Below are 71316 nucleotides of genomic sequence, written 5' to 3' on the forward strand. Positions count from 1 at the left end.
TGAGAAAAAATTTTGAAAGAAAGGTTTGTCCTAAAGTTTGTTCAAAATGCAGAGGGATAAGGACAAACCCTCAGAAGGTTCAGAATGTTGTATAAAGGTCCTGAGTAAGTCTTAAAAATGTATGGTAGATGGAGTTTATAAAAGTTTATGCGTGTAATTAAGTTGGCTATAATTTAAGAGTTATCTAAGGGGTTTCCCAAAGTCAAAATACTGCTTGTGGAACTCATCAGGGTTTTGACTCTTTAGGAAACCAAGTCCTAACTGAATGTCTTTTCAGTGATATTAATACATTTATCATGCTAAAACTGTGTGGATTGTGTGTCTAAATTTCATTTGAATGCTATACAAAGGTTTATGGGGTTAAAGTTATAAAAGTTTAAAGTGACCAACACTTGGTCAAAAAAAATATATAATTCTATTTGGGGGCACTAACACTGTCTCCTTAAGAGATCTACAAGCTTTGCTAAATCTTACTTTAAAGGTAAAAAATTAAATTAACAACCCTAGCAAGAAAAAGCAATGCAGCCTATTGTTTCCTATGGGGAAGCAAATGTAACTTACTTTAGGGTAAAAGTCATTCAAGGCTGTGGGGTCATTCCTCTTCCCGCTAAGGCCTATAAATTTATCCCAGCTGTGAGAAAAAGTATTCAAAAGAGCCATAGTTCAAGAAACATCATTTGCTTACAGTAAAGGTAAAAGTTTCATTACATTTGATTGTGAGGGTAGTCTGTAACTTTTTGGAATATAACCTTTGCTTATGGATCAGTTTTTCTGAAATCATGAACTCAGTCTCTCTTTAGTTCATCATTTACGTAACAGGGATGGCTAGCCCAGACTCTACCACACTGGGAGATTATATCCTGATCTGGATGTGGAGTGGAGAGAAACTCAGCCAACCTGGGAGGGACCTTATCAGTGTTACTCACTATTGAAACTTCAGTACATACCACTGAGAAGGGATGAAACCCCTACACCTGAATAAAACCAGCTCCCAAGGAAGAACAACGGACTGTGTCTCCAGAGCCTGGCAACACCAAAGTAACTTAAAAAAACTATAGTGGGATTATTTTCCCTTTTTCACTTAGGAAACTGTACTTACCACTGATGTCACCCAAACTTCTTCTCCTTTGACTATTATGTTCGATTCAATGTCCCTGGTGATCCCCAGGGACATTGTCAACTCTGGGCTAAGACTATATATACGTGCTCATACCCTGGCCTTAGAGGACTATCATGATGATTTTGGTAAAAGCTTAGATGGGTCATGTGGGGGGTGGACTACACGGTATGAGGGTTGGACCTCATCAGCCTACGGGAAGGGAAAATGCGAACAATTACAAAGAAAGATCCAAATCAGTAAAGCTCTCTTTCCCCAATTGCCAACTCTACCAGTGCAACCCCTGTGTTCGTCACAGTGTGTTCGTCACAGATGACCACATACCATGACCATAGAACCTTCCATCTGAGGCAGTATGGATTGGGAGCCGATGTCTCCGAAGGAGACCTCACAATTATATTGTCTCCTGATGATAGGCGTCTTTCGCTAACGGATCCCTCAAACCTAATAGTGACCAAACCAAGGTAACTGTAGTGGAAATTAAGGATTTAAAAGCCAACCATCACTATTAAAACTGGTTATGGGGAAACTAATGCCTGGTTGAAATGGATTAGCTATTCTGTCCACACCTTAAACAAAAGTAAAGTTAACACATGTGTAACAGGAAGGCCAGAGCCTCAAGCTGCTCTTTCCCTTTGGGATGGACTTCAGACTCTGCTAAAATAAAATATATAATAATACTCTTCCAAATAAAAGAACAGCCTGGGGCAATGAGTCTTGTATGACCTTGTCACTACTGTTTCCCGTGGTCAAAGATTCTGGGGGGCAAAAGCCACCCTGGTCCATTAGACCCCCCATCCTAAAGCTCTAACTATACCTCAATGTTCTCAGGATGGAGAATTAGAGTTCCTGGGAAATGCATCTGGTACAGTGAAGGCCAATCCTTTGTAGAGTTAGGCAGTCAGTCCACTCTGACTGTTGCCCAAACAAACATCTGGTGGTATTCAGTGAACATTTACTTGAGACTCTTCTGGTCAAATGGAGTGGGACTTGCACTTTAGTCCAATTGGCTATCCCTTTCACCCTAACCAGACCTCCCCTAACCATGTCTACATAGATGCCATCGGGGTCCCATGGGGTTGAGGCAAATGTTGAAAATTCATCCCCAACAGCACAGCTCTGGATGGGACCATAATCAAGGTTCTCCAAGTCCCAACAGCCTGGTCAAACAACTGGCTAAGAACTCAGGGATAAATGACACCCTTACTAACTGGCTAAAACAATGGTTTGGAAAATGGAAAGGAGTGATGACCTCAATTCTAATATCCCTTATTGATGTATTTGGACTTAAATTATTCCCTGTGTACGAGGATTGACTGTTCGGCTCACAGAAACTACTCTAAACAAACTCCTGTGTCCAGTCAGCTCTTAATCACAGCTGAAATAGAGAGTCAATTAATGTTAAAAGAGTTTGAGGAAAAGGATATACATTAAAGGGGGGGGGGAGTTGTGAGAAAGCAGTCTTTTCTATCAAAGTGTGTGTCACCATTTTAATTACCTGCATTGTCTGCAGTTCTGGGTTCTTCTTCTGGATTCTTGCTAAGCCCCTTCCCCTGAGAAAATTGCCCTCCATGCTGTGTATCTTAGCCCCTTGCCCAAGTTATTATATAGTTTCAACCAATTGAGAAGATTGTGAACTTTTGATTTGGCCCAATCCAGCTCAAGAGGCAGGGTTAGTTGTATCAGGAACATAAGGAGGGACAGACTGCCCTGACCCTTTGTGCCCGCTGTGCCTGTGTACCCTTCTGCAGAAGTAAATTTTGCCTAGCTGGAAAAAAAAAAGGGAGTTATTCATCTTAATACATAAGCTCTAGTTGATTCATGTTTTTATTGCTGAAAACTCATTATATAAGTACTCCCATTTTATTGGTCTATTTTCCTTAGGATAAAGTAATAGTCATTAGATTATCTTTCCTTCATTTGTCTCCCTATGTGGCCCAGATTGATGTTGAACTCAAAATCCTTTAGCTTCAGTCTCCTAACTGTTGGGATGTCTTTTGAAATATAAGACTTTTGTATTTCAAAACCAAATGTCTCAATCTTTTCTTTTATGGTTTATGTACTTTGAATCTTATGTAATCTTTCTGTATCCCAAGGTCTTAAGATAGTCCTCTATATTTTGAAAAAAATTTTGAAGACTTGCCTTTTCTACTCAGATACATAATTCCCTTGACCTTATAAATAAGGTGTATTTGGTGCAAGGTGAATGCCTCCTTGTCTGAAGGTGTGAGTTTCTCTTGGTCAGAGGGTTCATTAGAACAGCTTAGGGAGATTTTAAAAGACTGATCTCAGAGCCTCTTCTAGAACTGATGAAATCTAAATCTCTGAGTGGGGCTGAGACATCAGGATTAAAACAAAACCAAAACTCCCCTAGAGGATTATGACATGCAGCAGGGTTATGGATCTCTGTTTTAAGGTCAGATCAAGAGGAGAACTGGGTGTGTGTGTGGGGGGGGAGTGTATTATATGCACTGTCAGCTTCACATACTGAATTGTGATAGTGCTGTCAGTAATGATAACTATTTATGCTCCTTTTGGCAGGAGAATTCCAGTCACTTTCAAAACACATGGGTATTAGCATCCCAGTTGAGTGATAAAGAAACTTTGGATGGGCTGAGGGCATGGCTCAAGTGGTAGAGCACCTGCCTAGCAGGCACAAGGTCCTGATTTCAAACCCCAGTACTGCAAAGCAAAACAAAACAACCAAAATGACAAAAACAAAAGAAACTGAGGTTCAGAAAGTTTAGGTGATTGGGGGCCTTGCCTAAAGCCACAGAGGTGGTACTGAAGTATAGCTCAAAAGCTTCTGCTGTTCTCTGTCTTGTCATTCTGCCTGTCCACTTACAAATGCTACTCTGTCTAATGTGCTTCATGTATCAGCATCACTGGCAATAGTCACCGTTTTGTATACTCTATCTGGTTCCTACTTGGACTCTATTTGAACCTCACTTGAAGGGAGAGATTCACCATACAATTGTCTTCTTGACCTGGAGTTAGCCATTCCCATAGACCTGGACTTTCAAAACATATAGAAACACTGAAATACAGTCAGGAGGAATAAGTTCTAGTGTTCTACAGCAAGCAGGCTGATTGTAATTAACAATTTACTATATCTTTCAAAGGAGATAGTAGAGGAGATTTGAATGTTCCCAACACAAAAATATATAAGGTGATGGAAATGCTAATTAGCTTATCTGATCATTATACATTGTACACAAGCATGGCAATATTACCCTATACTCCAGAAATATGTATAGGTCCAATCATTTGCTGTAATGGCTTGTTGAACTCAGGGAAACACTTTAATTAGGTTTGCTCCTTTATTATACAGAATATAACAAAGGACATAAATGAACAGATAGATAAAAAGGTCATAGGGGCCAGATGGGTTTCAAGTGTCGGAGCTCCTATTCCTGTAGTGTTTCACCTTCCTGGCAGGAGATACATTTGGCAGCCAGCTCTCCAAGCCCCATAGTTTAAGGGTTTTAATGGGGGCCCCATTATGTAGGCATGATTGATCAAAATCTGTGGCCACTGGTACTCGCTCAATCTGCCCTTTCTCCTTCCACTGGGGACCAGAGGGTGGGACTGAAAGTTCTAATCCTCTAATCACTCTTTGGTTTTTGTGGTGACCAACTCCCTATATGAAGCTATCTATAGATCTCCAGGCACAAATCATCTCATTAGTGTACAAAAACACACTCATCACTCTGGAGAGTCCCAACTGTCTTAGAAGATCAGAGCTGAGGGTGAAGACCTAGTAATATAAGAAAAGATGCTCTTCCCAGACCATCACTCAGGAAATTGTAAGGGTTTAAGAACTCTGTTTTAGGAAACAGGGTCAGAGACCAAATATATATTTCTTATTATTGTTATACCATTTATCATTGCTTTGCTAACCTGAGAGTCTTGAGGCCCTCGACACACCTTTTTATTGGTACAAAGTTACTGAATCCAGTTACTATAGAGGCAAAGAAGCAGAGGACAATCTATAATTTAGAATTGCCCTCTGATTTATGTGGGCAAATGGCTTTGAAAAAATCACTTTTTAAAGTCTTTTGAGAAGTACCCAGATGAACAGTGCATGCGTTCAGCATGTCCTTTGCTCAGTAGACATTTTGTTTTCCAAATTTGTGGTACTATTGACTGACAGAAATGTCTATGATGATGACAATGTGGTATGCACTGTCTGATCTAGTGGGCTCCAACCACATGTACTCTTAGCCCTTAAAATGTGGCTACATTTGAAGCAGAATTTTCAAATTTTATTCAAATTTATATTGAATTAAAATTTAAATAGTCATATAAGTGGGACAGCCTTGGATAATTCTTACAGTACTTGTGTATGTGATTCTATGGGTACCACTTGGGTCACTCACCCCTTTGAGACAAGACAGTCATTTCCCCACCTGCAAGGAATCTTGGATGCTGATGTCTCACAGCTAAGTCCCTCTTGGGGAACTGCTCTTGGTCAAGGGAATGACCTGGACCAAGGACATGTTCCTATACCCCACCCAGGGGGAGAGTCTCACCCAGTGAATGGTTGATGATTGCAAGTTGTTCACATGTGGGCTCTGAGCAGCAGAGCAACCATGTTGACTCCTTACATGCATTGATCAATATTCAGGTGAAGATCCTCTGCAGATCTCTGGGATTCCTTCTAATAATGTCATAGGTTGGTGACCAAGTCTTTTTTGTTTTGTTTTGGTGGGATTGAGATTTGAACTCAGGGCTTTGCGCTTGCAAACCAAGCACTCTATTGCTTGAGACACACCTCCAATCCATTTTTCTCTTGTTATTCTGGAGGTGGGGGTCTTGGGAACTTATTTTTGTCCTGACTGGCCTCTAACTACAATTTTTCCAATCTCAGTCTCTCAAGTTGCTAGTACTACAGCCGTGAGCCACTGGTGCCCAGCTTGCAATCAAGTATTGAACACAGAACCTTTGGAGGACACTTATCTAAACCATAGCAATTGTTCAATCAGACTTACGGTATGATAGGGATTATGTCCTGACTTGTACTTCCTTATACAAATCCCACAAAGGGTTCAATTTTTAAAAAATGTATCTTTTCTCAGGAGACAGATAAAGCAAAGAACAGAAATTGTCATGTGGAACACGTGGTTTATCTAAGCTGGAACATTATTTAAAAAAAAAATTCTATCATTTTCTGAGCAGACACTGCCAAAAATCATATGATGTCATCTAAAACTCTAGACTGGGATTAGACAGGATGCCAAAAGGCCACTGAGTAGATCAAAGCAAGAATTCTGATTCCTCAATTTGTCTTCAGGATCATTATTTACTCCCTCCATCGCCCACACTGCCCTGGCTGTTTGTGAGCGTGAGGGGCCCACACAAAGGGAGCCCCCACTGCTCCAGGATATAAGGCGGTCTTCTGTTCTTGCATTCACAGAAGGGACATCTTCTTTTACCTTTTGGTACATTTTAGGCCTCAAGAATGTATTATCATATAGGAACAGAGATTACCAATGTCCCAGGAAGTTTTTTGGGAATACTTTCCCACCTTGGTGATTTTTTTTCTCACCAAACCAAGAAATGTCTTTGAGTGTTTCATTGAGGAATCCATTAATACATGTGTGATATATTCTGAGATTATGTGGCCTCTACCACCTGAGTGTAAATATCTTTTTTATAATAGTAAGACAGTCAGTTATAGGTTTAAAATAAAAACATATGCTTTCACTCCAGCATTTTCATAAATTTTCCTTCTCTATGAAATTCAAAGGTTCAGAGAAGCAGAGATCCAAGGGGTTTAACCTGAGACTTAATTTGAGATAATTGAGATAATGGATTTCTTGATGTTTAATTTAGTCTAATTTTTATGAGGAAGGTTTTGAATTATCCAGCTCTAATATTCAAATGGTAAACTTACCACCATGATTGAGTGCTCTTAGTACCACCATGGGGGAACAGAATCACTGATCAGAAAATCAAGACAGAATCAGACTCTTAGGCCTAAAGGAACTTCAGAAGCTTTATTATATAACTAAGGAAATGACTTTGATGATGTGTATTTCAGGCCCTGTTCCTAGCTTTGTTGTTGTTGCTGCTGTTGGTTTGACACAGGTTCTCACTATGTAGCTCAGGCTGGCCTTGAACTCGTGATCCTCCTGCCTCAGCCTCTAAGTGCTGGATTACAGGTGGGATATCACTGCGTCTGGATGTACTAAGTTTTCATGTGATCTTGAGCTAGCTATTCAAGTTTCTGGATGTTTTTCTCAACTTCAAAGAGTCTCTTCCAGTTCTGAAATTCTGTAACTGAACAAGTCAATATCCCCAATGTTAACATATTAGGGTAAAGAGGTGACTTCTGATGGGTAAATAGTTAAATCTGGGAAAATTCAGGTCCAAGCATAAAACAACAAAATACTTTATCTTATTGCTGTAAATGGCTACAACTTACATGACTTTATTGTAAAATAGCTTGGTATGGCGGGGAAAAGCCCAAGGAGACTCTTCACCCCTCCCACCCACACATAAGTGTGTCAAGCTGTTTGAAGGGCAGTGGATCTGAATACAGAAGGTTACTGCCCTCTAATGAAACTGCAGCGTCGGGTTCATCTTTAAACTCAGAAATTAAAATAGGATTTCCCAGGTGCTGAAAGAGTATCTCATGACAGCTGGAGGGACCTGAAGAAGCCATCTGTTCAAAGTCGTTCATTCAGGAGAACTGACCTCCTAAGTCCCACAGCTGGGGCTTAGGAATGTCATACTTTACTTGGCTGCATGGTGTTCCAACTACTTGTGTAAATCCTCCTGAGCACTGTCTGTGGCAGGTCCAAAAAGTGCAAGGGTTCAGGAAATATCACCCCCAAACTTACCACTTTTGTGTAGTGATGAGAGCACTTGAGGAACAGCACAGTCAGGCAGGCTGCTTTCTCCGAAGTTCCCTTATCTGACTAAAGGCAGGTCCTCCAAATATCACAGGAGAGGAAATTGAGGACCATTGCCTATTCTTCCAGATAACTTTTATCACTGAGAGACTTTTTATCTTCATAACCCGATTACCTTTATTCACCATACAATTCCTCTTCTCACCTGCCCAGAAGCCATGAACCTGGATCCTTTTCTGTAACTCAGGATGCTGTAAAAACATCAATTTTGCCAGTGTTTGGTGGCTCATGCTTGTAATCCTAGCCATTTGGGAAGCTGAGATCAGCAGGACTGTGGTTCAAATCCAGCATGGGGTAAATAGTTTTCGAGACCCCATATTTCGGAGATGGCATATATATCTTGTATATAGGCATGCACGGTGAGTGTGGTGGTGCATGTCTGTAATCCCAGCACTGGGAAGGCTGAGGCAGCTGGATTGTGAATTCAAGGTCAGCCTGGGCTACATAGGTAGATCCTGTCTCAAAGAAAGAAAGAGAGAAAAAGAGAAAAGGAGAGAAGGAAAGAAGGAAGGAAAGAAAGAAAGAAAGAAAGAAGGAATGAAAAAAGTGAAAGAAAAAGAAAATATCCTGCAGGCTGCTTGGCCTTGGCTGACTAGAACACTGTGATTATAGACAAAATGTTATAGCTTGGGAGCCACTATTATCTCGGGCTACCTTAAGCACTTTGATAACCATTTAGCTTAACTTTTGTTATCTGGCCTAACATTCTCATGACTATTATTTAAACTTCTTGGAATGTATCACTAAGCTTAGCAGACTTCTAGCTTCCACCAACTCCAAAGCTAAGAATGCTATAAGAACATCTGAAAGCTCTAGAAAAAATTTCCCTGCTTGCTGTAGCCTTCCTACCTGATGTTCCCACCAATGTGATTGGTAAGTGTGTGGACAAATGCCTTTCTTTTGCTCTATGACTATGTATGTAATCTCTTTCACGGTGAACTTGTCATTCAGGGTAATTTGAATCCATGTTCCCAGGCCAAGGTCATTCATTTTCAACTCAGAATGAACTATTCTTAGTCCATGAAGCTTTTGAATAAACGATTTTCTTTCAAAGCAGAGTTGTTACTTTACATCAACATAGCCAACACTGGGAAATTTCAAACTGTGAAGATTCATGAGCTTAGAGTCTCAGAATCATTAAACAGAAGGACACAGTTCAGTGACTCATTTTGTACAATCTCCCCTTCAGTCAGGGTAAGAAAGAGTTCTTTCTTATCCTGTGTTAGTCAACTTTCTGTCACTATAACTGTTACCTGCTGAGGGATGGGAAGGGTCCCTCAGCTTCCCAGTTTCCACCCCAAATCAAAGGTACATGAGATTCACATGTGAAAAGCATTTCAAGGTGTCTTATAAGGTAGAAATTTTAGTATAGCAAGGAGAAAAAGTAGGGAGAAGAGGGAGGAAAGGGGAGAAATATTTCCTGCTCCCATGCAGGAAATGGGAGTAAAATGGTGGTTATTATCTGGGGTCTTTATACTTTCTAAGCTGAGGGAAATCATCTAGCAACCCTTAATCATTAGACAGTGGTTCTGGGTGGCTGAGATGATTGCTGTTTATTATTTAAAAACATACAGATGCGATCTAGGGCTACCCCAAAACACAGAGACAACAGGTGAGCTTTAAGACTTCACTTTGCCAGGCATGCTTTTCATTTTTTGACTTTCTATCCATGGAAGGAGTCTTGCAGCTTCTTCACATTTCAAAGAGGAAGACATATGCAGATAGTTCTTCTATGTCTCCTTATCCCTGAAACTTAATATCTAAAAGGTGGTGGGAGAGGGGTTATCTGCTCTGACTTTTCAGTTTTTACTTCCTTATTCCAAGTGTGAGTTTGGCTTTTTTAATACTTATTAAAAATAATATAATTTCCCTGTCTCTTCATTTTCCTATCCTGCTTCATATAAAAAAATCTGAGATAATCAACTTATAAAGAGAAAAGGTTTATTTCGGCACACAGTTTTAGAGGTTACAGTTCATAGTTAGTTGACCCCGTGGCTTTGGGCCTCTGGCAAGGCAGTACATCATGACAGGAATACATGGCAAAGCAAAATTGTTACTCAGGCAGAAAGTAAACTACAGAGGAAAAGGAAAGGGCCAAATCCCACAATCCTCTTCAAGGGCATTTTCCTCCAATGAGCTAAAGACCCGTTAGGGTCCATCTCTTAAAGTGAGGCAGCAATAGAGATTTTGGGACTCTGCCTGACTTGAAACTTTTCCCAGCACATTTCATGTTAAACTCTTTATCTCAGCCCAGTGCTATCCTTTGCAGTTATAAAGTTCTTTTCAATTGTAAATCCTTTGCAGTTATAAGTTTTGAGTCAGGGAGACTTGGGGGCAATTCTGCCTTTGATTACCTCTCAGGTAAAGGTCTTCTGCTTAAAACATGAATATTGATCACACCTCATACATGGAATTAAAATACTTGAGAGCTAACATAAGTGCATGCACAGAGTGCCCTATGTTGTATGAGAAGACCTTGTCAATGAAACCTGTCAATCATCCTAGCATCTCATGCAAATCTGCCCAGATTTTCTCTGCCCTTTGTCCTTTCAATTCATAAAGAATCTTTGAAACAAAGACTGGCACACACTTCTACCCCACCTGGCTGGGGCCCACTACTGCTTTCTCTGTGGTGCTCTCCTCTCACCTTCAGTAAACTTTACTACATTTTCATGTGTTGCTTGAATTCTTCCCTTATGGGACAAAAGTACCTGAAATCTTCTGATCAGAGTCTCCAGAGACCATCCATTCAGTAACAAAAGTTTCTATGACTCCATTTGGAAAACTGTCCAGCAGTATCTTATGAAGTGAAAACATACTCTGACCATGTGATCCAGACATTGTAGTCCTTATTTGTCTAAGAGAAAGGAAAACGTATATCCAGAAAAATACTTGTCTAAGGAATGTTCACAGCAGCTTTACTCAAAGTAGCCCCAAACTAGAAACAACCCACATGGTGAATGGATCAGCAGATGGCAGAACATTTATACAACATAATACTATTGAGCAATAATAAAGGAACCAACTGCCAATACCCGTATATGGATGAGTCTTAAAAACAATGTTGAGCAAAAGATCAGAGACACAAAATGGTGTATTCTGAGTGACTCCATTTTTATGGTGTGACTAGAGCTGCAGGTGGTACATTTCTGAGGTGATGAAAATGTTTTGCATCTTGCCTGCAGTGAATACATTTGCCAAAACATACAGAGCTCTACATTTAAAATATAGTCATATGCATTTATATGGCAATAAAGTTGATTCAAACTAAAGAAAGCCCAGTCCAGTCCCTTGCATATGGTGGCTGACCACAGGTGCATCATGGGAGCCCTGCTAACTTCAGCAGTCCCTTTTCTACTGATTTCTACACAGGAAGAATTTGAACCCTTTTCAGAAGTCAGAGCCTGAAGTTAGAATTTTCCTCTCCTAGTTGCTAGCTTCATTGTTGTAAGGAAACTAGAAATTTGTCAGTGGTTCTGTCTGTTGTAGTTCTGAGTTGGTTTCCTCATCTATGGAAAGGGATTTTTTTCTTCAAGAGTTGTTGAGAGAGTTAAAATGTTCTTAACAGTGAATCTTTTGGGGTTTTTTTGTGGGGGGGGCCTGCTACAACTATGCGTATCGCTCCCAATGTCCTCAAGTCAGAGCAATTATTTTCACCGAACCGTTAATAGTTTCAAATAAGTTTATTTTCCCTGGATACATTTGTGTGGCTGCTGAAATCAAACACGATTTAGCTAATGAATCTACAGTGAACAGTTTTCCTTGCTTGGTTGACAATTGAAGCACTAGGAAATCTTTGGTTGTGGACAAATTTTAACTATTAATTTTTTGTGAATAAACACTGCTGAGATGAGATGCAGCATTTCACTTCTGGTTTCCCTGCTTTCTGATGAGCTAGGAGTATTAGGGTGAGTGCTCAGTTTGACAGTGGTGATGTGCATTGTATTCTTTTAGCACAGATCAGTCATTGCCTAATAAACATGATGCTTTCCCATCTAATTTGGTAAAATAACCCACACTCTTCTGTTCCTTAGAAGCACAGCATTCTAAAACCACTTTTCCTGTTTTGGCATGATGGGTACATAACATAAAAAGTAAAATACTGTGGTATATTCCAGTGCACACATTGCACTCGAAGTGCCTTTGAGTAACAACCAAATCTCTGTAACTTGTTCTGTGCTGAGCAGTGCAAAATGGTAAGAGTGCCACAAGTGGTCCCTAGTACAGCCACAGACATATTGTCTAATATTGACTGTGCTCCAATGAAACTTTGTTTATGGATGCTTATACTAGAATTTTTTAGAATTTTTTTTTAGAATTTTTACTAGGTTTTTATGTGTCACAAAATAGTCTTTTGATTTTTTCAAAAAAAAAAAAAGTGAAAACCACTTTCAGCTCGTGGGCTGTACAAACGTGCTGGGCTGCATTTGGCCTGGGAGCTCTGGTTTGGGGACCCATGGTCTAAAGCTGTACCAAGAAAAGAAGCACTCAGGAATGTAAGTAGGCCCTCAAAACTCAGAGACAGCAAGGATTCTGGGCAAGAAGCATGCTGGTCTGGAGTGACTTTGTTACTTTCAGTGGTGGAGTAGAGAAACCTACTGCAAAGGTGTGACTGTGCACTTAAGCTCCTGTACCCCAACTTCATCACTGTACAACAGTTCAATACTGGGGCACAGTTGGGAGTGGGTGGGGCCAAAGAAATTCCTCTTATTGTTCAAAGACAAAACTGTTGGATGTGATTTTATTTATTTGGGTCTTCTCTTTTTTTCCAGTTATTCTAACTAAAGATTCATTGATTTTGTGTTTGTTTTCTTTAATTAATTAATTAATTAATTAATTCAATTGGTGGGAGTGGGGTTCGAACTCAGGACACTGTGCTTGCAAAGTAGGCACTTTACTGCTTGACCCACTCCTGCAGTCCTGATTTTGTGTTTATTTTCAGTTTTTTTTTTTTTTTTGGTTAGCCGTTTCATTGTTTTTTAGTCCCTGTTTATTTTTTTATTTCTGCTTTGATCATTTCATTCATGGTGTTGCTGCCTAAGTAGGGTTTTCTGTTGTATAAGTCCCTCTCTGTTTTTGGCGGTACTGGGGTATGAACTCAGGGCCTTTTACTTTCTTGGCAAGCATTCTGCCACTTGAGCTATGCCTCCAGCCCTTTATGCTTTAACTATTTTTCGAGCAGGGTGCCATGTTTATGCCTGGGCTGGCCTGGACATTGATCCTCCCATTTATGCTTCCCTAGTGGCTGGAATGACAGGTGCCCACCACCATGCACAGTCTTTTTTTTTTTTTAAATTGGTTGAGATGGTGTCTCTGAGGACCTTTTGTCTGGGCTGGCCCCAACTTTGATCCTTCCTACATCTGCCTCTGGGTTAACTAGGATTACAGCTGTGAGTCACTTCACCTGGCCTCTGCTTTGATCATTTGTGATCTTTCTTTGTACTAATTTTGGGGTTGGTTCCTGCTTTTCTAATTCCTTGAGGTACATTCTTAGGCTATTTATTTGAAAATTTGCTATTTTTGATGTGTTGATTGCTTTCAACTTCCCTCTTGGTACTGCCTTTGCTGTGTCCCATAGATTTTGGTATTTTGTGTTTCCATTTCACTTGCTTCGAGACATTTTGTAGTTCCCTATTAATTTCTTCATTGACACACTAGTTGTTCAGGAGCATGTGGTTTAATTTTCATGCATTTGTGTAATTTCCAAGTTCTTAATGTGGTTTTATTCCATTGTAGTTTGGGAAGATATATTATATGATATGGATTTTTACATTTTTGTTGAGATTTGTTTTGTGGCTAACATATGGTCTGCTTGGAGAATGCTCTGTGCGCTGATGAGAAGAATGTGTGCATGTTCTGCAGTTGAGTGAAATGCTCTGCAAATGTCTTTTAGGTCTGTTTAGTCTACTGTGTACTTTAATTCTGATGATTCCTTTTTTTTGTTTCTTCCATCTAAAATTTTTATTCAAATATGAAGGTAGAAGACATTTTTGAACATGTAGTGGTTTGGAAATATATATTCCCAGTTAGATTTTTGAAGAAATATGCTATTTAAATTAAAATTAAAACAAATATATCAATTTATGGGGAGATAGTGAATATGAGAAATGATGATAAAAGCTAGGCTCATGCTTGTAAACTCAGGTACTTGGGAGGCAAGGCTGAAGAATCTCCACTTTAACGCCAGCCTAGGCTACATAATTAGAAACTGTCTCAACAAACAAACAAGGTGGATAGCTAGGCACTGATGGCTCACACCTGTAATCCTAGCTACTTGGGAGGCTGAGATTGGGAGGATCATGGTTCAAGGCCAATCTAGGCAAATAGTTCATGAAATTCCATCTCCGAAATAACCAGAGCAAAATGGACTGGAGGTGTGACTCAAGCAGTAGAACATCTGCTTCACAAGCATAAAGCCCTGAGCTCAAAAAGTGGATAGAGGTGGGAATGGTGGCATGTACCTGGGGATGATTCTTTGTTGACTTTTTTAGTCTGAATGATCTGTCCATTGTTGAAAGTGGATGTTGATATCCCATTTGTTATTGTATTTAGAGTATTATTTCTATTTAGATCTATTAATATTTGCTTAATATATTTGGGTGTGCCAGTGCTGAGTGCATACATATTTACAATTGTTAAATCCTTTGAGTTGATTCTCTTATCTTTTTTTCCTTTTTTGGTGGAACTGGGATTTGAACTTAGGGCTTCACACTTGCAAAGTGGGCAGTATACCCCTTGAGCCCTGCCTCCAATCCATTTTGCTCTGGTTATGTTTTGGAGATGGTAGTCTCTCAAACTGTTTGCCTGGGCTGACCTTGAATCTCAGCCTCTCAAGTAGCTAGGATTATAGGGGTGACTTGCTCTTGGTGATTCTCTTATCTTTAAAAGACCTTTTAAAATATCTTTCTCTTTATCTGTTTTTATCTTCTTTATCTCTTTTTGCTTATCTCTTTTTATAGTTTTACATTTAATATCTATTTTATCTGATGTAAGTATAGCTACAGCTACTTCTACTTTTGGTTTCTTTTTGTATAGAATACCTTTTCCTTTTCTTTCCCTTTCAGTCTATGTGTATCTTCACCAGTGAAGTGAGTTTTTAGTAGACAGAACGTAGTTTTTAAAAATCCATTCAGCCAGTCTGAATTTTAACTGGAGAGATAATCCATTTACATTCCAGGTTAGTATTGATAGGTAAGAATTTACTCCTGGCATTTAAAAATTATTTTGTTTTTAGTTTGGCTAAATAGCTCAAGTGGTAAGAGCACCTGCCTAGGAAGTGTGAGGCCCCAAGTTCAAACCCCAGGGTCACCAAAAAAAAAAAAAAAACAAACCAAATTGAAAAAAAAAAGTATATTCTTTTAAATTAACCTAGAAGGTAACACACAGGCACAGGAAATCAATGTGAGTCAATGCCCTGTATAGCTATCCTTATCTCAACCAGCAAAAACCCTTGTTTCTTCCTATTATTGCTTATACTCTCTCTACAACAAAATTAGAAATAAGGGCAAAATAGTTTCTGCTGGGTATTGAGGGGGGCGGAGAGGGAGTGGGCAGAGTGGGTGGTAAGGGAGGGGGTGGGGGCAGGGGGGAGAAATGACCCAAGCCTTGTATGCACATATGAATAATAAAAGGAAAAAAAAAAAAGAAAAAAAAGTATATTCTTTTAACCAAGCCAATGAAAGAAGGAAAGCTTCAGCCAATCACAGGCTACCAACTGGTCATACCAGACTCATGTAAGACAAAAGCTGACTATAACCAATTGTATCATTTCTGTATGCATTTCCTTTTCTCTAGCTATAATATAACTTTAGATGAGATGGGGCCGGTGATTTTGAATAAATTTCATCTGGAATGCCTTCCAGATCTAGAACCTCTTTCTTACTCATTGTTTCTGTCTACCTCTTTTATTGTTTATCTTTAAGGTTTGGTGTTCCCTATAGTGATAAGTTTGATTCCTTTCTTTCTCCTTTGTCTGTCTGCTCTACTAGTGAGTTATATACCTTTCCATGTGTTCAGGAGGGGAGTTGGGGAGTTACTGTCTTTTTTCTATCTCTCATAAGCATTTCTTTTTTTTTGGCAGTACTGGAGTTTGAACCCAAAACCTTCTCCTTGAGCCATTCCACCAGCTGCCCACTCCCCCACTTTTTTTTTTTTTTGTGAAGGGTTTTGCAGGCGTGAGCCACCAGTGCCCAGCTTTTTATTATTAATGTAATTATTTCAAATTCCTCTTCCAACATCTTGTAGATTTTCCTTCCTTTAGGGTCTCTTACCCCAATATTTATTATTGCCTGCCTTTGGAGGTGTCACATTGCCTTGGTTTTTTTTTTTTTTTTTAATCATGTTTATTCAGCTGTAATCAATGTCAGCAATGCTGCAGGGATTTTGGGAATGGTCTGCCAGCTGGGACATGAGTCTTCTAAAGGTGGGGCAGGTTCCTCACTGAGTGCTGGTCCCCCAACTGTTTTCAGGTTATGGGGAGGCTATTCCCTGCCTGGGGCTAGCCAGTGGGGATGGGTAACTGAGCTGTTTTACATACTGTGAGTGAGTGTGGCCTCCAGGTGGCACTGTGAGGCAGCAGCCTGCAGACAAGTGGGGTGCACAACTTGGGATGGACCCCTTTTCTGGAGTAATGCTGTGGTGTGTACTCCCCAGTAGCGCCCTGAACTGGGCTGAGGTGATGTGATGACTACAGGATTACACAACAGGAAAGACTTCATGTGTCTGAGGTGTTAATGGATGCTGCTGGGGGCTTCTGGCTTACCTTTTTCTTACCTGTGAGGAATCTCTGTTCCAAGCTGATTCCAATTGAGGAGATGAGGAGGTATAGTTAGGGTACTTTAGTCTCTTTTTTCTAAGGCTATCACAAGGCTACATGTTCTACGGCATCTCTGCTCCATCCGTACTGCCCTTCAGTGAATCCCTCCTAACATACTACATTTGAATAGTAGTTGTTTTGATGCTTTTTGTGTGTGTGTGGAAGGGAAGAATGTCAGGCAGATTTAGTGAGCCATCTTGCTCCTTGTCTTTCAATTTAGAGGTTCTTACTCAAATATATGCAACCTTTGAATAATCAACCCAATATTAATCAGCTCTATATTATTGGGGAACCAGACTTACTACTGCAGCCTATTGGTTATTTTACATTTTTCTTTGGACCATTGCAGCAGTGGCTCAGTGAAGCCATCAGGTTCCCAGGGTTCCAGTGTGCAGCATCTGGGCTTCCAACCTCCTCCAGCATGCTACTGTATTTCTTGATAGTGACATTCCAAAGGGTTGGCTCCCAGGCCCTTGAGAAAGACTTTCATGGGTTGTAAAACTAAGAGTAGGCTTTTCAAAATTATTTACATATACCTCAAAGGGGGCAAGAATGAATTTACAACTATAAGTTGTTGTAGTTTGGATGTGAAATGTTCCATGAATGCTCATGTGTTGAAGTTTTGTTTCCCAATGCAGCAGGTGGGGCTTTTGGGGAGTGATTTGGATCATGAGGGTTCTCACCTAAGCAATGGATTAATCTGTTGATGGAATCATAATTGAAAGAACTTTTGGAAGGTGGTGAAAATGTGGAAGGTGGGCCCTGATGGAAGGAAGTGGGTTGCTGGGGGTGTGCCTTTGAAGGATCTATCTTGTCTGCAGCCTCTTCTTCTGTTTGGTTCCTGCATTCCATGAGGTGAGCAGCTGTGCTCTAGTATACCTTCTCCATCATGATGTTCTGCTTTACTACAGGTCCACAGCAATGGGGCCAAGTTACCATGAACTGAAACCTCTGAAACTACAAGCCAAAATAATGTTTTTTCCTTGTAAATCATTTCTCTCAGGTATTTGTCACAGTGATAAAGTTCTCATTAACAGACACTTTTTTCCTAAGCCAGATGTGGTGGTATACTTCTGTAATTCTAGCACTCAGAAGACTGAGTAGGATGACCTTGAGTTTGAGGCCAGCCTGGGCTATGCACTAAGATCCTGTCTGAAAACAAACAAACAAACAAACAAATAAACACCAAATGTATTTCTAAAGAAAATGCTCTATGAGTCAGGAAGAAACCATTAAGGCTGCCTTTGTCAAAAGGAATAATAAACTCTCTTAAATAATCTAGTTCTCTAAAAATTTAGTAGGGTTCCTATTTAAAAATATAAGTCTAAATTAATTAGCCAATTACACATTTTAAATCACATGTCTTAACTTACTGAAATGGCTAATTTATCTTGGAACATTTAAAATTCTTCCGTTAATTATGCAGTTATGCACAGTTCCTTCTTCTTGTTCTTCTTCTTCTTCTTCTTCTTTTTTGTGGTACTGGAGTTATAAACTCATGACCTCACACTTGCTAGGCAGGTGTACCTCAGGTAGCACTTGATCTATTTCACCAACCCTTTTTTGTGCTGGGTAAGTTCTGAACTATTTGCCTGGTTTGCTTCGAACTGTGATCCTCTTGATCTTTGTCTCCTGAGTAGCTAGGATTACAGGTGTGAGCCACTGGAGCCTGGGGTGCACAGTTTATTCTTTAAACATGGAAAAAATATTATAGGGAAGTAGGCTAGAATCTTGGCTGTAACCTTGATAGGACACTACATGTCTATAGGCGGTATCAAGGACCCTCTAGCTAAGGTTGGCTCTGTAGCCAGCATTGCTGGGAGTCTGGTCACACATTGCTCACTTATTCTTTCTGGTCATGGAAGTCTGTAATTCTCCTTTCAGGCACCACAGACAGTTTAACTAAGCCCAGCAGATGCAGACACAGTTCTAGCCTGGCCATCTTGCTGGATGTACATGATTGCTCAGGGGTGCTCTTGGCTCATCAAAAAGTTTTGAATTTGGCAGACTTTTAAGTATTCAAGTTGTATTGTTGTAGCTTTAACCCCAGAGGCCTTCACTGTAGGAAGGTTGTGACACCCAACCAGTGGTCTTCAAATAAATACCTTCCCCACTGGGGGTAAAATGACAACTTTCTGAGGAACAAAAGGGGAAACAATTTTAAGAGAATCAATTTCATTTTTCTTATAGATGTACTGTATGTACTTTTTCTTAAATTTGATCTGCTTGTGAGTGTACCTGACACCATCTAGTTAATTCTCCTTCCCCTTATAATTAGAATTATTTTCTCTGTTACCAAAGGCAAACCCTAATCCTTTTGAAAATTTACTAAAGTGCATTGCCTGGGTACAAAACACTCTGAGATGACAATCAAAGAGATGATTTGAAATATTAATGTGTGTATTGATTAAGTGAATAAGTAACACATCCTTTTATTATTCAGTTGATTTCCAGTATTTGTTTTTTTCAAAAATAACTTAAGAAGTGTCTAATTTTTTTTTTTTTTTGCTCAAAATGATTTAGTTACACATGAAGAAGTCAGGATCGATAAAGAAAGAGAAAACAGCTGCAGACAAGTGAGCAGACTCAGGAATGTGTTTACCTCCACTTGATGATGTCTTTCCTATATGAGTTTCCCCAGTAAAAGCCCCTTGGTTTCTTTGTTCGGGGACACAATGCGTTGGGAATCAGCCCCAGGGCTCTTCTTACATGGGGCAGTTCATCCTTTTATCTTCTGGTTGTGCATATGGGCTTTGCACCCACCAAGGAGGGAATCATTTCCTTTAGTTACACCGAGGACACAGCAATGAGCTTTAGCAGATGTGGCTCTGCCCTCATGGAATTTGTAGCCTGTGGACTCTGTATAGTATCATAATGTTAGGTTTGAAGGAACACAGGAGATATAATTCCCCAAATATGCTGATGGGTATATTGATTACTTTAAACTCAAGGGAACCGTAGGTGCATGAGAGGAATTTTCCCTGAATCTCCTCTGTGTGATCAAAAGGAGTTTCTCCCAATACTGTCAGAAACTGTCAAGAAAACTCTGCCTGGAATTCTCAGGGGAAATCAACACACCAGTGGCAAGAAGAGACAAAAATTCTACATCTGATCCAGACATGCTATTACCTATTCATCTGAGGACCCATTCTTCTTGCCCTAATAATTCACTCTTCCTAGTTTGCCTACATATTCCCTCTTCCCTGTTTCTTATAGAGAGGATAGCTAAAGCTTTAGCTTACACTGGGTTTTTGAGTATTCACTTTTCTTTTCTTTCTTTTTTTTTTTTTTGCAGTGCTGGGGCTTGAATTCAGGGCCTACACCTTGAGCCACTCCACCAGCCCTTTTTTGTGATTTTTTTTTTTTTTTGAGATAGAGTCTCATAAACCATTTGCCTAGGCTGGCTTTGAACCAAGACCCTTCTGACTTCTGAGTAGGTAGGATCACAGGTGTGAGCCTCCAACCCCGATAACAGCTCATGGAATACTATTTTTTTTTTTGGCGGCACTGGGATTTGAACTCAGGGCCTCAGGCTTGCTAGGCAGGTGCTCTAGCACTTGAGCCACTCCACCAGCCCTTCCTGTATTCACTTTTCTATCATATGATGCCCCATGCTTAATAATAAATTTTATGTCACTGTCTCAATAATTGTCAGTTTTATGGAGGCTCAATTATCAAACCTGAAGAAGGCAGGGAGGAGAAGCTCCCTTTACCCCTAAGGATATTAGAGGAGGATTTCTGACAGTAACTAGAGCAGAAATCACAGGTATAGATGAGCATGAAAAACAAAACCAAAAAACAAAAGGACTGACTGATAGGATTTCAGAATGCAGTGATGGGGACGAAGAACATTTCAGATAGAGGAGAGAAGAAAAAAAGAAAAATTATGAAAATAGTGTATGTAGCCTGAAACTGGAATGTGGACCTAAATTCTAGAAGCTCCTTTAAGACAGATCAGGAGGACCCAATTGTCCCTAAGTGTATTGGCTAGGAGTTCAGCACTGTTAAGAATGTTAACGTGGGGGTGAATATGATCAAATATACATGTATAAAAATGTCACAATGGAAACCACTATTTGTATTTAAATTTTTTTTGGTGGTACTGGTGTTTTGAACTCCCAGCCTCACACTTGCTAGACAGGCTCTCTACCACTTGAGCCACTCCAACAGCCTGGAATCCATCATTTTGTACAATTAATATATGGAAATGAAAAATATTTTTAAAAAGAATGCTAGTGTCATGACAGGTCTTTATTGTAAGCATCCTTTAATATTTTCTTCTTCAAATAATCTAAGCTGTGGGGAGATGCCCTTTGGCCCCTTGATTGACAGCTGTCAGGCCCTTCCCTTGTGCATGGCTGCCTTGGGGAGACGCCAATCAAGCCTCCCCTTCTTTAGTAACCTGCAGTGGCCTGTCAATGGCAGCCTGGCTCCTCTGAATTCTTCAAAGACACCCTAAGGAAACTCCACTCTACCTGCGAAGACCATAGTGGCATGGCTGTTGGTGAAGCCGTAACTCCTGCTTTAGGAAACCTTGCTCAATCATGGCTGCTCCAGACAACTTGCACTAGCGCCTGGAGGCCTCGCTTGTGCTGTGACAAACCTCGATGACCGCTAGATGTCGTCGCCTGCAGTCACTTCCGATGGCTCCACCCATCTTGCAGCTATTCTCGCTGGGGTGGGCAGGGAGAGCAAATGTCTTGGGATTTAGCTGCTGTATCTCACAGGTGGTGACAACCCTCCACTCACAGACTTGCCTAAAGCAGTTTTTCAACAGCAGCAATACTGGCTTTGGAGCCCAGATAATTCTCTGTGGCTGTTTTATGCACTGCAGGTTGCTTAGCAGCATGGCTGACCTTTACTTACAAGACCCCAGTAGCGTTCTGACCCGCCAACCCAACTGTGGTGTCGAACCACTGCTCCGGCCATAAAGGTGTGACCGAGGTGACTGTATCCAAGAGATGACGGAAGGCTCTACATAAATACAAACTCTGGTGCAGTTTACAACGCGTTTTCTTTTTCATTTTTCAAAAGAGGCCGACGTCGCAAGGCTGTCATCGGGAACCGCGAAGTGGCAGGTTCCAGGATTTTGTGGGTTTCCCGGCAGAGTCCACGCCGCTTGGGGCCTTCGCAGTGCACGCTGGGACTTGTAGTTCTGAGAGTAGGGCCCTTCCGCGACCACCAGATACTTCCTCTCTGCGCTGTGGACCGCGGCTCCCGGAAGCTGAGAAGGGTTAAAGCGTCTATGCTTCCTTTCCCCGCCTCTTAGTCCCGCAGATTGGCAATTCCAAAAGCCAATAGATGGTCTGATTGGTGCTTCTTGTTATCTGATTGGCTTCGAGTTTTGTAACCGCTCAGACAAACTTGTAGACAATTGGCTGAGCCTTCAGTTTTGAAAATCGTAGATTTCGCCCGCGCTGCTCCGCCCGGTTGCTTCTCGGGTGAGGTGAGCCCTGAAGGCCGTGAGCCGAGTGGGTCTGGGCAGGCGGGGATTCAGCTACGGAGGCAGAGGATTTGGATCGGAGCAGCCCTTAGGAGACCGGTGCAGTCGAGTGAGTGCGCTAGGGAGGGAGGGCGGCCGGCGGGGTCGGGGTGATTGGCGTCCCAGCAGCCGGATCCTTGTTACAATGACTCCTCCTTTCTCAGGGTCACTCACTTCTAACTTTTGGTAACCCTTTTTTTAAATGGCCAAGGTAAGGTCTGCTAAGACACATTTCCCCATGGAAGAGGTCCACATGCTTTTTTTGGACTTGTGAAACACCCACTTTGCCAGTTTGAATAAATACTTTGTATTTTTATTTGTAGCTCCTCTGCAAATCTTTGGCTTCCTTGAACAGTTTTCTCTTTTGCTGGCCTTGAACCGGGGGATAGGGCTGGGGCTCTTTACGAAGGCTGTGGTCTGGGTGCAGAGGGGCTTTGCCAGGTGGGATGGGGGTAGAAGCGAGAGGGATGGCAGTGGAGAGGCTGGGCCCATGACTAGCTGCCTGCAAAGCAGAGGTCTTTGCCTAAAGTTGTGCCTGTTTGGCCTTGCCTCAATTTTAGTGCTGCCCTTGGCATCCAGGCGCGGGCCTTTGGGTGTGTATTGGCCTGTCCTAACCTGTGCGGAGTTGTGCATTGAGTGTTCTTGTGTGCGGTGGCGGTGGGGAGGAGAACCCATAGGATTAGTTGATGGATGGATTAATTCCTTTAACAAAAGTCAGGCACTGTGCAGGGCTCTAGGCTTTCTGTGATGAGCTAGACAGATAAGGGCTTGCCCTCAGGAAGCAGTGTTTAGTGGGCAGAGACAAACAATGAGCAAAACATAAACAATCACTCAGGTGCTTTGCAGAGAATTGATATCAGTGGATGAGATTGTGCCTGGGGGCTACTTTAGATTGGTGGTTAGATCCTCCCTGATGATGGGAGTGATGAAGTCATATGGTACGTTCCAGATGGAGGGCAAAGTCTAGCATGCCCCCAATATCAGGCCCAAGGAAGTTCCCTGGGCTGCAAACTGACGTGATGCTAAGCTCCAGGAGGACCAAAGGGTCAGCAATGTAGCCTTTCCTTGTAGGACCTATCATCCTAAGGGGGAGGCTGAGCTGTGAATGATTCTTCTTGATTTAGAAGGCATAAATCAGGGTGGTGGGCTGCTGTCCTGGCATGAGGCATGCAGTCTGTTTTTATGGTTTATAGCCATCATGTGTGCACTCATTTGTTTTTTCATTCATTCATCAGTTGGCATAATTATTGCTCCCTTGCTATGACTAACAGAATATTCCCTCCTCCCCTGGGACTTTTGTGATGATTTTATAACTAAGTCCTAAGGAGGATACCCAAGCTCCTAGGTTTTTAAGAAGTTAAGAAAAATCTGGTTTTGTGTTTTCTCTTACTTGGTATTTGTAGAAAACCTAAAAGCAAGACATTGCTTATCTGCTCCTCTCAGGATCCCTCATCCATTTATAGGGCATTTCAGTTCTAGGAAGAGGTTGTGAGGGCCTCTTGGAGAGCATGTCTCTGGACACCTACTTTCTTATGCACTCTTGTGGAATGCAGAACTCCTATCTAGACACTGACTTTTTAAAGAGGCAGTTGGATTTGATGTCTGATGGTCAGCTTCTGTTCAGTAGAGTGTTTTAGCCCTTACTTACCCACCCAGGAACAGTAGGAGAGCCACAAGGAGAGTAAGAGCAGGCCAGTGTTCAAGCAGGTAGAGGGACTACTGGGGTGACTGTCTCTTCCTCCAGAAAGGCAGTGGCAGTGCCCTGTCATCTTAAACCCAGAAATGACCATTTGTAAGGTTCATATCAGAATTGGTTGGGAAATGTGGACTTACAGGGACAGCCATGCTCTGGGTATGTGTGTGTGTTGGGGGAAGAGGGGGTTGAAACTTATCAAGTAGAAGGGCCCATCTTCTTGTAGAAAAGAGGCCATTGGGTTGGCATTCAGAGTCCTGCATCTGGGGATGGGGCTGTGTATAGGAAGGGGCCCTAGTTCAGTCACTGAGTATTTTGTGATTTAGTGTTGGGGGCTGTGGCCTGGCCAACTCTTCTTCCAGTTCCCAGACCTGAGCTCTTGGTGCCTCTTGTCCTTGCCTTCACCAGAAAAGAGTCAACATGGGGACCTCAGCCCCAGGGCCCATTCACCTGCTAGAGCTCTGCGACCAGAAGCTGATGGACTTTGTCTGTAACATGGACAATAAGGACCTGGTGTGGCTCAAGGAGATTGAGGAGGAGGCCAGACGCATGTTCACCAGGTGAAGGCAGGGGCCTGCTGTGTGGGACTGCTGGGGCTTTGGGGGTACAGTAGTCCTGCCTTCTTGCTTGACAAGCAGGACAGATAGCTTGTCAGAGCTCCTTTCTGAGCTCCTGGTTTGCTGGAGCCTTAACCTAGTGTCATGGGCAGGGGAAGAGAGGTTGAGTCCCTTGCCTGGCTCATCGTAGATGGCTGGGCTGGGCCTCTCAGAAGTGGGGCTGTAGTGACTCGCCTAGAACTTGCTTCCCTGCCATGTCTCCAAAAGGAAGCCCTGAGTGCCTGGCGGGTGAATTGTATATTCCTTTGGAGAGCTTGCTTGATGTTGGCATCACTGCTTGACCCGTCATTGCCAGGGACAGGGGAGGAGGATAGGCCATTGGGAGAGGGGCTGGCAGTTCCCAGGAAGCCTCAAGTGTCACCCTGCTTGTACTAAACAGAGAATTCAGCAAAGAGCCAGAGCTGATGCCCAAAACTCCTTCTCAGAAGAACCGACGAAGGAAGAGACGGGTTTCTTATATTCAGGATGAAAACCGAGACCCCATCAGGAAAAGGTATGGTGAGCCAGGGAAGGGTGAGCCAGGCAGGTAGTCTTGGTGGAGGCTTGGTGCCTTCTGAGAGACTTTGCTTCTAAAGGTGTTAATAGGAGCAGCAGCCTGAAGCAGTGGTGTTGGGTTCCCTCTGCTGAGGGGGCGAGATATCACTGAGAGGAGTTCAGAGTGTGTGTGTGTGTGTGTGTGTGTGTGTGTGTGTGTGTTCTGTGTATGTATGTGTGTGTGTGTTCTGTGTATGTATGTGTTGAGTGTGTGTGTGTGTTCTGTGTATGTATGTGTTGAGTGTGTGTGTGTGTTCTGTGTATGTATGTGTTGAGTGTGTGTGTGTTCTGTGTATGTATGTGTTGAGTGTGTGTTCTGTGTATGTACGTGTGTGTTCTGTGTATGTGTTGAGTGTGTGTGTGTTCTGTGTATGTATGTGTTGAGTGTGTGTTCTGTGTATGTACGTGTGTGTTCTGTGTATGTGTTGAGTGTGTGTGTGTTCTGTGTATGTATGTGTTGGGTGTGTGTGTGTGTGTTCTGTGTATGTATGTGTTGGGGGTGTGTGTGTTCTGTGTTTGTGTTGGGGGTGTGTGTGTGTTCTGTGTGTATGTATGTGTTGAGTGTGTGTGTGTATGTATGTATGTGTTGAGTGTGTGTGTGTGTATTCTGTGTATGTATGTGTTGAGGGTGTGTGTGTGTGTTCTGTGTATGTATGTGTTGAGTGTGTGTGTGTGTTCTGTGTGTGTATGTGTTGAGTGTGTGTGTATGTATGTGTTGAGTGTGTGTGTGTGTTCTGTGTGTGTGTGTGAGTGTGTGTGTGTGTTCTGTGTGTGTGTGTGTTCTGTGTATGTATGTGTGTGTGTGTTCTGTGTGTGTATGTGTTGAGGGTGTGTGTGTGTGTTCTGTGTATGTATGTGTTGAGTGTGTGTGTGTATGTGTGTGTGTGTATGTGTTGAGTGTGTGTGTGTGTTCTGTGTATGTATGTGTTGGGTGTGTGTGTGTGTGTTCTGTGTATGTATGTGTTGAGTGTGTGTGTGTATGTGTGTGTGTGTATGTGTTGAGTGTGTGTGTGTGTTCTGTGTATGTATGTGTTGGGTGTGTGTGTGTGTGTGTGTGTGTTCTGTGTATGTATGTGTTGGGGGTGTGTGTGTGTTCTGTGTGTATGTATGTGTTGAGTGTGTGTGTGTATGTATATATGTGTTGAGTGTGTGTGTGTGTATTCTGTGTATGTATGTGTTGAGTGTGTGTGTGTTCTGTGTATGTATGTGTTGGGTGTGTGTGTGTGTGTTCTGTGTATGTGTGTGTGTGTGAGTGTGTGTTCTGTGTATGTATGTATGTGTTGAGTGTGTGTATGTGTGTGAGTGTGTGTTCTGTGTATGTATGTGTTGAGTGTGTGTGTGTGTGTGTGTTCTGTGTATGTATGTGTTGAGGGTGGTGATGGCAGCATTGATCTGGGCCTTAGAGAAAGGGAAGGATTTCCAGACTGGAGAAGAAAGAGAAGCCAACCTTCTATTGGGTAAGGGTATGGCCCAAGTGGCTGGTCCCCAACCTTCCTATTGCTGGGCTTGTTATAATTCCCCATAGGAATGATAGTGTTGAAGAGTGCTTGAGTGAATAATACAATAGGTCTTAGAGTCAGGCAGTCCTGGGTATAAACGCCCAACTCTGCACCTTAGCAACTGTATGTCTTTGGTGTAAACCTCTACCCCTCTGACCCTCTTGTTTCCTCATCCCCCAAAGTGGCAATAATGAAGTCTACCTCTCAGGGTCATCTTGCAGATTAAGTGAGAGTATTTGTGAAGTTTGCAGCAGGATGCTGGTGTAGTGTGACCTCAGTCTGTGGGAGGTTTGTATGAATTTAATCTTCCCAGCAGTTCTCTGAGGATTAGGCATTGTGTTCAGTTTATGGTTAGGGAGACTGAAGCTCAGAGGGGAGTGGCTAGGATCGGCTAGAGGTGCCACCTGCACTGGGACTCTAGTATTTGCCTCCAAATCTTTTGAATCATTTTATTGATGCTGGTGGCTGCTGGGGAAACTGGTGTGCACCAGCTTGGTTTTAGGGGTGGGAGTCCCTCCTTTCCCCGATGGGCCATCTCAGACTTGCTTCCCTGGACAGATTATCCCGGAGAAAGACTAGGAGCAGTCAGCTGAGCTCCCGACACCTACAAAGCAAGTCCAAGGTGGAGAAGCTGGCCACAGTTGTGGGGGAGAACGGCTCCCCTGTGCTTCAGCGGATAACCCGGGCTGCAGCAGCTGCCATGGCATCAGCTGCTGCTTCACCCACCACTGGGTCTCCTCCCACTGCACTGACCAAGGAACTCATGGTGGAGATAGGTGTCAGTGAGCACCAAAGGGCCGAGAAGCACCTCACTGAGCTCACAGCTACCTTGGCTCTGTCACGGGCTCCATCCCCAACCCCAGCTCCAGCCACAGCTCCAGCTTCCCAGGGCATACTGACAGCAAATGAGGAATCAACACCCAAGAAGTCAGAGACTGGAAGACTGGAGTCAGTCACAGTGAGCTCCCTGATGACTACCCCTAAGGACCCCAAGAGTCGAGGGACTGGGACAGGACGATCCGCCTCCAAGCTCAAGATTGCACAGGCCTCCCGGGACTCACCTGGTTCTCCAGACTCTCCATGGCGGGAGCGTGTGCTAGCCCCCATCCTGCCGGATAACTTCTCCACCCCCACGGGCTCTCATGGGGGCACTCGATCAGTAAGACGCAGCCTGATTGCTCCAGGTGCCCAAGTCTCACTGGCCCAAAAGTACTCTCTGGTGGCCAAACAGGAGGGCACCAGCCGCAGGTCAAGCAGAAGGATTGCCAAGAAGGCCACCAAAGAGCCAGCAGCCTCAGCTCGCATCATCTGTGAGTGTGGGGTGTTGGGGCAGTGGGTAGTCCTTGGTGCCTGGTTCAGCTGGAGGGGTTCTGAGGATCCATCTAGCAAGGAATTTTCCATGGACCTTTCTGTTAGGATGTAAGGGTATCATATCTGTGCTGTTCTGTGTGGTAGCTACTAGCTAGCCACGTCTGGCCGTTGAACCCTAGTTTGATTGAGGAGTTAAAGTTTTTTCTGATGGTGCTGAGGATTGAACCCAGGGCTTTGCAGATGCTAGGCAAGTGGCAAGTTCTCTCCTGCTGAGCTACATCCTCAGCCCTTGTTTTTTTGAGATAAGGTTTTGCTATGTAGCCTAAGCTGGCTTCAACCTTGCAGTCCTACTGCTTCTGCCTCCTGAGTGCTGGGATTGCAGGTGCACCACTGAGAAACTGAATTAAATTTTTTTTTTTTTTTACATTTTACTTAATTTAGATTTGAATAGTCACATGTAGCTAAGCATTGGCCATATTGGAACATAAAGATGTAGTCTGGCCTTGTTTTGTAGAGGAAACTGAGTTCTAGCAGGCTGACTCCAGTGTCCCTGTGGTTCATGGTCACATGAAGCTGGAGCCTGAGCCTTTTCCCCAGAGCCAGTGTATTCTTCCCCTTTCCCTGTCCTGCAGAGACTGACTTAAATTCACCATGCTTGCATGAAGTAGTGGAACTGTGTTTGGTCTTGAGATGTGAATTCTCATCACAGTAGGCTCATTCTGGGAGTAGGTTTCTATCTTCTGAGAGAAGGGCAAGATCAAGTTGACTCTAGAGTCTGATGGCCTGGGTTTGAGTGCAGCTTGACCGTTTACCCACCCTCTGACCTTGGGCAGGTTATGGACTCAGTTTTTCCTCTGTGAACTGGGATAATAACAGTGTCACCTCAGAGGAGCATTGTGAGCTTGTCTTTGACTAACCCACATAGGGTGTCTAGGATGGCTACTGGCATGGAAGGACCTTGTGTACTTTTATTAATGAACCACAGAGGAGAGCGGGTAGGGTTGGCTGCATGAGGGGTTGGGGATTGAGCTGGGAGGGTTTTGGAAGGTGACTGGGCTTTGACCAGGTGGAAAAAATGTTGGGAACAGGTCTCCTCACCAGAGGAGACAGCTGCTAGAAGACCTTGAGACATGAAGGAACAAGTAATGGGGGTCTTTGGGGCTCGTGTACCACACGAGGGGGGCTCAGATCTCTGGGAAGCAGTGTTGGGTACGGGGTGGGAGGAGGGGATTGCTACTGAGCGTGGGCATGAGGCCTCTGCCCTCCTGGCCTGGTGTACATCTGCTGGGGAAGGAGCTGCCCAGCAGCAATTGACAAGCAGGTGTCTCTGAGGTGGACAGGCAGGGGACAGTGGTCACTCCTGCAGGATTTCTGGAGGGTCCTGTTATATAGGCCAGGCTCCTCATTGAGACTGTTTGGTCACCTCTGTTCTAGAGAACAACCCCTTTGTCCTTCTGCTAGGAAGGACCACTTCCTTCCATCAGATGAACTCTGAGGATAGAATGGCATGCAGGGGACACTTAACATTCAAAGAAGTGCTGGGGCTGGTGACTCACACGGGCATCTTGCCCGTCTGCCCACTTGTCAGAGAGCATGGAGCTCAGTAGAGAGGCAGGAGGAGGTGAGGGGAGCCATGCCTTCTGGTTGTAGACCCCTCAAGTGGGAGCAGTCACCATCTTTAATGTCCACTTTCAATCTGAGGCTGTTGTCTCCCACAGCCTGGCTGCTGTACCCCAGAATGGAGAGGTCCCTGCCTTCTGCTTAGTTCTCTCTGCACCTTGCCACTTTGCTGTTCCAGCTCTTTGCCTTTTTTCCCTCTTTCCCTTGGGCCCTGGGTGCCACTTGGCCTCACCCTGGCTGCCTGTCAGCCTTAGCTCTGGTCTTGCTCCTCTGGTTCAGGATGTGCCAGCTGGGTTGGCCTTTTTTCCTTTTTATCCAAAAGCTTTTTTCCTGCCTTGTGGTCTTGACAGGTGTTTTCCTTCTTTCTAGACCAGTGGCTCTCAAGTTTGGTCTCAGCACTTGCTTCCAGTTTCAAAAATAGAAGGCCCCAAAAAGCTTTTGATTATGAGTTTACATCCATTAAAATTACTATTTTAGAAATTAAAAAATATTAAAAATATTTTAAATATTCTGTTCTTATAGTTAAGATCTAATACTTTAATAGTAAAGATTTAAACTATTACTTAAAAGCCAGGCACAGTGTACATACCTGTAAACCCAGGTACTTGGGAAGTAGAGGCAGGAGAATTGAGAGTTTGAGCCCAGCCTGAGCAGAAGTAGCCAGGTGACCCTATCTCAAGAATAAAATAAAAAACCCCGAAACAACTGGGAGTGTAGCTCAAGTGGTAGAGTGCTTGCCTGGCAGGTGTGAGGACCTGGGTTCAATCCTCAGTGCTGCAAACAAACAAAAAAATTGCTTAGAATCTTTTTTTTTTTGGGAAGGATGGGTGGGCTCCGGGGTTTAATTCAGGGTTTTGCACTTGCAAATCAGGTACTCTACTTTTTGAGTCACACCTCCATTCCATTTTGCGCTGGTTAATTTAGAGATAAGGTCTTGTGTACTATTTGCCCCAACTAGCCTTGAACCACGATCCTCCCAATCTCAGCCTCCCAAGTAGCTAGGATTACAGGTATGAGCCTCCAGTGCCCAGCATTACTTAGCATCTTAATATTAAAAAATTTAAATACCTGTTAACATGACATTTTTTTTAAATGAAAAAAATATCCTTTCTAAAATGAAAATAAGGAGACCAGCACTGTTCTACACTTTGCAAATCTCTTTAATGTGTGTAACAGCCATAGTCTGCATTTGCTGTTCTGTATTATGCTATTTGGCTTAAAGTATCTGGAGAAAAATTGGCCTCATAACATCTGTGGAGCTGTAATAATTTTTTTCAGGTAATTGTGCAGCCCATTGGTTGTCTCACACTTTGAGTGGATCGTTAGCTGTGTTGTTTTATAACCTCATACGTTGGTCATTTGGAAGCTATGTTTTTACTGAGTTAATGCACATCTTCCAAATATCTACACACTTCACTGTATCAAAAAAGTACATTTGTTTTCTGACCTCATCAGAGATATCTTTAGGTATTGGAAAGCTGTGATGCTTCTGGTGGTAAATTACATGCTTTTCAAAATTCTACTTTTGGCTTTTTTTGGGGGAGGGTGTTTAATTTATTATTGTTAACAAATATGTTAGTTGTTTTATTTTAGGTGATGGACCCTCTTCATTTATTCTTAAGAAAATGTTTTGTCCAAATACCCAAGGTACAATAGCCATAGATTGCCAGTCACTTGTTTTTCAATTTAAAACAGTGGTTTATGAAGGCAGGTGCTGGTATAGCTAGCAACTCAAACCTGGGCACTTTTCATGGAGACTTGGGCTTGTGGCAAATGGACATTTTGCCTACTGCTCCCTTTGTCACATAGAATATTAACAAGACAGACTTTTGAGTTTATTAATGTATTTATTGCAGTATTGGGGCTTGAATTCAGGACTTACGCCTTGAGCCACTCCACCAGCCCTTTTTTGTGATGGGTTTTTTTTGAGATAGGGTCTCACGACCTATTTACCCAGGCTGGCTTTGAACTGCGATCCTCCTGATCTCTGCCCCCTGAGTAGCTAGGATTACAGGCGTGAGGCACCGGCACCTGGCTTGAGTTTAGATTTAGTATAATTAATACTTCTTCAGGAACATTCCTGAATGAAACTGGACATTGTTTTGCTGTGGATGTGCAATAGGAGGGCAGTGTTTGATGGCATAGACTTAATTGGTGCTGAGTTTTAGCATTTTTTCCTTGCCCATTGCTTTTGTGCTGCCAGGGAAAATGTTAATACAATGAAAAGGGAAAGTAATATTTCAGTATTATGGGGAAAATAGTTATGATCTCATGGATCTCCTGAAAGGGTTTTTGGGACTTCCAGAGGTCAGAGAATTTCGCTTTGAAAACCAGTGGCCTCGGCATCTTCTTCTCATTTCTTCCTCTTTGGTTTGTTCATCACAGCAGATCCTCCAGATCAGTTTGGGTATCCCCATCGTAGGCTTTCAAAATGCTTTGCTTTTTTCTGTCGTTGCATCCACGGTGTCCTTTAGGATGATTCAGTGATTGTCGGGAAGACCAGACAGTGGCTCTGTTGGTTTTGTTCGCCATTGTGTTCCTGTGTCCTGGCCCAGAGCCAAGTCCATAGTAGATACTTGAATATTTGTTGATTGAATGAATAACTGCTTCTCAAGTTGCAGCCCAGAACCATGTCAGGCATTGTCTTCCTTCTTTAGCAGGGTTGTGCCCTTAGACAGGTGGGGGTGTTTCCAGCTAGGCAGTAGTGGAAGACATAAAGCCAACAGCTCTGTTGAAGCTGCTCATGAATGCAAGGATGAGGCCCAGGGCATAGTGGGGACTGTGTGTCTTATGAAGAAAGCAGCGGTCACACCCTTGCTGGAAGCCAGTTCCTTGGACCTCTTGGCCTAGCATCTGACCAGTTTTTGATGGTACCTTTTGTTCTTTTGTTTTCCCCTCAGGTCACAGTTATCTGGAGAGGCTCCTGAATGTTGAGGTACCCCAGAAAATTGGGTGAGTTCAGATTTAAGGCTTAGGGACACTCCCGTTGTGGGCAGGGTACATGGGTATCAGGGGGTTGAGGTGAACACCAGGGGTGGAGTCATTTCCTGGGTCTGAGCCTTCCCTCCTCAGCCTGTGCTGCCCATGGCACTGCTGGCAGCCCTATCATCTTAGCCTCAACACCCTCCTCCCGTCCAACCAGGCAGTGAACAACATGGCTGTCAGGTTTCTGTGCAACATTTGTTACCATCACTTGTCAGTTCTGGCCAGGGTTGGGCTTTGGGTATGGGCTCCATTTGTCAGCAGAGCAGCTATGAGATGCTGTCTTGATTGGGATGGGGTAGGATGAGGGGCACCTGGGGCCTGGGAGTGCTTCCCACTCCAGGATTATACCCAGCACTGCTTAGAGCCAGGACACTGATTCCTTTTCCTGGAGGCCATGTCCTGCCATCATTAAAACTAGCCTACTCCTCCTTGCTTTGGGGCAGAGGCTAATGCTTGAAATGAGGAAATGGGGTAGTGGCATACCTGCTGGCTTAGCCAGCCCCAGGCTTTTCTGGGCCTAGGAGATTGAGGCAGAGCTCGGGGTAAGGCTCTGTTTTAGTCAGCTCTCCATTACTATAACAAAATACCTGAGATAAGTCAACTTAGAAGGAGAAAAGGCTTGTTTTGCCTTACAGTTTTAGAGATTTCAGTCCATGAGCAATTGGCCCTGTTCATTTGGGCTTGTGATGGTATGGAGCATCATGGCAGGCGTGTATGTGGAGCAGAGCCCTTCACCTCATAACCTGGAATAGAAAGGCAGGCAAGGCTGGGGTCCCACAATTCCCCCAAAGACTTGAAGACCTCCCACTAGACCCTACCTCTTAGGTTTCCACCACTTCCCATTACCCTGGGGGAAGAAGCCTTTACACATGGGCCTTTGGAGGTCATTTAAGATCCAATCTATAGCAAGCTCATGTCTTGAATCAGAGCTCAGGATGAAAGGAAGCAGGATTCAGAAACTGACATCCCTCCTCTGCCCAGGAAGCCACTGGTTATGGCTACTGTTCTCCCATCTGACCTGGGGGCTCTGGGTTTGTGGTCCAGGTTAGGTCATCCAACATTGACTCTATCTCGTGGAGCTGGGGAGGGCTTAAACACCAGGCAGTCCTCACAGTGCCCCTGCTCTGCTTTCAGGCCCGATCAGGAGCCCAGCAAGGAGGCTGAGCCTGTGGAGACAGCTGAACCAGAGGTAAGGTGGGCAGGCTAGGGAGGGAAGAATTGCAGGGCCTTTAGTGTTCCAGCTCTGTGCCACAGCTGTCCTGATCCCCAGGTTCCAGGTGGGGTCCTCTTCAAGCCTTGGTTCTTCTCATAGGTCTCTAAGAATGACGGGAATACTTTGCTGTCCCATAGTGCCACAACGATGGCCATTAGTACACCCAACAGGAAGCCTGTGGCCAGTGGCCAGGAAACATCCCCTGAAGGGCAGCAAGGTGAGTCTTCCTGACCTGCACACAGATTTTTGAACAAGCTTTCCTCTTCTTTATGAAGGAGTAAAGATAGTGGTCGTGCCAGCTTCACAGCTCCAGGGCTGCTGTAAGGATCCTTTGGAGTAAGGGGTGCTTTCTCTCAGTGGTGGTGAAACACTAATGAATATGCACACTGCATGGTGATCCTGTACAGAAGCTCTCCCTTCTTGCCATGGTGGCACCAGCTAAAGGCCAAGAGGGGTGGGTTTAGCAGGTATGCAAGGAGGTAGCGCTCTGGTAAGGTTTCCACACATAGCTCTCAGTGTCAGAGTTGGTGAGGCATGGGTTGGGGCTTCATTGGGTCTATCCTGCCATTCTTGCCAAAGATGTCAGGACTGGGGCAAGGGCTCTGACCTAGGGATGGTGTTCTGGGCCCTGGACAAACCTATATTCCTCAAGGCCAGTTGGTGCTAGGGCTGATACTTCTGCCACGGGTTGCCCTGGAATTGCCAGGAAGGGAGCCTTGCCCCTTCTGTGGCTGCTGCTGCCGCCGGTGGGCGCCTTCCCTGACTTTTCCATGCATACCCCACCACAGTCATTCCTACAGCCTCACTGAAATTGTTCTCTTCATAGAGGCCAAGACTGACCAAGCATATGGACACAGAGAGCCACCCCAGAGCATCAGGTTTGCATCTGGGAAGGGGCAAGCAGGCAATTCTGGTCTGAGAGCCCCAGAAGGGCATGGAATGAGGGTCTTTGCACAAAGAGGGTGGATATGTGGTCAGGGGCTCTGTTCCTTCTTGTCTGGGGCCATTGCCTGGTGCTCTTGACTTAACAAAGGAGGTGGCTTGATATGCTACAGATGAGCACTGGCTTGGGAACTGGGTGATTTGATGATAGACCCTGGCCCTGTGCATCCTCCTGGCTGTATGGCCTTTGACTAGTTGGCTCCTTTCCTCTGAGTGGTTAGCACAGGCCTGATCAGGGAGACCCTATCTCTGTGGTCCCTTCTGGCCTAGAGTCCTGTGGCCTGGGCCAAGGTTTGTTTGCAGGGTGAGCTTTTATATGTGTGCTGGGCCTGGGGAGGGTTCCTGGAGCCCAGGTCTGCCTTGTGACACTGCCTCCTGTCTCTGGCAGGAGGAAACGTAGCTACAAGCAGGCAGTGAGTGAGCTGGATGAGGAGCAGCCTCTGGAGGAGGATGAGGAGCTGCAGCCCCCCAGGAACAAGACTCCTTCTCCACCCTGCCCTGCCAGCAAGGTAAGGAGGCTCCTGTCCTTGCCCTGCACCCTGTCCTGCCTGCCCAGAGGTGATCCCTGTTCTTGTCGGCAGGTGGTGCGGCCCCTCAGGACCTTCCTGCACACAGTGCAGCGGAACCAGATGCTCATGACTCCCACGCTCATGACCCCTACCTCAGCCTCCCGCAGTAGCGTCATGAAGTCCTTCATTAAGCGCAACACCCCCCTGCGCGTGGACCCAAAGGTGAGGGATCCTGTCCCCTAGCTGGGCTTTGCTGGCACTGGGGTGGCATGGTTGAAGGTTATGGTCTGTTTCTTAGGCTTCTGAGAGTAGGGTGGATCTGGGCAGAGGAAGGCCTGGCCTGCCCTGGCACTGGACACGGACTGGCTCAATCCTCTGGCCATGGGCTGCCTTGACCCTGGGGTTACTCTCCTGACCTTATGGGCCCTGACTGACACCCAGAGGCTCAGCCAGCTTAGTGAGCCCTGGGCTGGGAAGTGGCAGTATTGGCCTAGCCACCTGCACTCCCTGCCATTCCCACATGCTCCATAGTGTGAGTAACCCAGGGAAGGAGCACGTGAAGATGCCTTCACTCTTGTGGGGGAGTGAGGGTTAGGTGAGGTGAGCAGTGGTGGTGCTCCTGGTGAGAAGTGCAGCCCCTGAGCAGACCTGCTGCCACAGTTGGGCACATGGCCTGCTCTGTAGGATGTTCTCTGGCCTGACATTAACTCTTGGCTTTTTCCTGTTTCCTCTCTTCCACAGTGCAGCTTTGTCGTAAGTAAAGCCTTTTCCCTTCCTGTAACCGAGCTGTACTTAGCACTTATCCACTGTAGCCCCATCTCTGCTTAGCTGACAGTGCCTGTAGAATCACTAACATCACAAGTGGAAGCATTAGGGAGAGATGGGGATGTGGAAGCACTAGAGGTGGCTGACTCATTTGTTTCCTCCCTCTGTAGAGCCTGCCCTTTTTGCTCCTGACACTGCTCTGGGCAGGACAGAAGTTGGGTGTGACCTCTAGTTGCTCACCAGGGCCACAGTTTGAAGAGCTCCCCATGGGGCTCCTTCCCCTGTCCCCAGCATGGGGGCCTGTGGGTCTGTGAAGAGAACAGATAGGTGGTCTCTGGTCCTCAGAGCCACTAATGTAGACCTGAGCTGAGCAGTAGCCTTGATGGGGAGTGAGGGGGAGAGAGGTCTGGCCAACAGTGGCACCTGGAAAAAGACTACAAAATCTGTTCTCTTCTCAGATACGTCAGAGCTGAGCTGATCCAGGCCACTGGCCAAGAGCAAGAGCCTCGGGGAACTGGGACATGCTCAGCCCACAGCCCTGGCTCCGAGCCTGTCACTAAGCTACAGTCCGTTCCTTTTCGTTCGCATAGGCGTTCTGAATGGCCATTCACTGGCAATCCCAAAAGCTTCTGTCTCCAACTGAGGGCCTTGGTGGGTAGGAGGGAGGGTGTTGCCAGCTGCTGGCCAGGTGGGTCAGAGCTGGCCTGTTCTGCATGGAGGCCTGTCCTCTGGTTGGACAAAGTGAAAACATGCCTTCCAATATGGTAGCTAGTGGGCTGGGTGGCCTTTTGCACCTATTTTTGCACTAGGCTAGGCATCTGGGCCCACCAACAGTGGGAAAACCACTTGTCCCCTTCAAAGAGGCCACACATGTCCTTTCCTCTTCCAGACTGATTGGAAACTTGGAGGTCTCTGGGCATGACTAGGCCCAGGAGGTTGCCCTTGCCTGCTTTGGGGAACCCAGGTCCCTGCACAGGTTATCTAGTGGGTGTAGCCAGTCCTTAGCTGGGAGACCAGGGGCCTAGGAAGGTCGCAGGATCCTGGGGCCTTGGACACATTTTCTAACCTTGGGCCTAAGTTTCCTTGGCCACAAAATGAAGAGAGATTTGGTGGCCCAGAGAGCGATTATGTCAGGCACTGAGCCTGAGGTTTGGTATAAAGTGGTCATTGGGTACATGGCAGAGAGACTGCTTAGGTGAGGCCTCTGGAGGCAGAAGGGCTGCTTCAGCTTGTGGCTTCCTGAGGTACTGATAATTTTTGTTCAATTTGGGTGATTTTTATTGATTTATCTCTAGGTTTACTCTCTTTGTCTTGTCTTTTCCATTCTGCTGTTGAGCTATCAATTGAGTTTTAAAATTTCAGTCACTGTACTTTTAGTTCTAAAATTTCCATTTGTTTCTTTTTATCTTCTTTTCCTTTGCTGAGATTTTTTTTCTGTTTTTCTACTTGTCTCAGAAATTCATGATTACTTCTTAGAGCATTTTTGTAATAACTACTCTAAAGTCTTTTTGAGATAATTCTGACACGCATGCCTCCTTGACATTGGCATCTGTTGATTGTGTTTTCCCATGCAAGTTGAGATTTTCTTGATTCTTTGCATGCTGAGTGATTTTGGATTGTATCCTTGACATTTCTTAATACTGTGCATGGAGACTGTGGGTCTTGTTTAAATCTTAAGGAAAATGTTGATATTTTTACCAGCATTGCAATTGGGCAGAAACTGACCTGGCTAGCTTCACTCTGCAGGTTCCTATCTGCTTTCTATGGTTCTGATGTTAGCTCAGAGTTCACAGCCTTTGCAGGGCTATATGATCTGTCTGGGGTGTGTGCCAGTTAGCAGTCAGTCTGGAGCCAGAAGGTGGTCTGTTTGTTTAGTTCTCAAAGACGTTGGTGTGATAATTAGGGTCGGATCCTTACAACTGCAGCTTGAAGTTGTAAAAAGGATACCTGTGGTATCCTTTTCCTGATCTCTCTAGTACTTTCTGGTTCTCTGGGTCTCTCCTAGGGAGCTGGGACTTTAGTTAACCTGCTCTTCTGTGTGCTTCCATCGCTGTGTCTAGGGCTACCTGACAGGAGGACCAAGAAAAAAAAGAGCAACAAACAGGCCTGTGCCCAAAATTTCTGGAGCATAGTTCCATAATTTGGAGAGGAAGGTTGTCCCACTTCAGAGTTTGACACTGCAGATTTCTGTAACTTCTGCTGCCCCTGGTTACTGGGAGGGAAAGGAGAGAAGAGGAAAACTACCAAATGGGGTTTGTGCACTTGCTGAGTATTAGGCTTTCCATTCTTTAAGTCAGCTATAGGCTTTGCACACAGTTCTCTCGGCGTACACAGGTGAGCTCTTTGGGGTTTCAGACTGTATAGAGTTTGGGTTGGAGGAAAAAGATGATGAACTCACTGCTAGTACTTCAAAGTCTGCCTGCCTTATCTGCCTGCTACTGTTGGCTTTTCAGAGACTCCTTGCATCTGTCCACGTTTCATAGCTGCATTCAAAGGGAGGGATAGATGGAGTGCATCTGCTCTGTCTCACCCTTAATTAGAACGCTTTTTTCTCTTCAGGAGGATCATGCTACCTCGGGGCCAGATTTCTGGGTGGGAATGCTCCGTTGGTCAGTGCCAGGGGACAGGGAGAAATCAACAGTAACCAGTTCAGGGAAAGGGGCTGGCTATTGGAGGCTGAACTCAGAGGTAGGAGTCTGGTGGGAGCCCGGTTGGGATGGTGGATGTGGGGGCTCCAATGTGGGTCTCAGCCTCCACTCCTAGCCCTGGACTGTTCAGAGAGAAAGAACCAATGTCATTCTTGGCCAGGGAAGGCTTGGAGCTCCTGCTCGTCCCTGTTGGCTGCCCACTGCTATGGCCATGTCCTCTCCTGGGGCTTTCTGGGTGTGCCTAGGAGGAGATGCCAGCATCAATCTACTGTGCAACCAGCTAGCACTTTAAAAAGTGTTTCAGAGATTATTGACTTAGCTCTATCACGGAAAGTTTGAAAAATAGAAAAAAGAAATGCCATCCTTAACTTGTCTCACTAGTCTGTAGTAACCTTTCTTAGCATTTGTCAATACTTTATTTTTTTCAACTATTATGAAATACTTGATGTACACAAAAATACTTGGCATATGTACACACATGTAGCATGATGGTACTAAACGAATGCTAACCCCTGAAACAGAACATTAGCTATAACTTTCCAGCTTCCTTTTGTCCTGTCTCAGTCTCAGTCTTCATTCTCTTTTTCAAGTGCACTGTTTATAATGTTAAAGCACACACATTCAATTTTGAGCTTGATTTTGTGTTGCCTACAACTTTGTAGAACCCAGTTGAATGCATTTAGAACTCTGGCTGTTGGGAAGCATTTGGGTCCTCCTGAGAGGAGAGACTGGCCTGAGTGGGCATGGAAGGCACGCTGGGGCATCCCTGTGTTTAAGAAGCATTCTGGTGCTGCTGCTCACCTTGTTGAGAGCTGATACACACAGCTGGCAGCCTTTGGGGTCGGGGTGTGTCCTGCTCATGTTCCAGGCCCTCCTCCCTCCCCAGGAGAAGGAACGGCAGCGCTTGGAGAACCTGCGGCGGAAGGAGGAGGCAGAGCAGTTGCGGAGGCAGAAGGTGGAGGAGGACAAGCGGCGGCGGCTGGAGGAGGTGAAACTGTAAGTGGCCCTGCTCTGGCCCATCTGCCCCGGCCCTGGCAGGCCTCTGCATGACTGCCCTGTGCTCACAGGAAGCGGGAAGAGCGCCTCCGCAAGGTACTGCAGGCCCGTGAGCGGGTGGAACAGCTGAAGGAGGAGAAGAAGAAGCAGATTGAGCAGAAATTTGCTCAGCTTGATGAGAAGACTGAGAAGGTTTGAGCCTGGGCTGGTGGGTGGCCAAGTTGCAGGTGGGCGGTGGCCTGGTAGCGTCCATGCACTTCAGACTTGGCCTGAAGGATAGGGCTGGACCCCTCCAGAAGCTGTGGATTTGACCATTTACCCCGCTGCTGTCTGTCCCATGGGCCCTGTAGTCTGTTCCAAACCAAGCTGAGGGTTGAGGCTATGCCTTCTGTGTTTCTCCAGCAGCCCTTTATGAGCGGTGGTCATGGGCAGGAATGGCTTCCAGTGCCCTTTCCCAGTGGGCAGCAAGCAGGATGTGTAGGGGTGTCGGGGTGCCTATCATACAGGGCTCTGGGCCCCACTCTGGAGGCCTGAGTGATGGGCAGCTCCATTGGGCACATGTGGGTGGGTTCTGCAGGCCAAGGAGGAGCGATTGGCAGAGGAGAAGGCCAGGAAAAAGGCAGCGGCCAAGAAGATGGAGGAGATGGAGGCCCGCAGGAAGCAGGAGGAGGAGGCGCGCAGGCTCAGGTGGCTCCAACAGGTATGAGTGCAAGCGGCTGTCAGGGAAGAGGTGCATAGGATGGTCACTGCTTCATTACCTTGAGCACCTGCTGGGCATAACACTTTGTGCAGTTGATACTGGTGGATCTTACTGCTTTAAGCCCAGGAGGAGGTTCAACAAATGCCTTAGGGCCATTGGGGTGGTGACTGTAACCTGCTTCCTATCTTCTGTAGAAGTGGCCATTTGAGGGTTAAGTGCATGCATATGGCGCCAGACTTCCCCTCTCAGCTCTGCCATTTATTAGCTGTGTGACCTTGGTCAGGTTACTTGACCTCTCCATGCTTCCATTATTTCAAGTACCAGTGGTGTCTTCCTGATTGGGTTATCGTAAATACGTTGGTGCATGTAAAGCAGTTGAGTAGTGGTGTCTGACATGCTAAATGTTGCATCTGGAAGAGTAGAGACCTGCCTCTCCCTGGAAACTGTAGGTCTTACCACTCTTAAGAAATGAAACTCTGTAACTAGGGAGTTTGATATTATTTAGTAAGAATTGTTTTCTCTGTGATAGGCACTGCCCTAAGGGTGTAATGTGAGTTAACTCAACACCTCCATGAGGCAAATCCCTTTTTTACAGATGAGGAAACTGTGGCCAGGGAAGTTAGTCCTTAGTCCTCTGACCAGTTTCTCCCGGTCCCTACTGGTCCAGGCCTGACCTAAGTGCCCTGACACTGCCTGTATTCCCATCTCAGGAGGAGGAGGAGCGGCGCCACCAAGAGCTGCTGCAGAAGAAGAAGGAGGAGGAGCAGGAGCGGCTACGCAAGGTGGCTGAGGCCAGGCGACTGGCGGAGCAGCGTGAGCAGGAGCGGCTGCAGGCGGAGAGGCGGCGTGAGCAGGAACGGCTCCAGGCCGAGAGGTGAGGCAGCACTGGCCAGGCAACCTGGTCCTCCTGTGCGGGGGATGAGGGGCAGGGTAGCCGTCACTTCTTTACAGCTCCCAACTTTACTTTGGGGTAGGCAAGTATTTTTCCTTGTCTTCAAAGCCAGATGCCTACAGCTGGTGGGCCATTGAGTAGGGGACACGTTGGCTTTGGGAGGTTCGAGGACTAACAGACAGGTCAGTCTGATTTTGTTCTGCCTTCAGCCAATTGTGCTGTTGTCCTTTCTTCAACTGACCCAGTAGGGTAGGGGGAATTTTAGAATGAGTTTGTACTTTGTAACAGGGCTGCCATGGGCATCTTTAGTAAAGGGATCTTTGCTACAATGTAGTGCTTTGGGTACCTTGGTTCCCAGTCCCAGTCCTTTGGTTATATTGATAACTCAAGTCCCCTTTGGGAATCATGGGTTCCAGCTCAGTTCTTCCAGCTCTGCAAATGCAGTGGTCTCTGTGCAATAGATAAGAATCTCAGGTTTACTTTTACAAGCGTTTATCCAGGGCCCACCCTATGGCTGTTTGTACTGAGTCCTGGGGATGCCAAGGTGGATAAGCCACACTCACTGTGGGCCAGGAAATCTATGAAGACTGTGCTCCTCATGTCTCTAGCCCAATAGACACACAGGCCCAACAGCTATGTTCTCTCCAGCCCCTACCGCCATCTTTTTGGTTGGTATAGGCTTAATGGAGAACTGAGGGCCAAGAAGACTGTCAGGGCTGTCTTCCTGTGCTGATTGGTGTCCCTGGTCCTGTGGGCAGAGTAGGAGATAGGAGCCTGCGAAGAGGGCATATAGGAGATGACAACTAATGTTTCAGAATTGTGTGGCACAGGGTAGTATTGGGGACTGTGAAGGGCAATGGGGATAGTCATAATGGCAGGTAGCCATGGTGGGTGGGTGCTAAGCTACATGCTTTACACATTGCCTTGTTTAATAGTTCTTGAAGCTCACTGGCATAGGAAGTATCAGCGCCACCTTACAGAGTGGGAAACCTGTTCAGAGAGGTTAAATAACTTACTCAAGGTCACGAGGTAATGAGTGTGGAGGTGACTCCAAAGCTCTTAAACAGCTCTTGTCCTGCTCCAAGGGTGGAGATGGGTGTTCACCCTATGGGTTGGGATGATTAGAAGTAGCACAGATTGTCTTATTTGATTCTTGTGACAACAATGGAGGAAAGGTGTTATAGTCTGCATTGCAAAGAAGAGTGAGGCCCAGAGCCCTAGCTTTTGTGGAAGACTGGGTTCCTTTTTTTTGGAGTGTTGGAGTTTGAACTCAGGGCCTACACCTTTAGCCACTCCACCAGCCCTTTTTTGGGATGGGCTTTTTTGAGATAGGGTCTCATAAACTATTTTGCCGGGTCTGGCTTTGAACTGAGATCCTTCTGATCTCTGCTTCCTGGGTAGCTGGGATTATAGGTATGGGCCAGGCTGAAAGTTGGGCTCTGATTCCACTTACCCTCAGGAGTGCATACGCCCAGCTTTTGGGGCAAAGTGCAACTGTTGCTCTAAGCCAGTGACCCACTGTCATCCCATTCTCTAAAGCGTGCCCACCAGGCCTAGCAGCCTGGTGTCAGGGCCGGACTCTGCCTCCACCCTGACAGGTTCTTGCTTGTTCCTCAGGGAGAGGGAGAAAGCCCTGCAGCTACAGAAAGAGCGACTACAGAAGGAACTGGAGGAGAAAAAAAAGGTAGGTAGCTGTGGGGGTGTGAGCTGGGAGAGTTGGGAGTCTGGACTAGGCTCTGAGGCAGGGACTATCTGGCCTGCCTTTCTATGTGGGTGACAGTGTGACAAGGGAGGGGGAGGCACACACATAACACCCACTACCCTGGGTCCCAGGAAGAGCAGCAGCATCTGGCCGAGCAGCAACTACAGGAGGAACAGAAGAAAACCAAGGAGGCAGGGGACAGCAAGGGCCTGAATGTGACTGTGGATGTGCAGGTGAGGCCTGTGCCCTCAGGCAGAGGGACCCCCAGCTTGGCTAGGGCTCCACTTTGATCTCTGCCCAGTAGCTGCAGGCATAGGCTGTGTATTTTAGGTCCTTAAAGAAAGAGGATGGTTTATCTGCCTCATTTTTACTTTTTTGGAGTATGTGACAGGGTCTTGATGTGTAGCCCAGGCTGGTCTGTAATTCACTGTGTAGCCCAGGCTTTCCTCCAACTTGTGATCCTCCTGCCTCTGAATGCTGGTATTACAGGTGTGTGCCACCACACCGGGGCTTCTCTTTATTTTTGGTATGCATATTCTTACATATTGTACAGATAGAATTTGTTGTTTTTTTTTTTTTTAAAAAGAAGGAACTGAACTTTTTTTTTTTCTTTTTTATAAGAGTATAGAGTTAAGAAGAAGGATCCCTCATAGGAAAACCATTAAGCTCAGTGAATGTCCTTCTAGATTTTTACATATATAGCCATTTTATATACACAAACACATACACTCATTACATATACACATGCATATTTTTAAGTGAGCGTAGACTGTATATACTTTATTATTACTTTCTTCATTTAGTATATTGTAGACATCTGTTTCAACACATCTGAATCTTTTGTTTTTGATTGTACTGGAATTTAACTGTCTCCTGTTAGTGAGCATTTAAGCTATTTTTCAGTTCAGTGTTAATACCAAACACAATTTATTATGAGGAGAGGTTTTTACTGCAGCACAGTTGTTGAAAACTGGAAGTTAGCTAAATGGCCATCTTTGGTAGAGGGTTAAGTTGCAGATCATGGGGTCTCCTGGAGCTGTTCCAAGGAGGTGGTAGGCTTCCCTGGAAGAAAATTTGCATTAAAAAAAGCAGACAGAAATGAGGGGTGGTGATCAGAACAAAAGTGCCCCCTAGTGGTGAGATTCAGGGATGCAGGGGCAGGAAGTTGCTAGCCATGCTGATTTTCTTTTTTCCCCAGTCTCCTGCTTGTACCTCATATCAAATGACTCCACAAGGGCACAGAGCCCACCCAAAGATCAACCCAGATAACTATGGGATGGACCTGAATAGTGATGACTCCACTGATGACGAGGCTCATCCCCGGAAGCCCATTCCTGCCTGGGCCAGAGGTAAGCAGGGCCCAGAGCTCTCCAGGAGACGTGGGTCCTCTCCTGACCTCACCTCTTGGGGCCTGGAAGTGGTAAGCTGTATGTTATAGGAGTCCAGCTATTGTGCTGGGGTCTGGTGGCTTGAGGCATTTGTCTGACAAATGCTCCTGGGGCCTTTGGCGTGCTCCCTGGGGAGGGTGGTATGCTTTGTGGCGTGCGGGTTTATCCGAAGACCAGACCTGGGATGTTGCGTTCCTTTGTTTTCAGTGAATACAACTGTACCTGGCCTCAGCAAACATGCTGCTGAGTGCTTGATGTGTACTGTAGACCTCTTTAGAATCCTACCTAGCGGGACAGAAGAGACACCCACATAACAACCTGGGGTGAGAGTAGAGTCAAGAGTGGTAGCAGTGTTTAGGTGAAGTGCTAAGAGCAGGGCCTGGGCTTCCAGTCCATGGAGGAAGGCAAGAAAGGCCCTGAGGAGAGGTGTGAAGCACTTGAGCAGGATTTGACCTGGAATTTCCAGGCCTCAGCATTTACATAGGAGTATAGGTGAGCATGGCTGCTGCCCCAGGGCTAGGTGCAAGACCTGCAGGAGAGGAGCAGGGGCTGCTGTGTATGGTAGATATTTTGCAGGGTTTGCTAAGCTGGGAGTCAGGACAGGGCCCAAACCCCAGTGGGAAAGGTCTGGGATCCCATAGGGACTAGCATTCTACAGAAAGACAACTTGCTTTTGTTAGTTTCACCTCATTTGAACCCCACAATAACTGAAACCTTAGTCTCCTTAGTTACTAGCGTCAAGTCACTTGAGAGGTGATGAGCAGGTGCTCGTGGTACCAGCAAAGCCATCTAATGGTGGTTGACCTTGGATAGCTTTCTTAGTTTCCTCCTCTGTGAAGGGGGTGGTGTGGTAACAAACCCAGCTGAGAAGGTTTATTGAGAGTGAAGTGAGTTGGGAGCAGTTCCTAGTGTTGAGCAGGCATTGGGTGTGTGCTGCCACCTCCTGGGTCTCCTTCAGCCTGGGTTGGCAGGGTTGTGCTCCTTCATGGCCTCAGCTCAGAGGCCCCTCTCAGCCTGCGCCCTGCACTACTTAGCCTGCAGGGTTGGTGAGAGTAGTGGCCGAGGAAGTTGGATAGCATCGTGTGCTTCAGTTCTGGAGCCAAGCTTGTCTTTACACACCTGCTCTGCCACTTATCTGCTGGGTGCCTTGCAGCAAGTCTCCTCATTTACAAAATGGGGAGACTACTACCCAGCCAAGATCTCAGGCAGCTCAGTGTTCAGGCAAGTGCCTGGCTCACAGGAGCGCTTGGGGAGCTTTGTTTGGGTTCAGCGGCCAGAGGATGCCAGTGAGACCATGTTGGGTGGTAGCGTGGGCAGGAGGAAGTCTCTGCAAGAGAGGTTGGGGCAGGGCGGGGCATTTTGGAGTGGAGAGAATGACAGAGCTCTGTGGGTAGGGCAAGGAAAGAGGGAGGCACATGGAATGCCCAAGGCAGTGACCCAGGCCTTTGTGTTCCTCTCAGGCACCCAGCTCAGCCAGGCCATTGTCCACCAGTACTACCATCCTCCGAACCTTCCCAAGCTCTTTGGAACTATTCTCCCATTGGACTTGGAGGACATCTTCAAGAAGAGCAAGCCCCGCTACCATAAGCGCACCAGCTCTGCTGTTTGGAACTCACCACCCCTTCAGGGTGCCAGGGTCCCTGGCAGCCTGGCCTATAGCCTGAAGAAATACTGAGGCATGCATTCAACCCTCCTGGCAGTCTCAGGGCCCATCTGTGTTTGTCTGTCTATCTCTGTGTTGGACTGGCACCCTCTCACCTGCCGTGCCATTGCTGAGCGCTTGGTCATGTGGATAGCAATGTCCTCTGGTTGCCTGGTGTTTGTGCTGTTGATGGAAGTTGGCGCCAGGCCAGGTCTGTTTGGAGGATGGGCATTGGGAATGGTTGGAGAGCCAGGCCCAGCCCCAACTGGCTTGCAGACAGCACTGTAAATAGGTCGTTATAATTCTGCTGAATTTTAGTTTTTAGTGTGTGAGATAGATTAATAAAGTATATTCCTTGAAGCTTGCTGTGAATATTATGAAGACTTGGAGGCTTCAGCATAATGCCCTGGATCCTGGTCCTGAAGCCGTATGTCTTGGGCCTCTGGATGGGTTGGAGGACCAAGGCCCTGTTCCTTTACCTTCAGTGGGCCTCAAGATTGTCTGGTGCGGGTTCCACCAGAGGTGCTGGTGTAGCATGTGATTCTGATGCTGGACAACCCCTGGGAAACACTTCAGTATCTCTAGCAGTGTGCAGGTGAAAATGCTTCCTGTTTTGGGTTGTTGCTACCTGTTTGCAAAGGTAGTTTATTCCTTGGGCAAGGCCTGGGCTTTTCCTGAGGCTGCACTCCTGCGTGGGAGGTGAAAGGACTTGGGAAAGCCTTTGCTGCTGAGGCTTGGATCCAATTAGAAAAGGAATGGCTCTTGAAACCACTTGGGACCAGTGCTTGCAAGAAATAAGAGATTTCCACCCCTCCCCACCAAAAAAAGCCAAACAAACCCAGGCAGTTGCTCAGTAAAATGCTTAGCACCAGTGAAGGCTGGCACTGGCCCTGGCCCTGCCTGTTAGCTATGCATTGCTTTAGTCCCTGGAGTAAGGGTTGGCAAACTAGTCTGTGGGTAAAATCAAGCCGCAGTCAATTTTTTATTTTGATTGAAATTCACCTAGTAAAAAGGACTATTTTGTTACTCATTGTCCCCAGCTGCTCTGCAGACAGCATTAAATTACACAGCAGAGGTCTCATGGCCTAAAAAGCTGAAAATGTTTACTATCTAAACCCGAACAGAAAATGTTTGCCAACTCCTGCTTTAGGACACAGTAATGGCTAAATAGAAGAGTGCTTTAAAAAGTGAGGAAATAGGGACCACACACAATGGACTAAAGTCTGGACGATTCTGCCCATGCAAAGAAAAAACAGTTTATGTACCATTCAGATAAGGTGCATGATTTAAATTCGTTCCACATGTTCTTTGGCAACTTGGGTAAACCAGAGAGCAGGTCTCCGTCTAAAACCATAATGTCAAAATACTACTTCTGGTAAGTACATTTATGTAGTGTTCTTAGGAAAAACTTGTTAAGCAGAAAGGCACTTCTTTGCTTTATGTCTTCAGCAGCATTTGGTATTGTCATGATTTCTTATTTTAGCCGTTCTAATAGGTGTCTAATGTCTCATGGTTTTATTTGCATTTCCCTAGTGGCTGATGATGAATGGCTTTTCATATGCTTTTATGCCATCCCTGTCTTTTCTGGTGGAGTCTTTTGTTTACCTCTAAATTTGGGTTATTTTCTTACTGTTGAGTTTAAGAATCTTTATATATTATGAGTACAAATCTGTTGTTAGATGCTTTGTGTTATTTTCTCCTAGCCCATCTTTCCATCCAGCTAACAGTTTCTTTCACAGAGCAGAAATATAATTTGGCAAAGTCCAATTTATTATTTTTTGGGTTATGCTTTTTTGGTGTTGGGTCTAAGAAATCTTTGCCTAGCCCCAGGTCTCAAAGGTTTTCTTCTGGATGTTTCATTATTTTACATGTTGCATTTAGATTATGATCGTTTTGAGTTAACTTTTTTTTTTTTTTGAATTAACTTTTTAAAAGGAGTGAGGTTTACATTTTTTGTTTGTATTTGAGGGCAAATGGATGGATGTCCACTCGTTCCAGCACCATTTGTTAAACAGACTGTCCTTTTCTCTATTGAATTTCTCTTGCATCTTTGTCAAGAATCAATTAGCCAAAGGGCTAAGCTGAGCTAAGTTCAAACCCCAATAACTGAAAAAAACAAAATCAATTAGCCATATCGATAGGGGACTGTTTCTGAAGTTCTTTCTCTCTTCCATTATTCTGTATCTTTTGCCAGTACTACACCGTCAGGATTATTGATACCTTGTAATAAGTCAAAATCTGGTGGCAATTCCTCCAGTTTTATTTTTCCTTTTCACAGTTATTTTGGCTACTCTACTAGTTTTACCTTTCCATATAAATTTTAGAATCAGCTTATTTATACAAAAGTCCCTCTTGGATTTTGGCTAGAATTGCATTAACTCCATAGGTAAGTTTGCGGAGGGATATGTGGAAGGGAGGGAGAGTCTCATACTTAATGTACTATCCACAAACATGCTATGTCTTTTTATTTGCATCTTTGGTTTGTTTCATCAACATTTTGTAGTTTCAGCAAACATGTACATGTTTTGTTAAATATTTATTTTCTTGGAGCTTCTGTAAATGGTATTCTGATTTTGGTTTGTACTTTTTCACTGCTGGTATATAGAAATACAGTTAATTTTTGTGTGTTGATCTTGTGTCTCATGATACAACTAAAGGAATACTCAGGGAAGTGTATAACACTAAGTGCTTATGTTAGGGGAAAAGTCCTTATCAGCGACCTCAGGTTCTTCTTTAAGAAATTAGAAAAAGAAGAGCAAATTAGAATGTATGGAGACGAGAAATAGTAATGGTAGATAAAAAACCAGTGACACTGGAAAGAGAAAAATAGTGAAGAAAATAAAAAGCTGTTTTTTTGAGATGTTTAAGAAACTCCATAAATCTCTTGCCTAGATTGATCAGGAGAGAGCTAAGATACTGATTACCACTGTCAGAAGAGAGCTGGCTTCCCTACAGATTTCACAGACAGTAAAATAATAATAGAAGCAGGGTATGGTGTAACACAGCTATAATCTCAGCACTTGGGAGACCAAGGCTGGAGGATCTGGAGCTTGAGCTAGCCTGGGCTATATAGTGAGTTCTAGGCCAGCCTGGACTACATGTTGAGACACTGTCTCCAACAAAACAACAACAAAAAATGGCAGCAAGAATCCAAAACAAAACAAGAGACCGTGTGAGCGAATTATGGCAACATAAATGAAATTGGAAGGAAAACCTAAATAGTCCTCTTGATGAAAGAAACTGAATTTTTAGTTAATCAAACAAAACTGTAGGTGTAGCTAGCTTTAGTGTAAACATTGCCACATTTTTAAGAAAGAAATAGTGCCAATTCTATACACCCTCTTCAAGAACACCTGAGGAAAGAATGCTTCTATTCCTTACATGAGACCATCATTGCCTGGACCCCAAACCAGACAAAGACATTTCCAGAAAAGTAGTCTGTTATCATTCATATATATAGATACCTATATATGTCTATATCTATCTATCCATATATATCTATATATGATAGCAAAATAAGAGGATTTGGGTGCGGGAATAAGGTCTCCCTATGTAGTCCAACCTCTCACTCAAGAATTTCTCACCTCAGCATTGTGAGTGCTGGGATTATAGGTATGTACCACCATGCCCATCAACACAAAAATTTTTAAAGCTTTAGCAAATCTAATCCTAAAAATGTCCTTCTATAAACAGGATAATAGAACCAGTGGGATTTATCTCAGGAATGCATGATGGGTTTAATACTCAAAAGTATAGTTATCACCATGGGAGGAAAATCATGACTGAATTTATAGATGCAGAAACAGCAATCTAGTAATTCTAGTAATACTAGTAATTCATGTTGGAAATCTTAAGTATATTTGAACTTAAAGGGAACTTTCTTACTTTGATGAAGCTACTTCAAAAAAAAAAAAAAAGCCTCTAGCAGACATCATACTTTACAGTGAGTGGGATGCATTCTGCCAATTTCAGCACAAGGATGGCCATTCTTCTAAATAACTGAAGGTTGTACCAGTACAGTTGGGCAAAAAAAGAATAAAAAAATGTCTTAGAAAGGAAGAATTAAAATTCTTTAGGGGTTGGGGGTAGCTCAGTGGTAGTTGCATGCTCAGCCTGCATAAGGGCCTGGGTTCCACTCCCAGCCCCAATAAAATAAAAACCTGAGATGAATTGTAGAAAATCTAGTGGTATCTCCCCCAAAGCTATTAGAACGAACTAGTCAGTTTAGTATGATTGATGGCAGGAAAAAAGGCATGCAAAAATCTTATCATATTTCTGTCAGCTGTATAATCAAATTAGAGTACTATTTGAATTATCAACATTTTCAGAATAAATTAGACAAAAGATCTGAGAAATCAGGTACAGTGAAAATTAGAACATTGCTGAAAGAAATTAGTGAAGAGCACTGGGATTCACATACTATATTCACGGGTTGGCAACTCTAGATTCTTAAAATGTCAGTCCACAGTCAGATGATTTAACTCACTCCTAAACAAGTCCAATAGACTTTTGTGGGGAGAGGGTAGAGGTTTATGAAAATATGACTTCATTATTTGGCAGTACTGGGGTTTGAACTCAGGGTTTCATGCTTGCTAGGCAGGTGCTCTACCACTTGAGCTACTCCACCAGCCTGAAGATCTGGTTTTAAAATTTATATTTAACTGCAAAGGGCCTACAATAAACAAAATAACTTTGAAAAGACTTTGGCAGAGGTCATACTACATGACTTAATATTTAATGAAAAATCCAGAAATCAGGATGGTATGGTATTGGCGTAGAGGTAGCCATAGGTCTATGGAATTTTATACAGTCCAGAAGTGGAGCCATTTTTATTTGACCCCTCCACACCCTTTTTTTTTGGTTGTGCTGGAGTTTGAACTCAGGGCCTCATTCTTGTTAGGCAGACACTCTACCACCTGAGCCACTGCCAGGCCTTTTTGCTTTGGTTATTTTTGAGACGGGTCTTGCTTTATGCTTGGGTCAGCACCACCCAGGCATTGGTTGAGGTGGGGGTCTCAGACTTTTTTTGCCTGGGCTGGCTTTGAACTGCGATCCTGATCACCACCTCCTGAGAGAATAGGATTACAGACCTGGCCTGATCACTTTTTTTTTTAAATTTAACAAAAATAGAAAGGCAGTTTGGTATGGGATGCATACATCTTCAACATACTGTCTGGAAAAACTAGATGTATTAAAAAAAATTCCAACCATTCCATGCTATATATCAGATTTAAATCATAGTGAATAATAGGCCTAAATGTAGCAGTTAAAAAGCTAAAAATATAAAAGTCCTAGAAAAAGGACCAATACCTTAAGTGTCTGTGTTTGGCAGAGATTTACATATGAAACTATTTTTTTTTGGTAGCACTGGGGTTTGAACTCAGGGTCTCACATTTGCTAGGCAGGTACTCTACCACTTGAGACATCCTAGTCCTTTTTGCTTTGGTTATTTTTGAGATGGGGTTTCACTTTTTATGCTGTGCTAGCCTTGGCCACAATCCTATTTTTGCTTCTCTGCACAAATGGGATGACAGGTGCATGCTACCATAACTAGCCATCTGTTGAGATAGAGTCCTGTGAACTTTTCGCTGGGGTTGGATTTAACGGGATCCTCCTGATTTCTGCTTTCCAAGTAGCTCGGAGTATAGGCTTGAGCCCCTGGGCGGAGCCAAACCTTTTGCTTTTTAAAAGTTACTGTCATCATCATAATTTATTTTTGTTCACCTTAGGGAAAAGTGGTGCAAATAGCCTGTACTAACATATTCCCAGGAATAGAATGGGCCCAACCTTTAACCACCTGGCCAGAGTGAAGGTGAAACAGTTCCATCTAGGCTCTTTTGCTTCAGCAGGACCCATGGATGCCAACCCCAAGGAGGGAGTGATCATAAATGATCACCCCAATGAGGAATGAATACTTCACTGTAGCCCACTGCCTTTCCTCTTTGGCCCACTTCCTCTGGTCAAACCCTGTGAGGCTTTCCTATCTCCCTCAAATGACTAGGGCACATCTTCCTTCTGGTTCCGTCTGCACTTGTAACAACACAAGCCTAAGTCCATATGCTGCAGTGGGGTTGAGTGCTGTGAGCCAGCACTGTCAGCAGCATGGTCAGCTGAGCAACAGTGAATGCTGGGTGAGTTCTGTTTGGCCAGAGCTATCACAGCCTCTGCTGCCTTTGGACTTCTGTGATGTAAAGGTCTAGGGAAGAAGGAAAGGCAGGTGTGAAAAGGAAAACAGGCTGTAACCTGTATTCCAAAGGGTTGCAGGCTACCTGGATTCCAGAGTACTGTGTCTGAGCCTCTTGGAATTCAATTCTGAGACTCCTTTGGACATCTGTAGAAACCTGGATAGCAGCGCCCCAAACCAAAGAATCTGAGCTACTGCCCCCAGCCAGGAAAGCAGAAAATACCTTGCATGGCAACCCCAACTGTATTCCCAATCCCTGTGCAATAATTCTGAACTTTCAGAATCAAAGCAATCTACTTGCATGTCGGGGGGAGGAAGTGCACTCATTTTCTTGTAATAGAGGGCTTTTAAAGTGCTCTCTAAGTAGTCAAGCCTTTGTTGAATCGCCTTAATTGCGATCTATTGAGCCTACCTCATGAGATAGTGGACTGGAAGTCCAACACTTTGATTCAGACTCAGTTGCCTAAATCCATAAAGCTTTAATCTTACTTGCTCACAGACACACAGACACACACACAGACACACACACAGACACACACACACACACACACACACAACTACCTGTATTGCTTTGCTCTTTAAATATTTCCCAGTATTCTGCTCTTTTTTTTGTGTTGGGTATTTTTGAGATTTTCGAGGTGGTGTCTCCTGAAGTTTTTAAACTGGGCTGATCCTCCTGATCTCTGCCTTTTGAGTAGCTAGGATTACAGGTGTGAACCCCGGCTCCAGCTTACTTGATTAGGTTTCCTACCACAACTGAGCCCCTTTTCCCCCAGTGATTTGTAAGCCAGCATTGGAACTTTTTGTGTGTGTGTGTGTGTGTGTGTGTGTGTGAATATTGTGTGTGTGGCATTGGGGTTTGAACTTTTGCGCTTGCAAAGCAGGTGCTCTACGGCTTAAGCCACACTTCTAGACCATTTTGCTCTGGTTATTCTGGAGATAGGATCTCACAAATGATTTGCCTGGTCTGGCTTTGAACTATCAATCCTCCTGTTGTCAGCCTGTCAGGTAGCTAGGATTACGGCCTGAGCCACCAGTGCTTGGCCAGAATTGCAACTTTAAATTACAGGCAAGAAATGGGACGGCCAAGAAAGCCAGAACATTCGTGCCTTGGAGACAGCTTAATCTCTAGTTTAGAGACTCTTAGCTGAGAAGCCCAATTAAGTTCAGAAACTAAGGTCTAGATTCCAGGCAAAGAGACTGAAATGAACTTTGATGACATTAATTTGTTTGATGAATTAACAAATCAGCACCTGGTATAAGCATAACGAATTTTCTGATGACTGCAAAGTTGGCTAACTGATAAAGTCCCCCAAGTGAGGTTCTGGTTCATAGGGACTAAAGACCAATAGATATGATGCCTTTTGGTTCCTGCCTCAAGTTGAAAGATTTGTACTTAAATACTCCTCCCCCCCCATAATTTTTTTGGCAATTGAAAATACTTATCATTTTTTGCATAATTACTGACATTAGCTAATGCTATCATTTCCCTCAGTAACTAGGAAAGCCTTCTTGTGGGATTTTTGATGCTATTTTATACTTATTATGCTATCTTCTTTTTTTTAGTGAGTATGAAGTTTCTTCAAAATTGGAGACAAGGATGGTCACATTCTTTGAATTTTTCTTCATATATATTTTTTCCTGCTTTCTTCCTTCACCTTCTAATCCAAAGTGAATCTCAGTCATTGAGGATCTTTTACTCTGGGACCACCTGGCATCTTCAGAAGCATCCTCAGTCCCTAACCCTGGGGGGAGCACTCTGGTGTTTAGGATGTTAAAAATGACTCTGATCTGTGCCTTGAAAGGTGGCCATTCAAGAGTATGTTTGTCTACATGTGAAAAGATAGTGGACGCATTGAATATGGCTAAAATGAGACAGCAGGACTTTAGAAACACAGCACAAGGGTTTCCCCCCACCTTTAGAGGTAGGGAAGTGCATTTTTATTCCTTCCTGGTAAATCTCTGACAGCTGATAATGATCAATTATTGATCCCTAACTCAAAAGCAGTCTTCTTTATAGCTGGTGAGCAAGTGACTGATACCAGACTTCCATGAATTTCTGACGACTCCTTACTGACTCAGTGCCAAACCACTGAGGATTTTCATTCTCATGTTCTGGATAGTGAGCCCTGAGCCATCTCCTGCCCTGTATTCTGTAGTTGTATTGTCTTAATCCATAAGGATGGTCCTATATGGTTATCTGAATAAATCCAAGTTTTCTTCCAAGATTATCATCCTCGAATAGAGGGTACATGGAGCACTTGTACCATTATCCACCCTCCCCATGAGGGATGGATATTTTCTCCAATCTTGATTCACGAGGTTGCAGCTTTTCCCGCCTTACCAGGAGTCCATTCTGCTGAGTTTTGAGCACGTGATGTAGTTAGGTCTTCTGTATTGACCCTCTGCAAAGTTGCCGAAGGTTGACTGTTACTCCAGCACAGATATTTTCTTTCTCTTCTTCGTGCCTCCCACAATGCCTCCTGTGAAAGCCAATATTGGTTTAGGTGGTCATTTTCCATGCTCCCACAGTTCCTTAAGCACAGTCTGCTTAAGCTTTTGTTCATTGTATTAGAGTATTAAAGTAACATATTTATGTCTCCTTCCCCCACAAGATGGGATATCCTTGGGCATGCTAGTGGGTCCTTTTATTGTTTTAATTACCAAAACCTGGCATTGGGACTGGCATATAATAGGAAATGTCTGATGATTTTCTTTTTCAGTATTGGGGATTGAACTCAAGACCACTTGCTAAGCAAGAGCTCTATGGTTTTTATTTTATTTTTGAGAGAGTCTTTTTAAAATTTATTTTTATTGTGCGGGGTGGGGTGCATTGTGGCACTTACAAAAGTTCTTACACTGTATCAAATATATCATATTTGAATTCACCCCCTCCACCACTCTTCTTTATCCCACTCCTCCCTTGCATTCCTGGAATGGTTTCAACAGTATCATTTTTGAATTAACGTACATGTGGATACATTTTTTTTGTTTTTTTTTTCTTGAGAGATAGTCTTGCTACCTTTGCACAAGCTGACCTCAAATTGCTATCCTCCTGCCTCCCCCTTCTGAGTACTTTGGATTACAGGTATGTACCACTACGCCTGGCTTGATGAATCTTTAAGAACCTAACTACAAAGTTTGAACCTCAAGCTTACACCATTTCATGAAGAATCTGAACTCTTACTGAACATTTGCAATGTACCACTGTTCACTAGGTGGAGTCCAAGCTCCATTCCTGGCTGCCATGCACAGTGGCCCAAATGAAATGTCACTCCTGTTTGCTTCAGTTCAAAACAACTGCAGTTCCTTTATTTGGCTCTTTTCATTTCTTTATTCTTGTCCTTTTGTGACAACTGCCTTTGATTCTTAAAATTCCCACAGGGCAGGACTTGACAGGTGTCAAATCTTATGACCTGTGTGTTGAGGAACTTGGTTATATTTATGATCTGGGTATAAGAAAAAAAATTTATCTGGGGTCCATCTCTGGCCCCTCCCACCAACAGTAAGCATTTAACATGAGCAAGTGAATTATAGTCTGTTTAAAGTTAGTTTCGTAGGATTGGGCTGTAGGACTACTGCCCATCATTCCTCCTCTGCAGTGACTGAGACCAGGGTGCTCTTGACTCTGGCGCAGTGAGTCTAGCCTCATCCTGCAGTCTGGAGTGCTGTCTTGGTGGTAAGTAGCACTTGGAAAGGCCTTCCTAGGTGGACTCGAGTTTATCTTCCTTCCAGGCCTTTTTCAGGACATGGCCTCCAAGTTGGTGAGGATGTGCAGAAAACTCAAGGGGTGGACTTTGAGCCAAAGACCTTGTCTTTGGTTTCCATAGTAGGAAGGTCAGAAGCCCGCCCTATGTAAGGCATTCCATATTACTGTTCATATGGGGAAAGCCCAATATCTTTCTGTTCTGGGCTGTTCTGGTTTGGAGAAGTGCAATCGGAAGGCATTTGGTCTGAGAGAGTTTGGTTATCTGTCTTTACATTTTACTGGGGTTTCTTTTAAATAGGGGGACATTAAATCCCTCTTTTTTCACTCCAGAAACTGATAGTTTATCAGATGATAGCTGTAGGCCAGGAAGGTGAAATGCTAATGAGGAGCAGCCTGCTCTGGAGTTAATTAAAAATGTTATGTTGTTTAATTTTAATTTAGATCCACCCTCTAGATTTATTAAAGGCTTTTGGTAGGATCCTTTAAAATAACAGTCTCAGACTCACCTAGTTCTCCTCAAAGGCCATAAGAGGCATGACCTATTTCTGCTTTTAATTTTGTCTTTAGAGTAAATGAATTTTAAACAAGTTACAATATTTCTTTTAAAATCATAGATATACTTTATGAGTGACCAATATCTAATCCTTAATTAAATGGCACTGTTTTGAGTTATTGGAATATGTACTTAGATAACTTATGTACATTTAACATTTAAAGACAGTAACAATTAGCATTACCTCTACACAAGTGTCATACATATGTTAATTTAAATTTTTACCTTTGGAGTAGGATTTAGACTCTTTGGCTAGTTCAGATAACTGGTATGCAACACTAAAAAAATCAAAACTTTTAGACCTCTTACCTGTTTAGGGAGACAGTGCCAGTGCTCCTAAATAGACTTTTTTCAATTGAAAAATTGATAGTCACTTTCTATTAAACTTATATAGTATTTTTAAAAATTGTTTTATTATTCATATGTGCATACAAGGCTTGGGTCATTTCTCCCCCCTGCCCCCACCCCCTCCCTTACAACCCACACCGCCCCCTCCTGCTCCCCCCCACCCCCTCAATACCCAGCATAAACTATTTTGCCCTTATCTCTAATTTTGTTGAAGAAAGAGTATAGGCAATAATAGGAAGGAACAAGTGTTCCTGGTTGAGATAAGGATAGCTATACAGGGAGTTGACTCACATTAATTTCCTGTACCTGTGTGTTGCCTTCTAGGTTAATTCTTTTTGATCTAACCTTTTCTCTAGTTCCTGGCCCCCTTTTCCTATTGGCCTCAGTTGCTTTAAGGTATCTGCTTTAGTTTCTCTGCGTTAAGGGCAACAAATGCTAGCTAAGTTTTCAGGTGTCTTACCTATCCTCACCCCTCCCTTGTGTGCTCTTGCTTTTATCATGTGCTCAAAGTCCAACCCCCTTGCTGTGTTTGCCCTTGATCTAATGTCCACATATGAGAGAGAACATACGATTTTTGGTCTTTTGGGCCAGGCTAACCTCACTCAGAATGATGTTCTCCAATTCCATCCATTTACCAGTGAATGATAACATTTCATTCTTCTTCATGGCTGCATAAAATTCCATTGTGTATAGATACCACATTTTCTTAATCCATTCATCAGTGGTGGGGCATCTTGGCTGTTTCCATAACTTGGCTATTGTGAATAGTGCTGCAATAAACATGGGTGTGCAGGTGCCTCTGGAGTAACCTGTGTCACAGTCTTTTGTGTATATCCCCAAGAGTGGTATCGCAGGATCAAATGGTAGATCAATGTTTAGTGTTTTAAGTAGCCTCCAAATTTTTTTCCAGAGAGGTTGTACTAGTCTACATTCCCACCAACAGTGTAAGAGGATTCCTTTTTCCCTGCATCCTCGCCAACACCTGTTGTTGGTGGTGTTGCTGATGATGGCTATTCTAACAGGGGTGAGGTGGAATCTTAGTGTGGTTTTAATTTGCATTTCCTTTATTGCTAGAGATGGTGAGCATTTTTTCATGTGTTTTCTGGCCATTTGAATTTCTTCTTTTGAGAAAGTTCTGTTTAGTTCACGTGCCCATTTCTTTATTGGTTCATTAGTTTTGGGAGAATTTAGTTTTTTAAGTTCCCTGTATATTCTGGTTATCAGTCCTTTGTCTGATGTATAGTTGTCAAATATTTTCTCCCACTCTGTGGGTGTTCTCTTCAGTTTAGAGACCATTTCTTTTGTTGAGCAGAAGCTTTTTAGTTTTATGAGGTCCCATTAATCTATGCTATCTCTTAGTTGCTGTGCTGCTGAGGTTTCGTTGAGAAAGTTCTTGCCTATACCTACAAACTCCAGAGTATTTCTTACTCTTTCCTGTATCAACTTTAGAGTTTGTGGTCTGATATTAAGATCCTTGATCCATTTTGAGTTAACCTTGGTATAGGGTGATATACATGGATCTAGTTTCAGTTTTTTTGCAGACTGCTAACCAGTTTTCCCAGCAGTTTTTGTTGGAGAGGCTGCTATTTCTCCATTGTATACTTTTAGCTCCTTTGTCAAAGATAAGTTGCTTATAGTTGTGTGGCTTCATATCTGGGTCCTCTATTCTGTTCCACTGGTCTTCATGTCTGTTTTTGTGCCAGTACCATGCTGTTTTTATTGCTATTGCTTTGTAATATAGTTTGAAGTCAGGTATTGTGATACCTCCTGCATTGTTCTTTTGACTGAGTATTGCCTTGGCTATTCGTGGCCTCTTGTGTTTCCATATAAATTTAATGGTAGATTTTTCAATCTTTTTAATGAATGTCATTGGAATTTTGATGGGAATTGCATTAAACATGTAGATTAATTTTGAGAGTATAGACATTTTTACTATGTTGATTCTACCAATCCATGAGCATGGGAGATCTCTCCACTTTCTATAGTCTTCCTCAATCTCTTTCTTCAGAAGTGTATAGTTTTCCTTGTAGAGGTCTTTCACATCTTTTGTTAGGTTTATACCTAGGTATTTGATTTTTTTTGAGGGTATTGTAAATGGAATTGTTTTCATACATTATTTCTCAGTTTGCTCACTGTTAGTGTATAGAATGCTCATGATTTTTCTATGTTGATTTTATATCCTGACACCTTGCTTTAGCTATTGATGATGTCTAGGAGCTTCTGAGTAGAGTTTTTTGGGTCTTTAAGGTATAGGATCATGTCGTCTGCAAATAGGGATATTTTGACAGTTTCTTTACCTATTTGTATTCCTTTTATTCCTTGTTCTTGCCTAATTGCTCTGGCTAGGAATTCCAGTACTACGTGGAATAGGAGTGGAGATAGTGGGCATCCTTGTCTAGTTTCTGATTTTAGTGGGAATGGTTTCAGTTTTTCTCCATTAAGTAGAATGCTGGCTGTAGGTTTGTCATATATAGCTTTTATAATGTTGAGGTACTTTCCTTCTATTCCTAGTTTTCTTAGAGCTTTTATCATGAAATGTTGTTGGATCTTATCAAAGGCTTTTTCTGCATCTATTGAGATGATCAAGTGGTTTTTGTCTTTGCTTCTGTTAATGTGGTTTATTATGTTTATTGATTTTTATATGTTGAACCACCCCTGCATCCCTGTGATGAAGCCTACTTGGTCATGGTGAAAAATCTTTTTGATGTGTTGTTGAATTCGGTTTGCCACATTATTTTGTTGAGGATTTTTGCGTCAATGTTCTTTAAGGAGATTGGCCTATAGTTCTCCTTTTTGGAAGTGTCTTTGCCTGGTTTTGGGATAAGTGTAATACTGGCTTCATAAAATATGTTGGGCAGTTTTCCTTCCCTTTCTATTTTGTGGAACAGTTTAAGGAGGGTTGGTATCAGTTCTTCTTTAAAGGTCTGATAGAATTTAGCAGAGAATCCATCAGGTCCTGGACTTTTCTTTTTGGGGAGACTCTTGATTGCTGCTTCAATTTCATTTTGTGTTATAGATCTATTCAGGTGATTAATTTCCTCTTGGTTCAGTTTTGGTTGATCATATGTTTCTAGAAATCTGTCCATTTCTTTAAGATTTTCAAATTTATTTGAATATAGGTTCTCGAAGTAGTCTCTGATGATTTCCTGGACTTCCATGGTGTTTGTTGTTATCTCCCCTTTTGCATTCCTGATTCTACTAATTTGCATTTTTTCTCTCCTCATTTTAGTCAGGATTGCCAGGGGTCTGTTGATCTTGTTTATTTTTTCAAAGAACCAACTTTTTGTTTCATTAATTTTTTGTATGTTTTTTTTTGGTATTCTGTTGATTTCAGCTCTTATTTTTATTATTTCTCTCCTTCTATTTGTTTTGGGATTTGCTTATTCTTGTTTTTCTAGGAGTTTGAGATGTATCATTAGGTCACTGATTTGGGATCTTTCAGTCTTTTTAATATATGCACTCATGGTTATAAACTTTCCTCTCAAGACTGCCTTAGCTGTGTCCCATATGTTCCGGTAGGTTGTGTTTTCATTTTCATTGACTTCCAGGAACTTTTTAATTTCCTCTTTTATTTCATCAATGATCCATTCTTCGTTAAGTAACGAGTTATTTAGTTTCCAGCTTTTTGCATGTTTTTTGTCTTAAATTTTGTTGTTGTGTTCTACTTTACTGCATTGTGATCAGATAGTATGCATGGTATAATTTCTATTTTCTTATAATTGCTGAGAATTGCTTTGTGCCCTCGGATATTATCTATTTTGGAGAAGGTTCCATGGGCTGCTGAGAAGAATGTATATTGTATAGAGGTTGGATGAAATGTTCTGTAGACATCTACTAGGTCCATTTGATCTATTGCATATTTTAGATCTTGGATTTCTTTATTGATTTTTTGTTTGGATGACCTATCTATTGATGATAATGGGGTGTTAAAGTCTCCCACAACCACTGTTTTGGCATTTATATATGCATTTAGGTCTTTCATGGTATGTTTGATGAAATTGGGTGCATTGACATTGGGTGCATACAGGTTAATGATTATTATTTCCTTTTGGTCTATTTCCCCTTTTTTAGTTGGAATGTCCTTCTTTATCTCGTTTGATCAATGTAAGTTTGAAGTCTACTTTGTCAGAGATAAGTATTGCTACTCTTGCCTGTTTTCGGGGGCCATTGGCTTGGTAAATCTTCTTCCAGCCTTTCATCCTAAGCATATGCTTATTTCTGTCGGTGAGATGAGTCTCCTGTAAGCAACAAATTGTTGGATCTTCTTTTTTAATCCATTTTGTCAAACGGTGTCTTTTGATGGGTGAATTAAGTCCATTAACATTAAGCGTTAGTACTGGTAGGTATGTGGTGATTCCTGCCATTTAGTTGTCTTAGTTATTTGAAGGTTTGATTGTGTGTACCTAACTTGATGTTACTCTCTACTGTCTTGCTTTTTCTTATCCTGTGGTTTGGTGCTGCCTGCCTTTTCATGGTTAAGTTGGGTTTCACTTTCTGTGTGCAGGATCCCTTGCAGAATCTTTTGTAATGGTGGCTTTGTGGTCACATATTGTTTTAATTTCTGCTTATCATGGAAGACTTTTATTGCTCCATCTATTTTGAATGATAGCTTTGCTGGGTAGAGTATCCTGGGGTTGAAGTTATTTTCATTCAGTGCCCGGAAGATCTCACCCCACGCTCTTCTTGCTTTTAATGTTTCTGTTGAGAAGTCTGCTGTGAGTTTGATGGGTTTACCTTTGTATGTTACTTGTTTTTTCTCTCTTACAGCCTTCAATATTCTTTCCTTAGTTTCTGAACTTGTTGTTTTAATGATATGTCGTGGAGTAGTTCTATTTTGATCTGGTCTATTTGGTGTCCTGGAGGCCTCTTGCATTTGTATGGGAATATCTTTCTCTAGATTTGGGAAATTTTCCGTCATTATTTTGTTGAATATATTATGCATTCCCTTCACTTGCACCTCTTCTCCTTCTTCGATGCCCATGATTCTCAAGTTTGGTCTTTTGATGGAGTCAGTGAGTTCTTGCATTTTCTTTTCACAGGTCTTGAGTTGTTTAATTAATAGTTCTTCGGTTTTTCCTTTAATTACCATTTCATCTTCAAGTTCTGAGATTCTGTCTTCTGTTTGTTCTATTCTGCTGGATTGGTCTTCCATTTTGTTTTGCAGTTCTGTTTCATTCTTTTTTCTGAGGTTTTCCATATCCTGGCAGTTTTCTTCTTTAATGTTGTCTATTTTTGTCCTGAGTTCATTTATCCATTTATTCATTGTGTTCTCTCTTTCACTTTGGTGTTTATACAGTGCTTCTATGGTTTCCTTTATTTCTTCTTTTGCTTTTTCAAATTCTCTATTTTTATTGTCTTGGAATTTCTTGAGTGTCTCCTGTACATTTTGGTTGACCCTATCCAATATCATCTCTATAAAATTCTCATTGAGTACTTGTAGTATGTCTTCTTTTAAATTATTCTTGTGGGCTTCACTGGGTCCTTTGGCATAGTTTATCTTCATTTTGTTGGAGTCTGGATCTGAGTTTCTGTTCTCTTCATTCCCCTCTGGTTCCTGTACTAATTTTTTGCTGTGGGGAAACTGGTTTCCCTGTTTTTTCTGTCTTCCCGTCATTGTCCTTGGTGTTGTTACTGTCCCTGTACTGTGTGTAATTAAGTATTTTCTAGCTTGTAATATTAACAATGGTAATATTTAGAATGGAAGAGTGAGCTGAGATGGAAAGCAAGAAGTTAAAGAAAAGGGGAAAACGAATATACAGACAAGAGGGAGAAAGCAGAACAAGGTATCAGACAAGAGAGTTTCAAAGGTATAAACAGGGAGTGTTAGTGTACTAATCGACAGTAAGCTGAACAGACATTAGAGAGACAGATAGAGGATTGAAAATCAAAGATAAAAAAAAATAAGTAAATGAAAGTAATATCTATATATAAAAATGAATTAAAATAAAATGGAAAATAGAAAATTAAAAAAAAAAAAACTAAAAACTTCCACGTTTATATGCAATGCAGTTTCAGTCTTAATAATTTGGGTGTCCGTCTCAATCTCCAGTCCTGGAGTTGGTGCCTCAGATGTTGTTCTGTAGTTGTCTCATCAAAGGGGATGCATAAAATAGAACAAAACTACACAGTCACACACACACACACACACACACACACACACACACACAAAAAGCCCCACCAAGTGTTCCCAGTTCAAATGCAATACCTTTTTAGTAAGTTTTTCAGCTTGCAGGTGTAATTCGGTTGTTTTCTCATCAAAGGTAGGGAGAAAAAGAAAAAAAAGCGTCTGGAGACAGTTCTGAGAGTGGTATCTGCAACTGTGGCTTGCCTGCCTGCTGCTCTCAGCCTGTAGCTGGCGGCGTTATTTATGCAGATCTCTGGGGCGAGCTAGCACTCACCTGGTCCCACAGGCTTTGTTTTCTCAGAGTTCTCCTGTGCGGGAGCCTCTGCTACAGGCTTTCCCCTTTCCAAGCACTGGGAAAGGTGACACTGCCCCCGTGTTGTCAGGCCTGCATGTTTATTTACAGTTCATGTGGGAGGTGGGTCTTCCCCCCTCTCCTCTGAAGTTTTCCTCCCACTGCCACTTTCAGAAGCTTTCCTGCTCCTGCTTACTGGGCGGTGCTGCTGCTCCTGCCTGCCGCCATGTTTGTTTACAGTTCACGTGGGAAGTGGGTCTTCCCTCCCCTCACAAGCTTTCCCACTCCTGGTTGCTGGGCGCGCGCCCCGCTCCTGCCAGAGGCTCTCCGGCCCGCCCGGCTTGTTTATTTACAGTCCCGGGAAGGATTCCCTTCCCCCAGTCTTCAGCGCTCAGGGTGCCCCACCCTCTTTCCAGCGTGTCTTAACTGTTCTTATTGCTTATTACTCAGTTTCTCTTTTTTTCCCGGGTGGAGGTCAGTCTGTCCAGGGGGCTATGCTGCTCTGGCCCAGGCTTGTCTGTGGGGGTACCACGGTACCGCAAAGCTCACCTGGTCTGCGTCTTCCCAAGCCGTATGGGCGCCGGCCACTGGTGGCCCCGGGGGCCCTCCTCGTTTCTCTGTTTAATGTGAAGTGGAGATTCTCTGCGCCAGCTGGAGATGTGGAGGGGTCAAAGTTATGCCTTTTCTCGGTGATTATGCCTGCAAAGTGTGTCTCCGGCGTCTCTCCAAGATTTTACTATAGGAGGGTCGCTTTCTGCTTCCTACCTTTAGCCGCCATCTTGGAATCCTCCCTGTCTTTTCTTGATTGTATGTTTTTGGCACCTTTGTCAAAAATAAAGTGGGCATACCTGTGTGGATTCAATCCAGATCCTCTGTTCTGTCCCACTCGTCTTCATGTCTGTTTTGTGCCAGTACCATGCTGTTTTTATTGCTTTTGCTTTGTAATATAGTTTGAAGTTGGGTATTGTGATACCTCCAGCATTGCTCTTTTTTGCTGAGTATTTCCTTGACTATTCATGGTCTCTTGTGTTTCCAAATGATCTTTAGGGTAGATTTTTTCCATCTCTGTGTTGAATGTCATTGGGATTTTGATGGGAATTGCACTAAACATGTAGATTCCTTTTGGTAGTATAGCCATTTTTACTATGTTGATTCTACCAATCCATGAGCATGGGAGATCTCTCCACCTTCTGTAGTCTTCCTCAGTCTCTTTCTTCAGGAATTTGTAGTTCTCCTTGTAGAGGTCATTTACATCCTTTGTTAAGTTTACTCCTAGGTGTTTGATTTTTTTTTGAGCTTATTGTAAATGGAATTGTTTCCATATATACTTTCTCAGTTTGTTCATTGTTGGTGTATAGAAAAGCTAATGATTTTTGTAAGTTGATTTTTGTATCCTGCCACCTTGCTGTAGCTTTTGATGGTATATACAAGTTTTTGGGTAGAGTTTTTTGGTCTTTAAGGTATAGGATCTATCATCTGCAAATAGGGATATTTTGACAGTTTCTTTACTTATTTGTATTCCTTTTATTTCTTCCTTTTGCCTAATTGTTCTGGCTAGGAATTCTAGTACTATGTTGAATAGGGGTGGGGATACTGTGCACCCTTGTCTTATTCCTGATATTAGGAGAAATGGTTTCAGTTTTTCATCATTAAGTATGATGCTGGCTGTAGGTTTGTAATATATAACCTTTACAATGTTGAGGTACTTTCCTTCTATTCCTAGTTTTCTTATAGCTTTTATCATGAAGTGGTGTTGGATCCTGTCAAAGGCTTTTTCTGCATCTATTGAGATGATCAAGTGGTTTTTGTCTTCTCTTCCATTAATGTGCTGTATTACATTTATAGATTTGTGTATGTTGAACCACCCTTGCATCCCTGGGATGAAGCTGACTTGGTCGTGGTGAATGATCTTTCTGATGTGTTGTTGGATTCGGTTTGCCATTATTTTATTGAGGATTTTTGCATCAATGTTCATTAGGGAAATTGTCCTATCCTTGTCCTTTTTGGCAGTGTCTTTGTTTGGTTTTGGGATGAGTATAATACTGGCTTCATAAAATGAGTAAAGCAGTTTTCTTTCACTCTCTATTTCTTGGAACAGTTTAAGAAGGGTTGGTATTAGTTCTTCTTTAAGGGTCCGATAGAATTCAGCAGAGAATCCAACAGGTCCTGAACTTTTCTTTTTGTGGAGACTCTTGATTGCTTCTTCAATTTCATTTTGTGTTATAGATCTATTCAGGTGATTAATGTCCTCTTGGTTCAATTTTGGATGGTTATAAGTATCTAGAAATCTTTCCATTTCTTCAAGATTTTCAAATTTATTAGAATATAGATTCTCAAAGTAGTCTCTGATGATTTCCTGGATTTCTGTGGTGTTTGTTGTTATATCCCCTTTTGCATTTTCTGATTTTACTGATTTGGGTTTTTTCTCTTCTCGTTTTAGTCAGGGTTGGTAGGGGTCTGTCAATCTTATTTATTTTTTCAAAGAACCAACTTTTTGTTTCACTGATTCTTTGTATGGTTTTTTTGTTTCTATTTCATTGATTTTGGTCCTTATTTTTATTATTTTTCTCCTTCTTCTTGTTTTGGGATTTGCTTGTTCTTGTTTTTCTAGGAGTTTGAGATGTAGCATTAAGTCATTGATTTGAAGTCTTTCTGTCCTTTTAAATATGCACTCATGACTGTAAACTTTTCTCTTAGGTCTGCCTTTGCTGTGTCCCATAGATTCTGGTAGGTCATATTTTCATTTTCATTAACTTCCAGGGAACTTTTAGTTTCCTCTTTTATTTCATCAATGACCCATTGATTATTGAACAATGTGTTGTTCAGCTTCCTACTGTTTGCATGGTTTTTTACTGTTGGTTTTGTTGTTGAGTTCCAGTTTTAATGCATTGTGACTAGATAGAATGCATGGGATTATTTCTATTTTCTTATATTTGCTGAGGCTTGTTGTGTGCCCTAAGATGTGGTCAATTTTGGAGAAAGTTCCATGGCTGCTGAGAAGAATGTATATTGTGCAGAAGTTGGATGAAATATTCTGAAGACATCAGCTAGGTCCATTTGATCTACAGTATGATTTAGTTCTAGTATTTCTTTATTGATTTTTTGTTTGGATGACCTATCTATTGGTGATAGGGAGATATTAAAGTCTCCCATTACCACTGTGTTGGAATCTATATATGTTTTTAGGTGCTTCAGAGTATGTTTGATGAAATTGGGTACATTGACGTTGGGTGTATGTAGGTTGATAATTATTTTCTTTTGGTGTATTTCCACTTTTATTAGTATGGAGTGCCTTTTTTATCTTGTTTGACCAATGTAGGTTTGAAGTCTACTTTGTCTGAGATATGTATTGCTACTCCTGCCTGTTTTTGGGGGCCATTGGCTTGGTTAATCTTCTTCCAGCCTTTCCCCCTAAGCCAGAGCTTGTTTCTGTCCATGAGATGGGTCTCCTGTAAGCAACAGATTGTTGGATCTTCCTTTTTAATCTATTTTGTCAAATGGTGTCTTTTGATGAGGGAATTAAGTCTGTTAATATTCAGTGTTAGTATTGATAGGTATGTGGTGATTCGTGTCATTTAGTTGTGTTTGTTGTTTAAGGGTTTGATTGTGTGGAGCTGAATCAATGTTACTCTCTACTTTCTTGCCTTTTCTTCTTCTGTGGTTTGGTACTGCCTGTCCTTTCATGGTTTTGTATGCTTTCATTTTCTGTGTGCAGGATTCCTTGAAGATTCTTTTGTAGTGGTGGCTTGGTTGTCATATATTGTTTTAGTTTCTGCTTTTCATGGAAGACTTTTATTGTTCCATCTATTTTGAATGATAGTTTTGTTGGGTAGAGTATCCTAGGCTTGAAGTTATTTTTATTCAATGCCTGGAATACCTCACTCCATGCTCTTCTTGCTTTGAAGGTTTCCATTGAGAAATCTGCTGTGATCTTGATGGGTTTACCTGTGTCAGTTTGTTTTTTCTCTCTTACAGCCTTCAATATTCTTTCTCTATTCTCTGTGCTTGTTGTTTTAATGATAATAAGTTGTGGGGTAGTTCAATTTTGGTCAGGTCTGTTCAGTGTTCTGGAGGCTTCCTGCACTTGAATGGGCATAGTTTTTTCTAGATTTGGGAAATTTTCTGTTAGTATTTTGTTAAATATATTACAAATTCCTTTTGCTTGTACCTCTTCTCTTTCTTCAATGCCCATGATTCTCAGGGCATTTCTTTCACAGGTTTTGATTTGTTTGAGTAATAGTTCTTCAGTTTTTCCTTTAATTTCCATTTCATCTTCAAATTCTGAGATTCTATCTTCTGCTTGTTGTAGTCTGCTGGAGTGGCCCTCCATTGTGTTTGTTTTTCTGTTTTATTCTTTTTTTCTGAGGTTTTCCATATCATGGGTCACTTCCTCTTTATTATTGTGAATTTTTGTCCTTAATTCATTTATCTCTCTATTTATGGTGTTCTCTGTTTCACTTTGGTATTTATTTAGGACTCTTATGAGTTCACTTATTTGTTTTTGTGTTCTCGTATTCTTTATTTTTGTTGTCTTGGAATTTCTTGAGTGCCTTCTGTCTGTTTGGGTTGACATTGTCTAGTAACATCTCCATGAAATTCTTCTTTCAGAGTATTCTTGTGGGCTTTGTTGGGTTCTTTGGGATAGTCTGTCTTTGTTTTGTTGGAGTCTGGAACTGGGCATCCATTTTTTTTATTTCCCTCTGAATCCTGTGCTAATTTATTTTTGGGAGGAGAATGGTTTCCATCCCTTTTTCATCTTCCCATCATTCCACTTGTTGCTGTTTCTGTCCCTGATCTGTGTGTAATTTAGTATTAGCTGACTTACAATAGTAAAACTAATGAAACCAAGAAGGAAAGAGAAAAAAAGAAAAAGAAATAAAAGAAAAAGAAAAAAATTAGAGAGCCAAATAAATCAGTAGGGAGAGATGGTGGACAAACAAACAGTGGACAAGAGAAACACTTAGAGAGAAAGAAAAAAAATCCCAGGTTCAGGAACAATAGAATTTCAGTCTTAGTAGGTCTGGTGTTACTCCTTCAGCATCCAGTCTGGGTGTTGGTGTTTAAGCAATAGTTCTGTCATAGTCTCACTAGGTGGTTGGTTCAGGATATGAGCTTTGGAGACTGCTATCTGCCCTATTTCAGGCAGTGGCTCTTGACCTGTCTACTGTCAGCTGTCTATGTTTCCAGGCTTTGTTTACTGAAAGTTTGCATGGAGTTCAGCTCCTTGCCTCTCCCCTCTTCTCTGGTGCAGAGGCTTGACTGCTGTCTACTTTTCCAGGCTTTGTTTACTGAAAGTTCATGTGGAGATCAGCTACTTGCCCCTCCCCCCTCTCTGGTGCACTCAGAGCACCTGGCCCCCTCTGCTACATGTCCTTTTCAATTCTTTGTTTATTATTCCATTTTTTTGTGGAGTGGGGGGGTCAGTCTGTCCAGGGGTCTATGCTGGTTTATCCCAGGGATAGCTGTGGGAATACTGTGTGCTGCTTATTTGCTCACCTGTTGGTCTGCATCTCCCGAGCAGGTTTTGAGGCAGCATCTTGCGGAGTGGGAGCCCCCCTGTTTTCTCAGTGTAATGTGGCATGGAGAGGCTCGGGGTGTTGGAGTTTTGCTTCTTCTTGGTGGTTTTTTTCTGCCAAGTGTGCCTCCAGCATCTCAGCAAGATTTTTGATTTACAGAGCTCATGTGGTCTGCTTCCTCCCTCTTGTTGCCATCTTGGATGCCCCCCAGTACCTATTTTCTGCAGCTTATGACAAAACCAGAACTTTGTTTCAGAATATGTATGAATGTTCTCATAGGCTAATAAGATGTATTAAATGGACAAGACATTTGAAGACATACACAATCAGAGATTATGGAATGAAAAATTGGTTTATCCTCCAATGCTGGCTCTCTCACAAAAGGTGTCTCTGTCTCATGAATTTCTTCCAGTATATTTAAGACTTAAAAGAAGTGTGGGCTTATCCTACCATTAATATTGACAGTCTTCAGTTTTGGAAACAATATTCTGGATTTATTTTTTTCTTTGGCAATTATTGGGCTTGAATCTAGAGACTTAGGCTTACTAAGCAGGTGCTCAACACTTGAGCCACTGCCAGTCCTGTTTTTTGTGTTGGTTTTTTTCAGGATAGTGTATCATATATCATTTTCCAGAGCTGACTTCGAACAATGATCCCCTGATCTATGCTTTTCAAGTCCTAGGATTACTGGCATGAACCATTGGTGTCTGGTTGCAATATTCTCTTAATTTCATTTTGTCTATGGTACAGTTTAACTCTGCTGTTCTCCACCAATTTTTTATTTTCTTTTATTGTTGTGCTGGGTAGGAGTACATTGTGACATTTACAAAGGTTCTTATAATATATCATACTTGAATTCATCCCCTCCACCATTCTCCTTTATCCCCCACCTCCCATTTGAGAAATAATTTCAACAGGTATCTTTTTTCTTTTTACATTTATGTGTACACAGTGTTTGCACCATATTCACCCTCTTACACCCTTTCCCCACCTCCTCTTCCCTGCCACTGGTTTAGCAATTCATTCTAATAGGTGTGAAGTAGAATCTTAATGTGGTTTTGATTTGCATTTCCTTTATGGCCAGGGATGTTTAACATTTCTTCATGTGTTTTTTCGTCATTTGAACTTCTTCTTTGAGAAAGCTCTGTTCAGTTTATTTACCCATTTCTTCATTGGGTTATTGAATGTTTGAGAGTTTAGTTTTTTGAGCTCCATGTCTATTCTGGTGATCCAACCCTGGTCAGATGAATACCTGGCAAATATTTTCATCTATTCTGTGGGCAGCTGCTTCAATTTAGAGACCATTTCTTTTGTTGTGCAGAAGCTTTTAAATTTCATGTAGTCCCATTTGTCAATCTTTTCTTAGTTGTTGAGCCATTTGAGTTCTATTGAGGAAATCATTGCCTATCAAATCCAGTGTATTACTTGCTCTTTCCTACACTAGCATAAAAGTCTCAGGTCTTATATTTAGGTCCTAAATCTACCTTGTCACTTGTACAAAATGGCAAACATGGATCTAGTTTCAATTTTCTTCATGCAGATATCCAGTTTTTACAGCAGCATTTGTTAAAGAGACTATCTTTTCTCCATTGTATGTTTTTGGCACCATTGTGAAAATTCACGTGAGCATAGCCATGTGGATTCATATACGGGTCTTCATTTCTGTTCCATGGGTCTTCATGTCTGTTTTTGTGCCAGTACTATGCTATTTTTATTGCTATGGCTCTGTAGTAGAGTTTGAAGTTGGGTATTGTGATATCTCCAGTTGCTCATTTTGCTCAGTATAGCCTTGTCTATTCATGGTCTTTTATTCTTCTGTATGAACTTTAGGTTTCATTTTCCAATATCTGTGATGAATGCCACTGGGATTTTTATGGGAATTGTATTGAACATATAGATTGCTTTTCATAATATAGCCATTTTCACTATGTTGATTCTACAAATCCAAGACCATGGGAGAGCTTTCCATGCTCTGTAGTCTTCTTTGATTTCTTTGTTCAATATTTTATAGTTTTCCTTGTAGAGATTTTCCACATCCTTTGTTAAGTTTATTCCTAGGTCTTTTTTGCTTTTTTGAGGCTATTGAAAATGGAGTGATTTTCCTATATTCTTTCTCAATCTGTTCATTGTTAGTGTATAGAAAGGCTACTGATTTTTGTAGATTAAGTTTGTATCCTGCAATTTTGCTGAAACTGTTTATAGTGTGTAGGATTTTTTTTGGTAGAGTTTTTCAAATCTTTTAGATATAAGATTATGTCATCTGCAAATAGGGATAGTTTTACTACTTCCTTTTCAATGTGTATTCTTTTTGTTTTTTTCATTCTGTCTTATTGCTCAAGTTAGGAATTCCAAGACTATGTTGAATAAGAGTGGAAAGAGTGAAAACCCTTTCCTTGATCCTGACCTTACAGAGAACATTTTCAGTTTTTTCCCCATGTAGTATGATGGTGGCTATAGGCTGGTGATATTTAGCCATTATTAAGTCAAGGTACATTCCTTTTATTCCTAGTTTCACCAGAGCTTTTATTATCCAAGCTTGTTGAATTTTATTGAATGCTTTTTCTGCATCTATTGAGATGATCAGGGTTTATTGATCTCATTTA

At 43.0% G+C, this 71316-nt stretch overlaps 1 protein-coding gene across 1 annotated transcript; it reads left to right on the forward strand.

Annotated features, from left to right (window-relative positions):
- The first annotated feature begins 22099 nt into the window (after positions 1–22099).
- Incenp (inner centromere protein) lies at positions 22100–48618 on the forward strand. The gene is made up of 18 exons (XM_074047138.1): positions 22100–22401; positions 24433–24584; positions 25021–25134; positions 27233–27984; positions 32506–32557; positions 33725–33779; positions 33903–34020; positions 34630–34681; positions 35134–35254; positions 35327–35476; positions 39554–39663; positions 39735–39855; positions 40241–40363; positions 41074–41237; positions 42873–42939; positions 43089–43190; positions 44156–44306; positions 45806–48618. Exons 2-18 carry the CDS (start codon positions 24445–24447, stop codon positions 46018–46020), a joined length of 2607 nt encoding a protein of 868 aa, XP_073903239.1. The 5' UTR covers positions 22100–22401; positions 24433–24444; the 3' UTR covers positions 46021–48618.
- The last annotated feature ends 22698 nt before the right edge of the window (positions 48619–71316 follow it).

The sequence above is a fragment of the Castor canadensis genome, chromosome 1, assembly GCF_047511655.1.
Source record: "Castor canadensis chromosome 1, mCasCan1.hap1v2, whole genome shotgun sequence".
Lineage (NCBI taxonomy): Eukaryota > Metazoa > Chordata > Mammalia > Rodentia > Castoridae > Castor > Castor canadensis.

Excerpts from the sequence above, each read along its gene's own strand:
- Incenp (XM_074047138.1), top strand. The coding sequence starts at position 24,445 with ATGGGGACCTCAGCCCCAGGGCCCATTCACCTGCTAGAGCTCTGCGAC. Across the intron at positions 35,255-35,326 it reads CACCCTGCCCTGCCAGCAAG|GTGGTGCGGCCCCTCAGGAC; the intron begins GTAAGGAGGCTC and ends TCTTGTCGGCAG. Across the intron at positions 40,364-41,073 it reads GGCTCAGGTGGCTCCAACAG|GAGGAGGAGGAGCGGCGCCA; the intron begins GTATGAGTGCAA and ends TTCCCATCTCAG.